A 61,558-nucleotide genomic window follows, 5' to 3' on the forward strand; every position below is an offset into this window, starting at 1 on the left:
GTTCTCAAGTCAAGTCAAGTCTATGCTAAGTATCAGTAAAGCCGGAGTCATTGGTGCCGTATGTCGTATCGCTGTATCCGTATCCCTAACGTAATCAGCTGTTTATCGTTACGACGGTAAACCAAAACCCAATTGGTTGGCTACGATACGGTTACGACCTTAGCGGCACCAATAATCGATTGCATTGATTCTCATAAGGTTGGTCGAATCAGCTGTTAAAAGGTTACCGATACGGTTACCGATAAAGCACCAATGACTCCAGCTTAATGGAGCTTTAAGGCCATCAGAGGGTTGTGTCTCCGCTTTTCGGTACACCCTGTGGCTGTAGCTAGTTATTTAACCACTGCCGCTAGATGGGTCTCCTAAGCATTATCTAAGCGAGGATAGGCGTTTTTTTTTTCACGCGCAAACGTAAACGTATACGCGTGTATAAAAAACACGGCTAATGTATATATTACATGCTATCCTTCTCAGAACGTAATCTTTATTTTTCAACATGTTGCGGCATTTCACGTAAGTGTTTCGATCTAATCTGGTTGTACTGTAAGCACACTGATTACCGCACTTTTCCACAACTGCGGCACTTAAAATACAACTCTACGCAAGTCAACCATTTCGCTACGTTTGGGAGGATTCCGATTAGCTCTCCAAAAATTTGCAGAAAAATTGGTAAAAAGTGAATTAAATTACTTCAAAGCAACAGAATATAGGTTATTAAATGTTCAAGTTTACATAATTTATAAAACCAACCGGCTTCTTTTGTTATTTTCGTGTTTTTAAACGTATGCAAATTTCACAATTGAAAAACGGCAAAGGACAAATGCGAATCATAAAACAAATTGAGCAAACAAAGAAATGAGAAGACAAAAAAGTAGCAAACATACGAATATGCAAAAAGAAAACAACAGAAAGCGAGAAATGCGTTTTTTAATGCAGCAAGAAATGTTGGTATAAGTTATCAGGGAATAGAATTCAAGACTTAATGACAGCACCTCTTTGAAAAGTAGAAAGAGGAGTAGCAAAATTTAGGCTATGGAGAATTGATAGGAAATTCGATCTAGGAAGGGGGAGACTCACAACCACCTTCATTGCCGGTATGACGAATTTACATAGTATATTATTACTGGAATCAAATGGCAATAACGCTATTAAATGATCTGCGATAGAATTGTACAATTAACTTAAGTATCTTGACTAAAACAGAAAGGGGGAAAGAAGTTTACAAATTGATTATTGATTAACATTTATTAATTTAATGTATATCGCAATACGTACAGTAGATAAAGTATTTATGTTTGCTTTATTTTGTAGTTGCAAGGGTAATCAGACGCGAGAACAAAGAATTACATGTAATATAACATAAATAACCAGAATTGTCTAAGGTGCATCAGTCAAGTTAACTAACACAAAAGAACTGAAGAAGATATTCTAGCGTAGAGCAGAGCAGGCCTAAATTCATTGGTATTTTGTTTAAGCATTTGGGCTTCCAAGTTATAATATATAATCATCGTTTTTTTTTTGCTTTTGTTATATAGTTGTTAGCAAAAATTTATTTACTTTAAATAATGGCTGATCCCGAAAAGCAGAGTCTCATTAATAATGAAGAAACCAATAATACGTATGCAACTACGCAAGCAACCGCTGAACAAGATAATTTACAAGGTGGTGGCGGTGCCGGGGGAGCAGTAATAGTTGGAGCTGACGCTAATTCTACAACAGGTAAATGTTTGATTGTTTAAGCATGCCTAATACATACTTATATGCACAAAATGTATATCAGCTCGTTTTATTATGGAATTTATGTAAGTTCATTAACCCGGTAGATAACCACTGACACTAAAAATATGCTAAGCATTAGATGCTGCAGATACAGTCAGAAAATTAAATTAACGGTAAACTAAAGTAACAATGAACATAATGCAGTCATAGAAACCTCATAAGTGTGAATTAGTTGAGATTTGTAATGTTGTGATAGAGACGCGGGTGGTGTCAATATGCGGCGGCTGCATTTTGAACACACATCTACATCATGAGGTTATTTAAAAGAGGTTTTTTTATATCTTGCTTCATAATTTTCTGTTTAGGTTACTAACAAACACAGGCATAAACAGAGATACCCAAAAGCCCCATATTCGATGAATTGTTTTTTCAGAATATCCTATCATAATTTTATTATCGGTATTTACATATACATATATGTATTTGTGTATGCATCACTAGGGCTTGTTCTGTAACTCGACTCGAATGGAAGCATTTCATATTTGAAAGCTGTCATATATATATATATATATATATACATTAGGGCGGGTTAAATTGTACGGGAAAAATACTTCAGGTGCACATGCAGTTTCTGAATCTATGGGTCATACTAAGTAATATTGTCCATGGGACCATAGGTCTGGAATGAATTTCGAGCCTCCATAATTTTGTTAAAATTTTTTTTTTTTTTTTGCAAATTTTTTTTATAATTTTTGTTAGAGCATATTTTGGGCTTCCTGAAAATTGAATTTGCAATATGGAAAAGTAAAGTATTCGTCGATTTTTGCAACAAATTCGTCGATTTTCCCCAAAAAGAACCGATAAAATGCGAAAAATAGTAGGAAAGCGCCCTATAGCGACGAATATTTTACTTTTCTATATTGCAAATTCAATTTTTAAATAGCCCAAAATATTTTCTCACAAAAATAATGATAAAAATTTCTAAAAAAAAATATTTTCTAACAAAATTAGGGAGGCTCGAAATTCATTTCAGACCTATGGTCCCATGGGCAATATTACTCAGTATGACCCATAGATTCAGAAACTGGATGTGCCTTTTCGACAATAAATTTGATCCACCCTAATATACATATATATAATGATAATAACTCTCACTATAAAAATTTCCCTATCAGCAGCAAAATATTTTTTTAAAGCAAAACCCTCTAACAGTACACATTTTTCAACATAGGCATAGACTCCGAACATCAATATTATCAATGTCCAAAAAGATTTTAATTGGGCCACGTTAGCTTGTCTGTCTGTCCGCCGTTAACGTTTTTAATGATATATTTCTTGAGAGCTCTAACACTTTAGCCACGTTTGTATCATTCTGAAAACATGATTCAACATAAACGCTACTAATAATTTCTATGCTTTGCAGAAACCTCTATAAGAAATATTGTGTATAAAATAATTTTCGTTCGGATAGCAAAAAGCTCTCTCTGACGTTTTAACTAAATTGAACTGAGTTTAGAACAAAAAACTGATTTGAATACACAGCGGGATTTTTCATAACCCATTTGGGTACTTCATATTATAAGGAATATAAAATACAGCTGTCAAACTAGTTTTTTTGGTCTATTTTGGAAAACTAGTGAAAATATGTATATTAGGACGGGTCAAATTGTATGGGGAAAAAACTTCAGGTGCACATCCAGTTTCTGAATCTATGGGTCATACTGAGTAATATTGTTCAGAGGAAATGAATTTCAAGCTTCCCTAATTTTATTAGAAAATTTTATATCCCAATCCGAATCCGAATTTGACATTTATTTTCATGTATTTTATTTGTGAGAGCCGCTATTCGGATTGGGATATAAGATTTTCTAACAAAATTAGGGAGGCTCGAAATTCATTTCAGACCTATGGTCCAATGGACAATATTACTCAGTATGACCCATAGATTCCGAGACTGGATGTGCCACCCTCGAGCCTGCGAAATTTCTTTTTTTTTTTTACTTTTTTTCGTCTTTGATTTTTAAGGTTTTTTCATGACCTACTAAGCAAATTTTAATTTTTTAGTAAAATTTTCATGTACACTGTCCGACCCAAAAATGGGCCGGACAGGGTAAATATATATATATATTTAGTAGGTCATAAAAAAACCTTAAAAATCAAAGTCAAAAAAATGAAATTTCGCAGGCTCGAAAATTATTTTTTTGGGTATACGTAGTGGAACTTTTTTCCTGAGCCCAAATCCTATCGAAAAATCGGTGGTGCGATATCGGTTAACTTTAATCCATACAAATCGACCCACCCTAATATATATATTTATTAAATATATAAGGTTGAGTGGAAGATCTCGGCTACCGGTTCGAAAAGCACTATCTGGGCAAGAAGTTGAGAAAAAAACATATTGGGAGGGGTGTGATAAGACCACGTCATACATTGATGATGTTCAACGAGAGACTAGGTACTTCACTTTTTATTTATCTACTTAATCCAATTGTTTACTACAACAACAGCACTTGTTACAAAATTGGATTTCTAGGTAGAGATTATATTCTGTGTTAACACTGGATCCAAAATACACAAAGTCCGAACGTACCAAGTGCGCTGACTTTTTCCCATCGTACGAATGTCTTTTCTAAATGCTCAGAAAGAGGTATTATTGCGACGCCAAAAACACTGCGAAGCCTAAGGAGAGTTTTACCCATCCGCACTCCTTTGTGAACCATTGTCGTTAAAAGGTCACCTATTTACATACATTTTTTGCTAAGCGAGGTTCTGTGGTTTTGCTATATTTTAGGTTATTGTTGGTTTTTTGTTGTAATTTTTTGTTGATTTTTTTTCGGCCTGTGAATTTCAGTCGCCTCTTACGACAGACATCCTTAACATGGGAATATTCCAAGCTACTCAGTCGGCTGGGACATTTCTGTGATGTTATTGAATTTGTTTAGACCATAAGAACACTTGCCGAAGGCTTAGGATATGGGCAGCCCTTTGCAGAATTGAATCCGAAACGCTCCGGCACTTCTTTATTGTATGACTATCTCGGGAACTACATATTTTTTCATCCCCCGAATCTTTAGATCCGCGTACTTTGGCTCTTATGACTGGTATGTCGACCTCGGGAACATTTTAAGTTTCTTAACCCCTGGGGAGTTGTAGGGTGGCTCTGTTAACTTTAAACATCTTTTACAGAACATATAAACAGTCTGGCCTTTCATAAACTTTCTCTTGTAGTGATAAAGACTCTCCCAGGCTTTGGCGAGTATGATCGGTGATGATGGTCCTTTACCGGATATAGATTCGGAACGTTTTTGGAACGGTCAAGAACCTTCAGCTTAGTACAGGCATGCCCACCGCGGGAATACTCTAAGCCCCTTAACCCGACCACTCAAGGTATATCAAGATATTGTCCACCTACTTTTCCCTGCTGCCAATGGCGCGTGTCGATAGATATACTTTATTTATAATTGCTAGGATTGAAGTGCTGCTCGAGAGAAACAGGTTGTTTTCCGACAAAAGAAAGTGGGGGTTGGTAATTTAAGGGACTGATCAGCGCAATTCGAAGCTTCCTTAACCCAATTGTCAACCTCTCCTATGCGAGGCAAATCCTGTTGCAAATATGAATGGCGAGATGGTCTAGGAGGTGCAATGTGGTCATATTAAATCGTTCCCGCTATGGTCCGGCTAGCACCTTAATGGTGAGTACCGGAAACGGAAAGTACCGGATATATATCAGACAAAGGACCATCATCATCGATAACACTCCCCAAAGCCTTCGGGGAGTGCCCTTATCGCTACAACAACAACAACATAGGAAAAGGACATTGGAAATATTCTACTTATCCTTTTCATGAGTTTTCTTGCCCTTAATACATCAACAACCTTATTGAACACACAAAACATCTTTATATTGTAAAGAGAAAAATACTCGCCGAGGGTTTAAAAGATTCCTGCCAGTTGATAGGCCGAGTCTTAATCGAAAACGTTCAGTAACTAACAAAAATTCCTTGTTGTTGTTGTTGTTGGAGCGATAAGGTTTCTCCCCGAAGGCTTTGGGGAGTGTTATCGATGTGATGGTCCTTTGCCGGATACAGATCCGGTACGCTCCGGTACCATAGCACCATTAAGGTGCTAGCCCGACCATCTCGGGAACGATTTATGTGGCCACAATAAACCTTCAGGCCATTGCCTCCCTCCCCACCCCCAAGTTCCATGAGGAGCTTGGGGTCGCCAGAGCCTCGTCTGTTAGTGAAACAGGATTCGCCACGGATAGGTGAGGGTGACAATTGGGTTTGGGGAAGCTATATATTGCGCTGGCAACCTGAAGGGTTGCGCTACACAGCACCTTGAATCTGGTATTTTAGTCGCCGCTTACGACAGGCATACCTACCGCGGGTATATTCTGACCCCCTAACCCGCTGGTGGGGCAACAAAAATTCCTTCACTTAGGCCTATCGGAGTCATTCAGTTGCAGCCACATCTCGAGAAGAATTATATATACATGAATCTATATGAAGACTTGCTTTTCTATATGGAACGTATATATGTTTGTTTAAATAATTTAGATGCAACACATTTAGTCATAAGTAGATGCGCTTTGAAGATTGCTAGATTACATCAATTGCTGTCATTGACATAGATCTCTATCTCTCTTACCAAAGTAAGGCGCTACGCTTTCAATAAAACTTATTCATGCATTCCCCACCCTTTATGTCAAAACTCATGTAACACTTTTATTTTTGTTTTTGAATTTGCAGTTTAAAACATATTTGCTATTCAGTTTTCACATGACATTCCAATCGAAGCATCTAACATGTATTTGTTCTACCAAAAAGGTGGAATTTGTGATAATTTTTTAAAATCTATAATAGTAAATAATTAAAAGCGATCGTAAATAAATAAATTCTCAAATAACTTAAGAAAAGATTCTCTTAACGCATAAATAATTTTATAATTCTATTTAATCACTCTCTAGGTGGTGTATCGCAGGCAAATGTGCCTTTTGTGGGCCCTGATGAACTGCCACCTCCATACCAGGCGAATACTGGCACCGGTGGTGTACCAATGGTTACATGTCGTGTATGCCAAAATATGATTGATATCACAACCAAACGGGATCAGCATGTGGTGAAATGCAGTCATTGCAATGAAGCAACGGTAATCAAATAATTTTAAAAATCTTGATTGTTTCAAAATATAATTTTCTAATATTCTGGTCTTCATCTTTAGCCAATACGTAATGCTCCACCGGGCAAGAAATATGTACGTTGCCCATGTAATTGTTTGTTAATTTGTAAGAGCTCCTCGCAGCGTATTGCTTGTCCTCGCCCTAATTGCAAACGTATTATTAATTTAGCACCCAGCCCAGTTACCCCGCCCGTGCCGGCTATGCCCGGCATGTGTCGGGTAACTTGTGGTCACTGTTCGGATACTTTCTTGGTATTTATATATATTTTATTTAATTTCCAGAAACTTCTTACATATTTGGTTTTTTATCGCTTCTTTAGTTCAATACCTTTCACAATGCTTTGGCGCGTTGTCCTCACTGCAGGAAAGTGTCATCTGTGGGCTCGCGTTTCGCTTGTGGACGTGGTATTTCATTTTCTATACTTGGACTGCTGTTCCTTATTGCGGGTATTGGTATAACAGTCGGCACGTACCAATATTCAAAGGTAAGACTTGATTCGTTGTGCTTCAATTGGAATTTTATACCTAGTTGTATTTTGTAACGTTATAATGCAATTGAGTTAAAAATAAATATGGCTTTAGTTCTTACAAACAAAGCCAAACTCTCGTCTGTCCGTGTCCTTAGCGATCAGGAGCAAAAATCTTGTATCTCAACGGATTAAATATCAATTGAGAAGTTGCGTGCAAAAAGGGATCTTCTATGAAAACTACGTTTTAAGCTTTTTGTGTTTCAGGCATTTGATATATATAGCATTTTTGTTGTTGTAGTATTTGAAATATATTCTTAAAATATAGTATATTTCATAAAAAATCTTTCCGATGTATATGTTGACCAAATCCATTTTTCACAAATTTAGCCAAAAATGACGAAATAAATTGAAGATATTTGTTATCTTTTTATACTCAGCTGAGCAGAGCTCACAGAGTATATTAATTTTGTTCGCATACGTTACGGCATGAACTAATCGAGATAGATATAGATATATCAAAATGATCTGGGAGAAAAAAGAAATTCAATTAGTCCGTCCGTCCGTATGTTCGTTAACACGATAGCTTGAGTAAATTTTGAGGTATCTTGATGAAATTTGGTATGTAGATTCCTGGGTACTCATCTCAGATCGCTATTTAAAACGATATCGGACTATAACCACGCCCACTTTTTCGATATCGAATATTTCGAAAATTCGAAAAAGTGCGATAATTCATTACCAAAGACGGATAAAGCGATGAAACTTGGTAGGTGAGTTTAACTTATGACGCAGAATAGAAAATTAGTAAAATGTTGCACAATGGGCGTGTTGTTGTTGTTGTTGTAGCGATTAGGTTACTCCCCGAAGGCTTTGGGGAGTGTTATCGATGTGATGGTCCTTTGCCGGATACAGATCCGGTACGCTCCGGTACCATAGCACCATTAAGGTGCTAGCCCGACCATCTCGGGAACGATTTATGTGGCCACAATAAACCTTCAGGCCATTGCCTCCCTCCCCACCCCCAAGTTCCATGAGGAGCTTGGGGTCGCCAGAGCCTCGTCTGTTAGTGAAACGGGATTCGCCACTCGAAGGTGAGGTTGACAATTGGGTTGGAGAAGCTATATATTGCGCTACACAACCCCTTGAATCCCGCACAATGGGCGTGGCACCGCCCACTTTTAAAAGAAGGTAATTTAGAAGTTTTGCAAGCTGTGATTTGGCAGTCTTTGAAGATATCAGGATGAAATTTGGCAGGAACGTTACCCCTATTACTATATGTATGCTTAATAAAAATTTGCAAAATCGGAGAACGACCACGCCCACTTCAAAAAAAAATTTTTTTTTAAGTAAAAATTTAAAAAAAAAAGTTAATATCTTTACAGTATATAAGTAAATTATGTCAACATTCAACTCCAGTAATGATATGGTGCAACAAAATACAAAACTGAAAGATAATTTCAAAATGGGCGTGGCCCCGCCCTTTTTCATTTAATGTATCTAGAATACTTTTAATGACATAAGTCGAACAAAAATTTACCAATCCTTGTGAATTTTGGTAGGGGCATAGATTCTATGACGATAACCGTTTTCTGCTAAAAAGGGCGAAATCGGTTTAGGTCAAGCCCAGTTTTTATACACAGTCGACCGTCTGTCCTTCCGCTCGGCCGTTAACACGATAACTTGAACAAAAATCGATATATCTTTACCAAACTTAGTTCACATACTTATCTGAACTCACTTTATCTTTACGAAAAATGAATAAAATGCCATAATTCTATACCAAATAAAAAAAAGGGATGAAACATGGTAATTTGATTGGTTTATTCACGCAAAATATAACTTAAAAAAACTTTGTAAAATGGGTGTAACACCTACCATATTAAGTAGAAGAAAATGAAAAAGTTTTGCAGGGCGAAATCAACAATCTGTGTCACCCTGGCCCACATTTTGGTCGATATCTCGAAAACGCTTTCACATATACATCTAAGGGCCACTCCCTATTAAAACCCTCTTTAATACCTTTAATTTGATAGCCATATCGTACAAATGCATTGTAGAGTCACACCTGGTCCACCTTTATGGCGATATCTCGAAAAGGCGTCCACCTATAGAACTAAGGCCCACTCCCTTTTAAAATACTCATTAATACCTTTCAGTTGATACCCATATCGTACAAACGCATTCTAGAGTCATCCCTGGTCCACCTTTATGGCGATATCCCGAAATGGCGTCCATCTATAGAACTATGGCTAACTCCCTTTTAAAATACTCTTTAATACCTTCCATTTTATACCCGTGTCCTACAAACACATTCCAGGGTTACTTTAGGTTCATTTTCCTACATGGTGATTTTCCCTTATTTTGTCTCCAAAGCTCTCAGCTGAGTATGTAATGTTCGGTTACACCCGAACTTAGCCTTCCTTTCTTGTTGTATATAACATAGAAGCAACAGCGGTATGTTAATGAGAATGGGCAAATATAAAATTTCACGAAGTCAGTTTCAGAAATATAAAAAAATATTTGGTGTGGGTATAAAACTGGACCTCTTCTTCCTATTGAGCTATTTTACGCAAGCAGGGATCTTCGACCCTTGATCCCTTTTTGCACGCAACTTCAATTTAGATGGAGCAAATTCCATGAATTCATTAGAATGCCAATCACTCTTCCTTGTCGCCGTGTGACACAAACCGATAACATGTGCCTCATCCAATATGTGCGACCGATCACAAATTGTCATCAATATCCTCTAACGGGAGTCCAAGGAAACTTGCTGTTTCAACAGGGGTGGAACATAATGATAGCAGTGTTAGAGGCGTTGGTTCCACATTACAATTAAAGAGATGGTTGGTGTCATGTGGGGACATATTGCAAGCAGGGCATACATTTTGTATGTCGGAGTTAAGAGTTTAACCTGTTACAGTATCCAGATCGAAGTTGAGCTAGAGTGACTCGCGTTTCCCTGGGGAGTGTGCGTTCCTCTTCCCCAAGTTTTGAGTACTGTTCTTTGAGTACTGGATTCCCCGGGCAATTCCTGGCATAAAGGTCCGACGCACTGAGGACCTGCTTGTGTGTTTTGGCTTCATACGGCTGAGTTCTCAGATGCCGTATTTTCTCATAATGCTTACGGAGATGGTTCCTTAAGCCCCTGGGCAGTGTTGGCTCATCATCAAAACATTGCTCAGGGTATCTAAAAACATTGCCTGTAAAAATTTAAGCTTTTAATTTTAATGTTAAGAGGTGCGTCATCGCGACATTAGGTTTTCCATACAAGTCGTATGGGAAACTTTCTAGTTTTTATAAAACATAGCTCTAGCCCTTAGTATCCAAGTCTTTAGCTATACATATTCATATAGAAGACAAACGATCTACACAACACGGGCGCATATTGTGGTCATTACTCTTGAGTTAAAAAATAATGATTGGAAATTTGAAAATACGAAATACCAGTCTAGGAAAGAAGATATTAAGTTTTTCAAGTTCTGTAGTTGGCTGAAGAATTAGGAATTAATTTAAATTTAATTTTGAACCGAACTAAATTTTTTTTATGGGTTTTGTTTCGGTTTATGAACGGGCCATGTTCGAACCGGTTTGCAGCCCTGGTTTTTCACCTATGCCATTTAAATTTGCACCTAAAATAAACTAAAATTGATTATCGGAATAACAGAATACAATTCATTGTATACTTGTCAGGTATTCTGTTTTGAATTCAACCTGCCATAAACCTATTGGTCATTATAAACAAGAAAATTTATGAACTGTCAAAAATCCCTTATTGTGTCAACAATATATATATTTTAACGAATTTAGGGAAATCCTCGCTATTATACACCTTCTGCTAACGTTCGTATCGCTGAACTGTCGAATAAATAACTCCAATATTCCGTATTGCAATATGGCCTTTATTTAGTCTACTTTGGGAGTTGGACAATTATATTTCAGTACACGTACTTCACAAAAGCGTGTTTAAATCAAACTGATTACTGATTCCTCAGCTTGCGCTGCTTTTATACTCTTGGTTTTCTCGTTCACCCAGTTCTCCTAATCTCTAGTCATTTCGCAAAAATGTCTTCGAGAACAATTGTATCTCATGCTTTGTTACCAGCTATATACATACATGTATATTTGTAGTTTATGCTTTTCTACTAGCCATATGTGTGTATATGTGAGTATCAACTTCTGTTCTTAGCTGATGACTACATATGTGTATGTGAGATATTCTTCGTCGCCTTGTATGTGTACATGTAAATAAGAGTGGATGCTTGAATGAATTGTCGTTGTGATTATTTACTAACAGCATAGTAATGCTAATATTCCCCACAATATATATATGAGTGGAACAGAGGAGCCAAATCATAACATCCGTGATTGTATGATTCGTCACGTAAAAGCATAGTTTTCGGATTATAACATACGTGATCCTTCCACGTAATTAGTATTCGGCATCAAGGCGAATTCAATACCAGGTGTTGTTATCCCAACAGCTGATTGCTTCTTCTTGATTATTTTCCATACAACGCCTTGGCATATTGGAGCCAGTTAATCGAAATCAATGAAAATTTTCTTTTGACTTGGCATTCTTCTGCACGGCGAATTGATTGAATTGGCTTTGCCACCACTTGGTATCTATTCGCCTTGATTCGGCATGATGATTAGAGCTCGTGATATTCGATTATTCGAATTATTCCAATGCTCTAATATTCGATTATCAGAATCGATTAGTTAAAATCGAATAACCGTACATGGTCGACGATTAAAGAAATTGCATAAAAAGTGATAAAAATTCTCTAGCGCTGTTATGTTCTACGTCGCGTTTTAGAGCACAGAAAATAGAAAAATAATAACTACGAACGATATGCTTCTTGGGGAAGAGCTGTAGGGTAGGTGGGGCGTTGTCTTTCGTGGTCATTTCGGGACCATATTGGTCACTCTCGGAAGGTTTCAGGGATTATTTTTGGTTATTTTGGGATCATTTGGAGACCTTTTTTTGGTCCTTCCGGGATGATTTCGAGGTCAATTTTTGGTAATTTCCTGCTGACCTTGGATACTATTTCGTGGTTCTCCCGGTGCCATTTATGAGATGGTTTTGGAGGCTTTTTCGAGGTAATTTTAAGATAATTTTGGGGATTATTTCGTGGCTCTCCCTGGTAATTTTGAGGTCAATATGTGATATATTCCTGACCTATTTCAGGATTCTCCCGAGGTAATTTGGCGTTCACTTCCGGGCAATATCGGGATGCTTTAGTATACTATTTCGGGACCTCCCGTGGTAATTTCGCCATCAATTTGTGGACTTTTCTTTATGATCTTGGGGACTATTTCATGGTACTTCCAGGTCATTTTGAGATCATTCCAGTTTAATTTGAGGATACTTCGGGGTAACAGAGCCAGGACAAAATAGCAAAATTACTGATTACACCCCACTTGCATCATTTAAGGCTTCTTTGATAAAAAGATATATGAGGTTGCAATTAAATTTTCACTTACAAAACACTGTCACCATTTTCGTAATTTAATAGTAGGCCAGATTTAGCGGAACTGAATTTCATTTTCATTTCATTTATTGCAAAAAGAGTATTAGTACAATAAGATCTAAGATCTTTTATAGCACAACAAAAAGATAAATAGCAATGATAAATAAAATAATAAAAAAAAAATTTGTTTAAGTTAAACGGTTTTATTGAAAACAATACTTACATGAAGTAATAATAATACTAAAAGCTAGAAAATAATTAGGTAGTTCCTAGGTATTAGTCATCACACTCCTCATCAATCTAGGGCGTTGATCAGACAATTAAATAAAAGCGTTGGACGCGTGAAATTTCTAAAAATGGAATTAGGGTTCAGTTGGTCTTATATATGACTATCAATAGAAATTTCCGCGTCCAACGCTTTTATTTAAGTGTCTGATCAACGCCCTAGATTGATGAGGAGTGTGATGACTAGTACCAGTACCTAGGGCCTACCTAATTATTTTCTAGCTTTTAGTATTATTATTACTTCATGTAAGTATTGTTTTCAATAAAACCGTTTAACTTAAAACATGTTTTTTAATTATTTTATTTTCAAGTTTTTAGTCTTTATTTAATTGCCTATTATTTCTCAATATATTTAGTTCATTTAGTGACTCATTACCGCAAGGACTTTTCTAATAATTTGATACAATCTAATTCCTCAATACATAATCCTTCCAAGAACTTTACTCGACACTGCGCCACGTATGCTTGTCCCTCCTCCAACTCCAAGATATTTTGATGTCATTTCTACCGGACTGTACGTAATATTTGTTCCAAATATGAGCCAAATCGGACATCATAAGTCGTTTTCTATTCATGTATGTATTATGTGTTCCAAATATGGACCAAATCGGACCACAAATACGACTTTTTTGAATATCTCGATCTTTGCGCCACCTAGCGGCGATTTTTTCATAGGTCGCTTTCTATTCTCGTATGTATTATGTGTTCCAAATATGAGCCAAATCGGACCACAAATCGTAACGTACTCGACTCATGATCGTATGTTACGATTCGGCCACGGGTTTATTCATTTACCATGAATCAAGGCGAATCTATACCAGGTTGTGGCCAAGGCGAATCTATACCAGGTGGTGGCAAAGCGAATTCAATCAATTCGCCGTGCAGATGAATGTCAAGTCAAAAGAAAATGTTCATAGATTTCGATTAACTGGCATTTTGTTGTACAAGGCTTTGTATGGAAAATTATCAAGAAGAAGCAATCAGCTGATGGGATAACACCACCCGTAATGAATTCGCCTTGGGTTGTGGCAAAGCTAATTTAACAATTTCGCCGTGCAGAAGAATGTCAACTCAAAAGAAAATTTTAATTGATTTCGATTAACTGACATATTAAAGTACAAGGCGGTGTATGGAAAATAATTAGAAGAAGCAATCAGCTGTTGGGATAACAACACCTGCTACTGAATTCGCCTTGCCATGAACGAAATTTATAAAATAAAGATGTAAATATTATTTCCGTTATTTTTATCTGATTGAACATAATATTAAACTAAACATAATATAGTAAATCAGCTACTAGAACATATCTCAAAAAATTAAAATTTTGAATTCATCAGTTTACAATAAAACGTGCGAAGTTAAAATCAAATTTAATAATTAAGTTGAATCCAAGGCGAATCAGTATAGATTTGCCTTGCTTTGAATCGAAAAATTTGAACTCAAAAGTAATAATTTTTGTGTATGTTTGTTTAATGGTGTATTCAGTTTATACTTATATTTAAGAATTCATGAGCTTAACACCGGCTTATAATAATTGAATTTCAATTATTATGTTTTCTAAGAGAAACTGAAAAGAAAGAAACATTTACTGGCATATTGCAATGGACCCATAAGAAAACATAATGATTGAAATTCAATTATTATAAGCCGGTGTTAAGCTCATGAATTCTTAAATATAAGTAATAATTTTTGTTTAATATTTTTGGCAAGTCGAATTCAGTACCAGCTGCTGTTATTCCAACAGCTGGTTGCTTCTTCTTGATTATTTTCCATACAACGCCTTGTAAACAAAAAGTTACTTAATCAAAATCAATGAAAATTTTCTTTTGACTTGACATTTACTTGCACGGCGAATTGGTTGAATTCGCTTTGACATCACCTTGTATGGATTCGCCTTGATTTTTGGATAAAATTTAAAAAACTGGAATTATTGCAGATTCCAAATTAAATAAATAATTATTACTTCCCGCCTTTGATATATATGTATCTTGTTATTTTAATTCTTATCTTACAATTTGTCTTTTGCAGACTCACGCTGGGATTTTCATTGCATATGTTGGCATATTTTTGCTTGCAGCATTTTTATTTGCACGTTCAATTTATTATTTCCGTTTAAAAGTGAGCGCCATAGATGGTCCAATGTAAGGGCGTATTTAATAGTCTTTGTATCATTCCTTTTGATATTAACAAAAAATATAATACAACACATACACATGCATACATACATACATATATTCATGAAACAAAAAACAAAACATAAAAGCAAAGCCAGGGAAACGAAGTAAGTAAAAAAAAAACCTGACAAAAAAAATGGCTGGTATAGAAAAAGCGAAAAAGTTCTATTTAACATAACTACTTACATTCAGAAAAGAAATTAAGCTATACCAAAAATAATGTGAAATATTTGTACGCCATAAAAATACATTATTCAGAATAAAATACAAAAAGCAAAAAGCATTGGAGTATAATTCATAAAAAAGCGTCTGTTATAAAAAAAGTTTGCGTAACTTTAATACAAACATAAATAGCAGCAAATTAAATTAAGGGCTAATGAATGTAAGTGTTAGTATAAAATAATGTTATGCACATTAAACCACTTTCGATATTTATTGTAAGTATTTGCTTTTCTTGTATAAAGCATGCAAAATTTTAATATTTTATAAATTTGAAAAATTCAGCAGGTTATAGGCTATTCTCTAGCTTGGTTCGAAGTTGTTTCTGTTTTCATTCTGTACATTTTTTTTTATCAAGCTATTGATTTTGTGAAACTGTAGAAGTGCATTTACTATTTACTGGTACTATTTAAAAGTAGATTGCAGAATGTTCAAAATTGTGTGCGATATACCAAAAAATAGTACATGTAAATTTGTTTTTGAATCGGGTTTCAAAATAACGTTTCACTGGGTGACTGTGAAAAAAAAAACATAAAAATTGTCGTTATTCAAATGCGCGCCCAAACTGTACTGAAAGTGGTTGTTGCAATTCAAAAACAACAACTCAAAATGATTCGACTATTTTTATGTGTATTTCACAGTTCGTTGTGTATTCGGTAAACTTTTCCGAAATATAGTTCAAGACTTTGTGAGATTCAACACGCAAACCTAATGCATTATGCTCTATATTTATAATTAATGTCTCGATATTCTATGTTAATTCTTGTAAGTTTTTTTAATTCTTTCTCTTATCAAAAACTATTGTTTCTTTTTTGTTTAATTCATGTTTGTGCATTTTATGTATGTATATTCAAAGTTCATATTCCCTGGCTGAATATTAAAAAGTAAAAAAAAAAAGAACAAAGTGCATGCGCGTCGTATAAATCATAAAATATTTAACACATAAAACGTAAAGTCCCCGCTTCCTTTTTAAAATTTCGCAGTTCAGCAACCTAGAAACAAATGTTGACAGTTTTTATGCTTACGAATTTGTCTGGCAGTTTATAAAACTAAACCACATATTTGTTAATTAGCCTGTAATAACTTCTTTGGGTAACTTAACAATTATAATACCTAATAAAAAAAAATTATTATAATAAAAATAAGAAATAAATGCATAAAAACATCAGTTAATGAACTCAATTTACTTCAACGGCTCATACAAAACACTCAAAGTAAAAAAAAAAAAAAAATTCAACAAAAGTGCAGGGGAAGTAGGAATAATGGAGGGCAAATCGACAGGAAACCCAATATGAATTCTTTAATAACAAAAAATATACGTATATACATACATATTATGCATAGTATGTATATACAATATGATTAATAAATGAATATTATGGAACTTATACAATTATATATTTAGATTATTACGATATACTGTAAATAAATAAAAGTAAAACCGAAGAAAGGTATTTTTTTTTATTAATTTAACATCCCTGCGGCGAATGGCACTAGTTCTGAAATGGTGCACATCAACCGCCACGTCATAACGTGGTTGTCGGATTAAAACAAACGCGATCGTGCGACTTAATACGTATTCGGCTTGATGATATTAGTGAACGTGTAATTGAACGATTATTTTTTGGTATTTCCACAATGGACTGGGTTGGTCCCCATACAAAAAAAGTTGCTAATGTCCGCACCTAAATTTAAAAATTATGTTGAGAGGGTTTCGGAAAATTTTATTTTTTATTTTTTTTTGATCTATCTATATGAAAGATCGGTTGTATGGGATATATACTATATATATCTCAAAATTTGAGGGACTAGTTTGCGTTCAAACAGACAGACGGACGGATGGACGGACAGACGGACATGGCTATATCAACTCAGTTCGTCGCCCTGATCAATTCGGTATACTTAATGGAGAGTGTATCTTCTATATTTCTCAACGTTACAAACATCGGACCAAAGTTAATATACCATTTAATTTTTCCGAAACCCCTTTCAACATAATCTTTAAATTTAGGGGTGGACATTAGCAACTTTTTTTTCGACCCAGTCTATTCTGATACTAAGTAAATAAAGCCACAACAACAATAAAGCAGGCTGCCACACTTGTATGTACGTAAACAAATTAATCATCATGTAGAGAGATACTCACAAACGTATGTCATCATCAGCTACTACTTCCCTCACATATACACACGCATATGGTTACACACTGCAAATACACGCGCGTATAGCTGGTGACCATGTAGAGGATTCTAGAAGAAGAAACGTCTAGACATTTGGGCAGAGAGTATAAAAGCAGCAGAAGCTGAGTAGTAGTAGTAGTAATCAGTTTGATTTAAGCACGCTATTGGTTGCGAAGTATAAGTGTTATTTTGAAGTACTATCAAAATTCTAATAAAGACCAATTTTGCATTATTGAATATTGGAGTTATTTATTCAACAGTTTAGCGATACGAACGTTAGTAGAAGGTGTAAAACAAGCGGAATTTCCACTAAATTCGTTACAGTATATATATGCTACTAGTGAGTGCGTTAGTAGAGGCTGTTCCTTAGAGTTTTTCTGCGACATCTGCAACATTCGCAACACAATCCGTAGGGAAAAATACAAATTCATTTTCCTTTGTTGTTTTTGTTTTGTTTCAGTCACAATCACGAGTAAAAACCGCTGTGAGTGAGACGTCACTATCACATATAACGTTGTTCCTCAAAAATCACGGGATCGGTCAACATTAGTCTATGTTTCACCTCTACACTAATTTTATGTATCACCTCTAAAAATGGTGTGTGTCCTCTATTCATCGCAACCGATTCAGCTATAGGTTATACACAGCCATACAACCGAGATTTGTCTCTCCGCTTTTCGGTACAACATGTTGTGTAGCTAGTTACCGCTAGATGGGTCTCCTAAGCATTATCTAAGTGACGATAAGCGTTTTTTTGACGCGTAAACCTAGACGTATATACGTTTAAAAAAATACGGCTATTGTAACGAATTTAGGGAAATTCTCGTTATTATGCACCTTCTGCTAATGTTCGAATCGCTGAACTGTCGAACAAATAACTCCATTATCAGTATTGCAAACTGGCCTTTATTTAGCTTATTTTGGGAGTACTTCACAATTATACTTTACTTCACAACTAATAGCGTGTTTAAATCAAACTGATTACTGATTCCTCAGCTTGCGGTGCTTTTATACTCTCGGTTTTCTCGTTAACCCATTTCTCGTAAGGTGTAGTCATTTCGCGAAAATGTATTCGAGAACAGTTGTATCTCATGCTTGGTTACCAGCTATATACATGTATATTTGTAGTTTATACTTTTCTGCTAGCCATATGCGTGTGTGTGTGTGAGTATCAACTTTTAGCTGATGATTACATACATACATATGTCTATGCGGGATAATCTTCGTCGCCTTCCATGTGTGTATGTGTGTAAATGATGATTACTGTGTTTATGTACTCAAGTGTGGCTTGCTTTAATGTTTTTGTTGTAGTGATTATTTACTAACATCACAGTGATGCGAATATTCGTCACAATATTTAGATGTTAAAATGTACTTTTGGCACTAAAAAGAGCAATTAATTCCAAATAAATCGAGATTTGTTTCCTATCGTATGTTTCCATTCGGCCCATGCAAATACAAAAAAATATTTTCGGTACGAAAGTATAAATATATGTATGTGATTAATCAGGGTTGGCTTTCCGTAATTCGATATCGTACAGGAACGTCTATCAAATGATCGTTTTCGCTTTCCATAACACAAAACTTATCTGGATGATCCAAAATGCGGCGCGTCTTACCCAACATTCGATAAGAGTTGTCCGATATGTATGTAAGTTGAACATTTATGCCTTTGATATTCAAAAACATTTCTGAACTCTTTTCGAACTAAAGTATCGAACCGACGAGTGTCAACTATCGAATTACAGAAAGCCACCTCAGATCGCGCCCACGCATCGCCTTGTCCATCCTGATGGTTTCCAATTTTCCAAAAAATGTTTAATAAATATTGCGTACGTATTTTTAGATTTCAGTTTCACAGGAACTATCAGAAGACATCCGGCCTTTGGCTTAAAAAAAACGTTGTTCTGCCTTAACTTTGGTCCAGCTGCATAACTTTTAAGAAGTGTTTACCTCCTACTTTCCGTCTTATTTCTTTATCCTTTTGTTTACTCATCTCTCTGCGTATATTCTCTCTCCGTTTTCTCCATCCCTTTTTATGTCTAGCTCCCTCTGCTTCTTTCTCCCGCGATCCATATATCCGTATCGCTCTTATCTTCTTCTAACTCTATTTCTTTCTCAGTTTATTTCTCTTTCCCTCGTTTTTTTCTCACTAGTAATTTTTATTATTCGCCATCCCTTATTCCCATTTCCAGTCCCAGTTGTTGTTGTAAAAGTGCTTTGCCTCATCAAAAAGGTATGGCTACTCACAAATTATCATCAATATCCTCATAAGGGAACTTGAAGTTGAGCTAGAGTGACGCACGCCTCCCTGGGGAGGTTGCTTTCTTTATTTGACTTTGAACGAGGTTCGCCGTGAAATTCCTGGCATAGAGCTCCGATACCTTTTTGTGGCTATCTCTAAGGACCTCTTTGTGCTTTTTTCTACATAAAGCTGAGTTCTCAGATGCCGTATTACAGTATAATTCTTGCGGTGATGACTTCTTAAGTCCCTTTGAGGCGGGGTCTCTTCAATCAGATGTCTGTTTGGATGCCCCTAAGAAGACAACCCGTATTTGAGGATTTTGTTTCGGCTCTGGGTTTTAGGTACACTTGCGGAAGCATACTCGCCAAATTTAAATCCTGATCGGAAGTCCCACCCAGTAGTTATTGATGTTAGACAGTCGGTTACGCAATGCCATCGGCGTGGATGTCCAATATGGCCGACATTTATCCTGTCCACGTTGTAAATAAGGTCGCCGAGGATTTCATCGATGACAATATAAGGTTTATGGAGGCGAATAAACTGGAGAGATTTGGGAAATAGTCGTTTATTTTCGTGCATCAATGGATGGGCCGAAACCTGTTGCAATAATCGTACAGTCACCGGCGTAGGATACAATAGTAATTCGTTCAGGTGGCGAAGGAGCTTCGATATATAGAAGTTAAACAAAAGCGGAGATAGGCCACCGCCCTCTGACATCCCTTGTTTAATTCTTCTGGGTTAAGATGTTACGTTTCTGAATTGCACCGATGATGAAGGGGGACCCTTCCAAGTCCTACTGTAACGAGTTGATTTACTGGATCAAAAGCTTTTGATAAGTCTAGCGCTACCAGTACTGTTCTGTGGTGGGTTTCTCGATTCAACCCGAAATTCATCTGCGCGTTGATGGCGTTAAGAGTGGTGGAAGTGCTATGTTGTTTTCGAAAGCCATGCTGATGATTGCCAAGTCGCAGGTTTGCGGTGAAATAGGGGAGCAGAATGGCTTCGAGTCTTTTGGCTACTGGCGATAGGACAGATATCGATCGATATGATTTTCCTACGTTAGCTGGCTTACCAGGGGAGCAGAATGGCTTCGAGTTTCTTGGCTACTGGCGGTTGGAGAGATACCGGACGATATGATTTTCCTACGTTAGCTGGCTTATCAGACTTTAGCAGCGGTAGCCCCTTCGCCATTTTTTAGGGATGTCGAAGGTGGACAAAGACATTCGCTAGATAGTTCAATCCCTCATCGCCCAGGTTTTTAATCACCGTCTGAGCCTACTGCTTCGGATGTTTTAGCAAGTTTAATGGCTATTTAAACCTCTGTGGCGGTGATGGTAATAGGAGGCGCATTATCTTTGCGTTTATGTGCATGTCTGATGGCCTGCCTTTTGGATTTGTCGACCGAGGAATGCATTACATATTGCCGGCAAAAAGCGCTCACGAATTTCTTCGCACCCGATAGCACATCATCGCCAAATGCGATATATATATTCGTTGGTTGGAGTCGTGGGTTGCCGGAGTCATGCTGTCTTATGAGGTCACGCTCTCTCGCTAAGGTTGCGGCCGGTCAGAAGATATGACCGGATTTCCGGGATTCTTCCAGCGGGAAAAAAATGAACCGGCACGCATTCAATGACTACGCAGAAAGCACGCTTCCTTTGACGAACATCAGTCGCGGAAGATTGTATGTATTTTTGAATAGTGTTTCATAAAAAAAAAACAAAAAATTTTGCCTAGAAAAAAAAAAATTTAAAGTGGCCGTGGACCACCCTCTCCGTTTGAAGTATGAAATAAGGTCCGATTCTTAGACCTACTCTATAAGCTCCAAAAATTTCATGAGAATCGGGCGAGCCGTTTCGAAGGAGTTCAATCAAAACACTGACACGACAGTTTTATAAAAGATATTTATTAAAGTAATCTGTTTTGTTTACAATAGTGGACTCATACTTGGGTCGTTAACCGGACTCAGTCAGAGGATTAACTACTCAGAGACTGTTATTGCACTATGTATTTTAATTTGGACAGATTGGTAAAGTATATATGTAACAAGTTACAAGGGAAGGTAACGTTTATTATTATTTTCCACTTCAGAACACGATTTGTGTCAGCAAAAGTGATTGCCTAGAAAAAAAAAAAATTTAAAGTGGCCGTGGACCACCCTCTCCGTTTGAAGTATGAAATAAGGTCCGATTCTTAGACCTACTCTATAAGCTCCAAAAATTTCATGAGAATCGGGCGAGCCGTTTCGAAGGAGTTCAATCAAAACACTGACACGACAGTTTTTATAAAAGATATTTATTAAAGTAATCTGTTTTGTTTACAATAGTGGACTCATACTTGGGTCGTTAACCGGACTCAGTCTGAGGATTAACTACTCAGAGACTGTTATTGCACTATGTATTTTAATTTGGACAGATTGGTAAAGTATATATGTAACAAGTTACAAGGGAAGGTAACGTTTATTATTATTTTCCACTTCAGAACACGATTTGTGTCAGCAAAAGTGATGACTTCAAAAGTGTTACTGATCTTCTCCACCTCACCATTCAAATCTCCATATATGTATGTATATATATACATATATGTAGGTCGTGTGCGGAAATGCCCAAAATGCGTGGCGTGCAGGACCTTATTTTATATCTGAAATAAAAAAAATTTAAGTTCAAAATTTCATAAGGGCCAGTACTTGAGTATCCTTGCCCATTACCTTAATAATCATTTACTTCACCACGACGATTTCGCCACTACCGGGTGGACCGGCTTCCAGTAGCGCTACCTTAACATCGTCTATTTTAATGTCTTTACCCTGACAAATTATGTTCATAAAGTCCAAGAATTCTTCAAAGTTTAAACGCCATTTTCTTAAAAAAAAAAGGCATAAACAAATTACTTGAAAAAAAAAAAAAATAATAATAATAAATAAACATAATTACTTAAATTTCATATAAGCCATGCCCGTCTCGGTCATAGTGAATACTGTCTTCAGAAGTTTGGCTTGTTCTAGCCAATAGTCGATTTGTGATAATAAAATACTCTCATAAACCTCATTATCCAAATCCAATGCGTTGAGATTGTTGTTCGCATAAAGCTGAAAAAGGCTTTCGATTGTGTGCTTCTTTTGTTTATTTTCATCGTCATCGGCCATGGCTCATGTAGTACCAATTTTATTTATAAGACTAAAGTAAGAGATTTGCATAAATTTAGTATAAAAAAAAAAACCAAATATATTGCGAATTTAGATTTATTTGTTTTTATATAAGACATTTCCAATGCGCGCATTCATTGTTGTCAACAACTTTTAGCTTGGTTGTTAAGGTAAGTTCCCATGATTAACATGTGTAGTGTCCTTAATATATCGTACTTAGGCAACTGGGTGGTGTTTGAAGATTTCACATTGACTGAATATGTCGTTTGTGTTGCTTACGTACTCAAATAACCGTTAAAACACGTTTGTGTTGCTTACTTACTCAAATAACCGTTAAAACACATTTGACCTGTTTACAAATCACTTCTTCGCTGAGCTATCTGACGCCAAATGGACACCAAAGGAATTTAAATCGTTTGGAGTGGAGGCATGGATGGTATCGTAGAGGGATGGAAGGATCTCACACCCCGATTTCGGTTTTGCGTTAATATCTTTTGAACGAGATAAAATTTGTCTATTCCGCCTTCGGATTATTGTTTTCGAGGTGAGTACGCGTCTTTTGACGTCTCTCTGGATGTTTTTGGACGCGTATTAGCAGTCGACCCCTGTTCTAGACTATTACCCCAAAGTATACCATATCTAATTCAACAAAAGACTGCCCATGTCCACAACACTTCTTTTGCCCTCGTGAAATGTATCACAATTGTAACTTTGAACGAACCCGAACCCAGTGTTTTGCCGGCTCCGACCTCACAAAAACTAGAAGATTTGCATCTTTGATTGGGATACTGAAATCAAAGACAAGTTTTTGAAAGTGATAACTCCACTCGTCAGTTTTTTGCAACAAAAACAAGGCGAATCCATACAACAACACCTGGTATTGAATTCGCCTTGACTGACATATTAAAGTACAAGGCGCTGTATGGAAAATAATCAAGATGAAGCAATCAGCTGCTGGGAAAACAACACCTGGTACTGGTATTCATTACGGGTGGATAACATGATGACAAAGCGAATTCAAGCCAATTCGCTATGCAGAATGCAAAGCGAATTCAGTATAAGGTGTTATTATCCCAACAGCTGATTGCTTCTTGATAATTTTCCATACAAAGCCTTGTACCACAATATGTCAGTTAATCGAAATCTAATAAAATTTTCTTTTGACTTGGCATTCATCTGTACGGCGAATGATTCGCCTTGACCACCTGATACCAAATTTGCCTTCAATAAAAGGTTTCTCAGAAAAATCCGCTACCGTTTGTTTACCTTCTTTCTATCCTTATATTGAAAATGAGGGGCTCAGACATATATGAAATACTCCTATATTGCTAGAACAATGTGCATTGTAAATTTTACCAAGTAGCGCAACTAACAGCTGATCGGTGAAAATTCGCACATTCACACGCACAGTTCTCGACTCAGTTTCAAAAAAAAAAAACTAGATTATTTAATTCAAATTTTAAAGTGAGATAATCCTTATAAATTTATGTATACAGAATATATATGGCGTTTTTTTGTTATTAAAACAATAGTTTTATTTATATTAAAGCTTTTATCATTTTTTTTTTTAACTTTGAAAAAACTCCGTACACCATTCCTTCATTATATGACATTCGACTGCCTAGTCCACTGCCTTCCACTCTATTCGCAACATAACCTCTACTTAAGCTGCCAAACTATATAGTAAACAATGACAATGTGCTCGCAATGAGTTTCGGGAATCAAAAAACTCTAAACTAAAATATTTAAATTTTTTTGTTTAAGAAAAAAATTAGTTTGTATGTGTGCAGTAGAGATGTTTGAAATTTTTTTCAAATGTCAATAATGTCGGAAACGGTTAAACCTTGGACACAAATCACACTCACAAGATTGCGCATTGCGCATGTAAACAAAAGATCAGCTTTTTTTTATGGGCAATTTTACGTCATTTTCCTAAACAGAGCTAATTCTTCTTTTTTTTCTCTCTTTCTTTCATTCGCTCAAGCAGTCTAGTGTGACCAAGGCGAATCCGTGCCAGGTGGTGGCAAAGCAAATTCAACCAATTCGCCGTGCAGAAGAATGTCAAGTCAAAAGAAAATGTTCATTGATTTCGATTAACTGACATGTTGTAGTACAAGACGTTGTATGGAAAATAATCAAGAAGAGGCAATCAGCCGTTGGGATAACAACACTTGAATTCGCCTTGAGTGTGACGTAAATGCGCAGAACGAAGCAATTTTGAACTCGTGAATGCGCAATCTTCTGTGTGTGATTTGTGAACCTTGAAGAAGTTTTATTATGGTATTTGAGGGCCAATTAAACTTCCCTAAACCTAACGCCATAGTTGTAACCATACCCATATCCATAACCATCTCCAATGTGATCGATTAACGGTGCCTTAACCTAAAAATCGTGAAAATTTCATAAAAATTAAGAAAACGCAAAAATTATAAACATATTCCACAAAAAATAAGTCTCTTAGTCATAACGTATCCAAAACAATGAATAAAATCTACAAACAAATTTTTATTAAATTCACCGACTCAAATATTTTTAGGTTATGGATATGGCGAGAAACCAAAAACCAATTGGTTGGCTATGATGTGGTTATGGCTTTAGCGTTATCGTATGGCACCATTAAGGGCAAATTAATGGTGACTTATAACCATAAAGCCATAACCAGATAAAACAGCTGACCGAACCTACCTTAGGGAATTGAATGTAATCGATTAATGGTGTCATACCATAACGCTAACGCCATAACCATACCATAGCCAACCAATTGGTTTTTGGTTTCTCGCCATATCCATAACCTAAAAATACCTACTACTACTTTTTGTAGATTTTATTTATTGTTTTGGATACGTTATGACTAAGAGACTTATTTTTTGTGGAATATGTTTTTAAGTTTTTGCGTTTTCGTCATTTTTAAGAAATTTGCACGACTTTATGTTAAGGCGCCATTAATCGATCACATTGGAGATGGTTATGGATATGGGTATGGTTACGACTATGGCGTTAGAGTTAAGGAAGTTTAATTCACAATTTAATCGATAACATTGATTTCCATAAGGTTGGTTCGATCAGCTGCTTTATCTGGTTATAGATAAGTCAACATTAAATGGCCCTTCTCCATTATTTCCAGTTCACCACCACTGTAATCAGCTGCGACTTTGACAGTATACAAATGAATTTTTTGTAGTAATAACTTCCGACAATCAGCCTGTTCGCCTTGAAATCGTAAGTACGCCGAGGTTAACCGAAGTTCACCTGAAAGTGTTCTTTACTTTGTGTCGAGATGTAATATATAAAATGGATAGTAGTTCATATATCTTAAAATATTTAAATTATCGCTGAAATTTCGTGGCCACTTCCAGAACGGCAAGTTATGGTAATAGTCTAGAAGAGGGGTCGAATGCTACTATGTGTCCAAAAATATTAATAGAGGTGTCAAAAGACGCGTATTGAGCTCGGCAACAATAAATTTATCTTGCTGTTCTGCAAGTGGACTTTATTCTTCTTTGAATTAAGTGCTTTTATTTATTTGCCGTTTTGCTTCTTGCTGTAGCGATTATTTAAGAGACGCACTTGGCTACACTCGTCTACGTACAATTTTTGGGTACATCAAGGCACGTAAAGGAACACAGCTATGATAAGGAGGAGTTTTGTGTTGATAAAGTACAACTCGGAAAAATGTTGATATTTTAAGTTTTTTTCATAAATATATTAAAAATGGATAGTGAACCGAAACCCGAACCCAAAGATATACCCACGCGTCCATTTAAATTATAAGTATACATCCAATAAAGGTGGAAAAATAAAATGCTCAGAGCTGGTAGAATGCTGTCTTATAGAATACAAGGTAATAGTCTAGTTGAGGGGTCGACTGCTAATACGCTACCAAAAATATCGAAAGAGGTGTCAAAAGACGCGTATTAATCTCGAGAACAATAGTACGAAGGCGGAAAAGACAAAATTTCACTCTGTCCGGAGATATTTGCAGTTGAAGTTGGCGATTTTCATGTGGTTGTTGTTGTGTTGTACCCACAAAAAAAATTGTGCACCACCGTGGCGGTAGCCACGGTTATACCACACACCCGGACTTGGCATGGCGTTACCCAGGGTTATTTTTTAGTAGCGCGGCCGAAGGCCGCCCACTCAGAAAGGTGTTCTGCGCAAAAATACTATGGATCCCACCCCCGGTTTCGGAGGTACCCGCGGGTCTTTTTTCGGTTTTTCGTTAATATCTTTTGAACGAGTTAATATTTTGATTTTCCGCCTTCGGATTATTAATACTGATGTCAAGACGCGTCGTTTGACACCTCTCTCAATTGGTAGCGTATTAGCAGTCGACCCCTCAACTAGACTACTACCATAAATTGATTTATTTTATAAAATAATGCATCTATTTTGTTTCATCTTTTTTTTCACAAATGCACGGCACATCAAATCGTGAGTTTAACTGGAATAAGCTTTGAGCGGAAGAGCATAATTGTGAGTTTTTTAGGAATTTCTCAATTTTGTTTTCGGGCATTTTTGCCACCACTTCAATGATTGATTTGATTTTTAATCTTACTTTTCAGGGTGCTGTAGAGTTGACAATAGTTCCGGCAAAAGAAAATTTACGCCTCATAAGACTGAACTCGAAGCAATGCCGAATTTATCGAGTATTGTTAAATGATGTATGCGAGGCAGAGTTCTTCTATTTTGATCCGTTCCTGGATATATTGCAGGGGGATACAACAGTGTAAGTAGCTGATGTTTATATAACTAAACAATTTACTGCTATTCTTAGGCTATATTGACCACTTGAAAGTTCAGTGCATATACATACTAGCACAATATGGTACCAGCCCGACTGCCTTAATTTTTTTGAACGTTCGGGTCATTTAAAGCATCTTATACCAGCCATGCCTATCGCGGGCATATTTTAAGACCCTTAACCAGCCGGGTCAGTATGACTGCTTCTAAAGCCCTGAGGTACTTTTTTGGGCTTACAACAAGAAGTTCTTGCGTGGCCGCACATTAATTTGGGCCCAAACGATGAAGGCATTGTTATATGATATTATGTGTAATGCCTTCGGTCGATCTCTGTTGGTTTGAACCAAATGGCTGGTAACCGAAAAACCAATCGCCTATTGTTCCTTCAGATACTATCCTGACTATCGCGCCATTGATTTTTTTGACCCTTCTAATAATCGGGCTTGCCAATTTTATTTGCCTCTTACTACAGACATACCTGCCTTGGGCCTTTTAATATGCTGGGTGCGGTGGGTACTACTCGACTGCTTGCTGTGATAGGCGGACAGTTCATAACATACAATCACAATAGGCTTACTGGAGCGCGTGTATAATATTTTATTTTGTGTTTATAAAGATATGTAATACAATTTTTTTTATTATTACTTTAACAGGCGCTCCTTGGAAACATATTCAAAGAAGCATTTAGAAGCTGCACAAACTACCGATCCTGATGTCAATGCGGGCGAATTAATCATACAGATACCCCCAGAGGGCTATCATATGATTCAAGAAGGACGCGGATTACGTATTGGTATAGAATTTTCAATGGAAGATCCGCAGGGTGGAATACATTTTGTTATACCACCCACCAGCGAGGAGGATGCACAACCTAAAAGTGCACATATGTTCACTTATGCATACGAAAATTCAACACGTTTATGGTTTCCATGTTTAGATAGCTTTGCAGATCCATGTACTTGGAAACTTGAATTCACCGTGGACAAATACTTGACGGCCGTATCGTGTGGTGAATTAGTTGAAGTTGTTATGACACCTGACTTAAGGCGTAAGACATTCCATTACTCACTCACCACACCAGTATGTGCACCAAATATTGCGCTAGCTGTTGGGCCCTTCGAGATCTATGTAGATCCGCATATGCATGAGGTTACCCATTTTTGTTTACCACAGTTACTACCTCTGCTGAAGAACACAGTGCGTTATTTGCATGAAGCTTTTGAATTTTTTGAAGACACGCTTTCAACACGCTATCCTTTTTCGTGTTACAAACAAGTGTTTGTAGACGAACTTGATACGGATATTAGCGCTTATGCGACATTAAGTATAGCTTCAGTTCACCTTATGCATTCCATTGCCATCATCGATCAGACATATGTGACACGCACCCTAATGTCACGTGCTATCGCTGAACAATTTTTTGGTTGCTTCATCACTTCGCATCATTGGTCGGATACTTGGTTGGCAAAAGGTATTGCCGAGTATTTGTGTGGTTTGTATTCGAGAAAATGTTTTGGTAACAATGAGTATCGCGAATGGATACAATCTGAGTTGGCGCGTGTTGTACGTTATGAGGAACAATATGGTGGAATTATATTAGATTGTAGTCAACCGCCGGCACCGCTACCAGTGTCGAGTACAAATCCAGCAAGTGCGACTAGTAAACAAACTGAAATAGTGCATTATTTTCCCATCAAAAGTTTACATACGGTTTCGCCTAAATATGTAGAGGCAATGCGTCGTAAAGCTCATTTGGTCATACGAATGTTGGAGCATCGCATCGGGCAAGAGCTACTGATACAAGTGAGTAAATCTAATATATCTAATATATATCTAATATCTAATATATATTATAAATGGCAAAGTTTGGATGTTAAGATGTTTGGATGTTTGGATGTTTGGATGTTTGTCCAGACGTTTGTCTTTGTGACTCAATAACGCAAGAACGGCTGGACCGATTTGGATGAAATTTTGCACACATATAGCCAATAGTCTAGAAGGATCTACTAGCTATATATTTTTCAAAATGGGCGTGGTCTCCGCCCCCTAGGAACAGTTATAATTTAATTATTATATTTTTTCGTCTTTGCGACTGAATCACGCCCGAATGGCTACACGGATTTTGATGAAATTTGGGACACAGACAGTAGTCTACTAGCGAAATTTTTTTCGAACATGGAAAGAGGGGTGGGGGTTCCACGACCCCTTCGAGCAATTACTTTTTAATAATTTTTACTCATTATAACTTTACGTATACTGGCCTTCACCAATATCACAGACTCAAGGGGTCAAATAAGTCGAGGGCTTACAAAGTAAGCAGTGAAACACTCCGCCGCCCCCCTCCCCCCTTTATCTGCCACTGATGTAAAATCTATAAATTGTTATAACTCAATATAAATTTTCTCCTAAATCAATAGTTTTTGGTATCTGACACATACAGATCGAGATCTAGACAATTTTGGAGGAACGATCAGTAGTCCTCTCCTTCTACACCCGCCATCCGCCCTCCTTCAATTGTTTTTATTAGCACGCTTTTATTAGCTTTACCAGTATGTTTCTATGTAACTTTTCATTCGCTCCAATGCGACTGCTGCCTTATTAACATGGTTTTATAATTAGTTTCACCTTATTTGTAATCCCGTAAGGGTCATATCGAGGTTCCGGGTTCATTTCCGGATGGTTTTCGGGATCGGTCCGGGATCCCGCCGGGGTAATTTCGGGACTTTTTCGGGACTATTTCGGGATCATTTTAGGACCCTTCCGGGATCAGTTCTGTATAGTTTTCGGGATCCGTCCGGGATCCCGTCGGGGTTATTTTGGGACATTTTCGGGACTATTCCGGAATCATTTCGGGATTATTTCGCGATCATTTGGGGACCCTTCCGGCATCATTTCTGAATGGTTTTCGGCATCCGTCCGGGATCCCGTCGGGGTACTTTCGGGATCATTTGCGTACCTTCGAGAGATAAATTCTTGATGGTTGCCGGGATCATTACGGGACTTTTTCGGGGTTATTTTGGGTCCCTTTAGGCATCATTTCTGGATGGTCTTCGGGATTCGTCCGGCATCCCGTCGGGGTCATTTTAGGACTTTTTCGCGACTAATACGGGATCATTTGGGGACCCTTTCGGCATCATTTCTGGATGGTTTTCGGGATCCGTCCGGGATCTCGTCGGGGTAATTTGGGGACTTTTTCGGGATCATTTGGGGGCTCTTCCGGGGTCATTTGGGGGCTCTTCCGGCATCATTTCTGGATGGTTTTCGGGATCCGTTCGGGATCCCGTCGGGCTCATTTCGGGACTATTTCGCGATCATTTGGGGTACCTTCCGGCATCATTTATAGATGGTTTTCGGGATCCGTCCGGGATCCCGTCGTGGTAATTTCGGGACTTCTTCTCGACTAATACAGGATCATTTAGGGTAGCTTCCGTCATCATTGCTAGATGGTTTTCGGTATCCGTCCGGGATCCCGTCTTGGTCATTTCGCGACTTTTTCTCGACTTATACGGGATCATTTGGGGACCCTTTCGGCATCATATCTGGATGCTTTTCGGGATCCGTCCGGGAACCCGTCGGGGTCATTTCGGGACTTTTTCTCGACTAATACGGGATCATTTGGGGACGTTTTCGGCATCATTTCTGGATGGTTTTCGGGATCCGTCCGGGATCCCGTCTTGGTCATTTCGGGACTTTTTCTCGACTTATACGGGATCATTTGGGGACCCTTTCGGCATCATATCTGGATGCTTTTCGGGATCCGTCCGGGAACCCGTCAGGGTCATTTCAGGACTTTTTCTCGACTAATACGGGATCATTTGGGGACGCTTTCGGCATCATTTCTGGATGGTTTTCGGGATCCGTCCGGGATCCCGTCTTGGTCATTTCGGGACTTTTTCTCGACTTATACGGGATCATTTGGGGACCCTTTCGGCATCATATCTGGATGCTTTTCGGGATCCGTCCGGGAACCCGTCGGGGTCATTTCGGGACTTTTTCTCGACTAATACGGGATCATTTGGGGACGCTTTCGGTATCATTTCTGGATGGTTTTCGGGATCCGTCCGGGATCCCGTCTTGGTCATTTCGGGACTTTTTCTCGACTTATACGGGATCATTTGGGGACCCTTTCGGCATCATATCTGGATGGTTTTCGGGATCCGTGCGGGATCCCGTCAGGGTCATTTCGGTACTATTTCGGGATCATTTGAGATACCTTCCGGCACCATTTCTAGATGGTTTATGGGATCCGTTCGGGATCCCGTCAGGTTCATTACGGAACTATTTCGGGATCCTTTGGGGTATCTTCCGGCATCATTTCTATATGGTTTTGAGGATCCGTCCGGGATCCCGTCGGGGTCATTTCGGGAATTTTTCTCGACTAATACGGGATCATTTGGGGACGCTTTCGGCATCATTTCTGGATGGTTTTCGGGATCCGTCCGGGATCCCGTCTTGGTCATTTCGGGACTTTTTCTCGACTTATACGGGATCATTTCGGGACCTTTTCGGCATCATTTCTGTATGGTTTTCGGGATCCCTTCAGGGTAATTTTGGGACTTTTTCTCGACTAATACGGGTTCATTTGAGGTACCTTCCGGCATCATTGCTAGATGGTTTTCGGGATCCGTCCAGGATCCAATCAGGGTCATTTCGGGACTATTTCGGGATCATTGGGGTACCTTCCTGCTTCATTTCTAGACGGTTGTCTGGATCCGTCCGGGATCCCGTCGGGGTCATTTCGGGACTTTTTCTCGACTAATACGGGATCATTTGGGGACGCTTTCGACATCATTTCTGGATGGTTTTCGGGATCCGTCCGGGATCCCGTCTTGGTCATTTCGGGACTTTTTCTCGACTTATACGGGATCATTTGGGGACCCTTTCGGCATCATATCTGGATGCTTTTCGGGATCCGTCCGGGAACCCGTCAGTGTCATTTCGGGACTTTTTCTCGACTAATACGGGATCATTTGGGGACGCTTTCGGCATCATTTCTGGATGGTTTTCGGGATCCGTCCGGGATCCCGTCGGGGTCATTTCGGGAATATTTCGGGATCATTTGGGGTACCTTCCGGCATCATTTCTAGATGGTTTTCGGGATCCGTCCGGGATCCCGTCATGGTCATTTCGGTACTATTTCGGGATCATTTGAGATACCTTCCGGCACCATTTCTAGATGGTTTATGGGATCCGTTCGGGATCCCGTCAGGTTCATTACGGAACTATTTCGGGATCCTTTGGGGTACCTTCCGGAATCATTTCTATATGGTTTTGAGGATCTGTCCGGGATCCCGTCGGGGTCATTTCGGGAATTTTTCTCGACTAATACGGGATCATTTGGGGACGTTTTCGGCATCATTTCTGGATGGTTTTCGGGATCCGTTCGGTATCCCGTCGAGGTCATTTCGGGACTATTTCGGGATCATTTGGGGTACCTTCAGGCATCATTTCTAGATGGTTTTCGGTATCCGTCCGGGATCCCGTCGGGGTCATTTCGGTACTGTTTCAGGATCATTTGAGGTACCTTCCGGCACCATTTCTAGATGGTTTTAGGGATCCGTCCGGGATCCCGTCAGGGTCATTTCGGGACTATTTCGGGATACCTTCCGGCATCATTTCTGGATAGTTTTCGGGATCCATCCGGGATCCCAACGGGGTCAATTCAGGACTTTTTCTCGACTAATACGGGATGATTTGGAGACCCTTTCGGCATTATTTCTGGATGCTTTTCGGGATCCGTCAGGAATTCCGTCGGGGTCATTTCAGAACTTTTTCGGGACTAATACGGGATAATTAGGGGAGCCTTTCGGCATCATTTCTGGATGGTTTTCGGGATCCGTACGGGATCCTGCCAGGGTCATTTCGGGACTATTTCGGGATCATTTGGGGTACCTTCCGGCATCATTTCTTTATGATTTTGAGGATCCGTCCGGGATCTCGTCGGGGTTATTTCGGGACTTTTTATCGACTGGTATCGGATCATTTGGGGACCCTTTCGGCATAATTTCTGGATGGTTTTCGGTATCCGTCCGGGATCCCTTCCGGGTCATTTCGGAACTTTTTCGGGACTATTTCGGGATCATTTGGGGTATTTTCCGGCATCATTTCTGTATGGTATTCGGGATCATTTGGGGTCCCTTCCGGTATAATTTCTGGATGGTTTTCGGTCATTTCGGGATCATTGCTGGATAGTTTTTGGGATCCGTGCGGGATCCCGTCGGGGTAATTTCTGGACTTTTCAGAGATTGTTTCGGGATTATTTTGGGCCCTTCCAAGATCATTTCTGGATGGATTTCGAGATCTGTCCTGGATCCCGTCAGGGTCATTTGGGAGTCCGTTCGAGATCCCGTCAGGGTCATTTCGGGACTATTAGGGGATCATTTGAGGATCTTTCCGGCATCATTTCTTTATGATTTTGAGGATCCGTCCGGGATCTCGTCGGGGTTATTTCGGGACTTTTTATCGACTGGTATCGGATCATTTGGGGACCCTTTCGGCATAATTTCTGGATGGTTTTCGGAATCCGTCTGGGATCCCGTCGGGGTCATTTCAGGACTTTTTCGGGACTAATACGGGATCATTTTGCGACCCTTCCGGAATAATTTCTGTATGGTTTTCGCGATCCGTCGTGGATCCCCTAAGGACCCTTCCTGGATATTTTCTGGATGGTTTTTGAGAACCGTCCGGGAGCCCGTCAGGGTCATTTCGGAACTTTTTCGGGACTATTTCGGGATCATTTTGGTACCCTTCAGGCATCATTTCTTTGTGGTTCTCTGGATAAGTTTAGAATCGTGTCGTTGTCATTTCGGGGTTTTTGGGAATATTCCGGGAACTTTTGGAGACCCTTCCGTGGCATTTCTAGATGGTTTTCGGGATCTGTCCGCGATAGCGTCGGGGTCATTTCGTGGATTTTTCTGGATAATTTCGGGATCATTTGGGGATCCTATCAGGTTACCAGCTCATTTAGTTCTTTTTTTACTCAATTACAAAAATAAAATGTATTAGACAGAAACATCTTTTTAAACAGATAACTTGATAAGCAGGCTAACGTGAATATCCCATATATTTAATTTTCTCCTTGCGGACGGGGCTGCGGGTAAAGGCGGGATCATTTCTGTATAGTTTACGGGATCCGTCCGGGATCCCGTCGGGGTTATTTTGGAACATTTTCGGGACTATTCCGGAATCATTTCGGGACTATTTCGCGATCATTTGGTGGCCCTTCCGGCATCATTTCTGGATGGTTTTCGGGATCCGTGCGGGATCTCGTCGAGGTCATATGGGGACTTTTTCGGGATCATTTGGGGGCTCTTCCGGCATCATTTCTGGATGATTTTCGGGATCCGTCCGGGATATCGTCGGGGTCATTTGGGGACTTTTTCGGGATCATTTGGGGGCTCTTCCGGCATCATTTCTGGATGGTTTTCGGGATCCGTCCGGGATCTCGTCGGGGTCATTTGGGGACTTTTTCGGAATCATTTTGGGGCTCATCCGGCATCATTTCTGGATGGTTTTCGGGATCCGTCCGGGATCCCGTCGGGGTCATTTCGGGACTTTTTCGCGACTAATACGGGATCATTTGGGAACCCTTTCGGCATCATTTCTGGATGGTTTTCGGGATCCGTCCGGGATCCCGTCGGGGTCATTTCGGGACTTTTTCGCGACTAATACGGGATCATTTGGAAACCCTTTCGGCATCATTTCTGGATGGTTTTCGGGATCCGTCCGGGATCCCATTAGGGTAATTTCGGGACTATTAGGGGATCATTTGGGAACCTTTCCGGCATCATTTCTGGATAATTTTCGGGATCCGTCCGGGATGCCGACGAGGTCATTTCGGGACTATTTCGGGATCATTTGGGATACCTACCGGCATCATTTCTGGATGGTTTTTGGGATTCGTCCGGGATCCCGTCGTGGTCCTTTCGGGACTTTTTTTCGACTAATACGGGATCATTTGCGGACCCTTTCGGCATCATTTCTGGATAGTTGTCGGGATCCCGTCACGGTCATTTCGGGAGTATTAGGGGATCATTTGAGGACCTTTCCGGCATCATTCCTGTATTGTTTTCGGGATCCCGTCAGGGTCATTTTGGGACCATTTTGGGATCATTTGGGGACCCTTCCGAGATCATTTCTGGATCCGTCCGGGATGCCGTAGGAGCCATTTGTATTTGTATTTGTATTTATTAGGCAATTCATCCCAGCACAACAATTTGACAAAAATTATTTTACAGTGCTAGTCGGTAAAAGGCATAAAATAGGAACAATCTAATCTTGAAACTTAAAGCTAATGACTATGGCTAAGAAAAGGTTACAACAAATAATATATTTAATAAATAGTAAATAGATAAATAAAGGAATGATAGAGTACATTTGCTTAGAAGGAATCAGTAATTTAATTGTCTAGGTTACTATAGAAACTTGTTAATTCTTTATTGAAGAGCAGAGCATTGCTTATAAGCCTAAGTCTAGAAGGGAGCGAGTTCCAAAGACGTATGGAATTAATGAAGAACTGGCGATCAGATATTAGCATACGATGTCTGAAGTGGGTAAGGAGAACAGATCTAGACGACTGGAGAAAATTTAGCCTCCGATACAGATAGTCAGGTTCCTTCATATATATTAATTTATGTAGCGTAGTGAGCGTTTTAAGTTTAATAAGGTTATCGAAAGAAATGTTTAGCAACCTGTAAGCATGTTGAGAGACGTGGTCAAGTCTTTTCAACCCATAGACGTATCTAGCAATGTTGTTATACACAACATTAAGTTTCCTATTACATATATAGTCACAATTTTTTTCGAACATGGAAAGAGGGGTGGGGGTCCCACGACCCCTTCGAGAAATTATTTTTCATAATTTTTACACATTATAACTTTACGTATACTAGCCTTCACCAATATCACAGACTCAAGGGGTCAAATAAGTCGAGGGCTTACAAAGTAAGCAGTGACACCCTCCGCCCGCCCCTTTATCTCCCCCTCTGGTGTAAAATCCATAAATTGTTATAACTCAATCTAAATTTTCTCCTAAATCAATAGTTTTTGGTATCTGGTACATACAGAACGAGATCTAGACAATTTTGGAGGAACGATCAGTGGTCCTCTCCTCTACTCCCGCCATCCGCCCTCCATCTATTGTTTTTATTAGCACGCTTTTATTAGCTTTACCTGTATGTTTCTATCTAACTTTTTATTCGCTCCAATGCGCCTGCTGCCTTATTAACATGGTTTTATAATTAGCTTCACCTTATTTGTAATCCATCATTCTGGATGATTTTCGGGATCGGTCCGGGATTACGCCGGGGTAATTTCGGGACTTTTTCGGGACTATTTCGGGACCATTTTGGGACCCTTCCGGGATCATTTCTGTATAGTTTACGGGATCCGTCCGGGATCCCGTCGGGGTTATTTTGGAACATTTTCGGGACTATTCCGGAATCATTTCGGGACTATTTCGCGATCATTTGGTGGCCCTTCCGGCATCATTTCTGGATGGTTTTCGGGATCCGTGCGGGATCTCGTCGAGGTCATATGGGGACTTTTTCGGGATCATTTGGGGGCTCTTCCGGCATCATTTCTGGATGATTTTCGGGATCCGTCCGGGATATCGTCGGGGTCATTTGGGGACTTTTTCGGGATCATTTGGGGGCTCTTCCGGCATCATTTCTGGATGGTTTTCGGGATCCGTCCGGGATCTCGTCGGGGTCATTTGGGGACTTTTTCGGAATCATTTTGGGGCTCATCCGGCATCATTTCTGGATGGTTTTCGGGATCCGTCCGGGATCCCGTCGGGGTTATTTCGGGACTTTTTCGCGACTAATACGGGATCATTTGGAAACCCTTTCGGCATCATTTCTGGATGGTTTTCGGGATCCGTCCGGGATCCCATTAGGGTAATTTCGGGACTATTAGGGGATCATTTGGGAACCTTTCCGGCATCATTTCTGGATAATTTTCGGGATCCGTCCGGGATGCCGACGAGGTCATTTCGGGACTATTTCGGGATCATTTGGGATACCTACCGGCATCATTTCTGGATGGTTTTTGGGATTCGTCCGGGATCCCGTCGTGGTCCTTTCGGGACTTTTTTTCGACTAATACGGGATCATTTGCGGACCCTTTCGGCATCATTTCTGGATAGTTGTCGGGATCCCGTCACGGTCATTTCGGGAGTATTAGGGGATCATTTGAGGACCTTTCCGGCATCATTCCTGTATTGTTTTCGGGATCCCGTCAGGGTCATTTTGGGACCATTTTGGGATCATTTGGGGACCCTTCCGAGATCATTTCTGGATCCGTCCGGGATGCCGTAGGAGCCATTTGTATTTGTATTTGTATTTATTAGGCAATTCATCCCAGCACAACAATTTGACAAAAATTATTTTACAGTGCTAGTCGGTAAAAGGCATAAAATAGGAACAATCTAATCTTGAAACTTAAAGCTAATGACTATGGCTAAGAAAAGGTTACAACAAATAATATATTTAATAAATAGTAAATAGATAAATAAAGGAATGATAGAGTACATTTGCTTAGAAGGAATCAGTAATTTAATTGTCTAGGTTACTATAGAAACTTGTTAATTCTTTATTGAAGAGCAGAGCATTGCTTATAAGCCTAAGTCTAGAAGGGAGCGAGTTCCAAAGACGTATGGAATTAATGAAGAACTGGCGATCAGATATTAGCATACGATGTCTGAAGTGGGTAAGGAGAACAGATCTAGACGACTGGAGAAAATTTAGCCTCCGATACAGATAGTCAGGTTCCTTCATATATATTAATTTATGTAGCGTAGTGAGCGTTTTAAGTTTAATAAGGTTATCGAAAGAAATGTTTAGCAACCTGTAAGCATGTTGAGAGACGTGGTCAAGTCTTTTCAACCCATAGACGTATCTAGCAATGTTGTTATACACAACATTAAGTTTCCAATTACATATATAGTCACAATTGGAGTAAACCTCACAACCATAAAGGAGCGTAGGTATTAAGTACGCTTTTGCTATTAGTAGACGAATATGTAACGGAGTAAAATATTGTGTAAGCCAGAGTGTACGAAGCATCCCATACACTTTTCCCACTGTGCGGAAGATGTGATCTTTCCATGTCAGGGTTTTGTTAAAAACTATACCTAGATTTTTTGCCGTGTCAACGTATTCTATAATAGTGTTGTCTAAAATTAAATTTTCCATTCCACTTTTATCTAGTGACCTTCTATGAATGACTATACATTTCGACTTCTTAGGGTTAAGACATAGGGATTTTTTGTTACTTTTCCGGGATAGTTTTTGGACCCTTCCGGGATCATTTCTGGATCTGTGCGGGATCCCATCTGGGTCATTTCCGGACTATTTCGGGATCATTTTGGGATCCTTCCGGAATCATTTCAGTATGGTTTTCGCGATCCGTCGTTGATTCCCTCGGAGCCATTTCGGAACCTTTTCTGGAGTATGTCGGGGTCATTTGGGGACTTTTTCGGGATCATTTGGGGCTCTTCCGGCATCATTTCTGGATGGTTTTCGGGATCCGTGCGGGATCTCGTCGGGGTCATTTGGGGACTTTTTCGGGATCATTTGGGGGCTCTTCCGGCATCATTTCTGGATGGTTTTCGGGATCCGTCCGGGATATCGTCGGGGTCATTTGGGGAATTTTTCGGGATCATTTGGGGGCTCTTCCGGCATCATTTCTGGATGGTTTTCGGGATCCGTCCGGGATCCCATCAGGGTAATTTCGGGACTATTAGGGGATCATTTGTGGACCTTTCCGGCATCATTTCTGGATAATTTTCGGTATCCGATCAGGATCCCCTCGGAATCATTGCGGGACTTTTTCGGGATCATTTGGGGTCCCTCCCAAGATCATTTCTGGATGGATTTCGGGATCTTTCCGGGATCCCGTCAGGGTTAGGGGTGCGTTCGAGATCCCGTCAGGGTCATTTCGGGACTTCTTCGGGACTATATCGGGATCATTTCTGGATGGTTTATGGGATCTGTCCATGACCCCTTAAGGGTCAATTCGGGACTATTAGGTGATCATTTGAGGACCTTTCCGGCATCACTTCTGGATGATTTTCGGTATCCGTTCGGGATCCCGTCGGAATCAATGCGGGACTTTTACGGAATCATTTGGGATTCCTTCCGGCATCATTTCTGGATGGTTTTCGGGATTTGTCCGGGATCCCGTCGGGGTTATTTCGGGACCTTTTCGGGCTAATACGGGATCATTTGGGGATCCTCTAGGGGTCGTTTCGTGACTTTTTCTGTATTATTTCGGGATCATTTTGGGGCCCTTTCGGCATAATTTCTTGATGGTTTGCCGGATCCATCAGGGTCATTTCGGGACCATTTTGGGATCATTTGGGGACCCTTCCGAGATCATTTCTGGATCCGTCCGGGATGCCGTAGGAGCCATTTCGGGATTTTTTGTTACTTTTCCGGGATAGCTTTTGCACCCTTCCGGGATCATTTCTGGATCTGTGCGGGATCCCATCTGGGTCAATTCCGGACTATTTCGGGATCATTTTGGAATCCTTCCGGAATCATTTCTGTATGGTTTTCGCGATCCATCGTGGATCCCCTCGGAGCCATTTCGGAACTTTTTCTGGAGTTAGTCGGGATAATTTAGGGACCCTTCCTGGATATTTTCTGGATGGTTTTTGAGATCCGCCCGGGAGCCCGTCAGGGTCATTTCGGAACCTTTTCGGGATCATTTTGGAACACCTTCAGGGATCATTTCTGTGTGGTTCTCTACATACGTCTAGAATCGTGTCGCTCTCATTTCGGGTTTTTTTGGGACTATTCGGGGAACTTTTGGAGACCCTTTCGGGGCATTTCTGGATGGTTTTCGGGATCCGTCCGCGATAGCGTTGGGGTCATTTCGTAGCTTTTTCTGGATAATTTCGGGATCATTTGGGATCCTATCAGGTTATCAGCTCATTTAGTTCTTTTTTTTTACTCAATTACAAAAATAAAATGCATTAGACAGAAAACAAAATTGTAAACAGATAATAAGCAGGCTAACGCGAATAGCCCATATATTTAAAATTTTCCTTGCGGACGGGGCCGCGGGTAAAGGCTAGTATATTATAAATGGCAAAGTTTGGATGTTTGGATGTTTGTCCAGACGTTTGTCTTTGTGACTCAATCACGCAAGAACGGCTGGACCGATTTGGATGAAATTTTGCACACATATAGCCAATAGTCTAGAAGGATCTACTAGCTATATAATTTTGAAAAGGGGCGTGGTCCCCGCCCCCTAGGAACAGTTATAATTTAATTATTATATTTTTTCGTCTTTGCGACTGAATCACGCCAGAATGGCTACACGGATTTTGATGAAATTTGGGACACAGACAGTAGTCTACTAGCGAAATTTTTTTGGAACATGGAAAGAGGGGTGGGGGTCCCACGACTCTTTCGAGCAATTACTTTTTAATAATTTTTACACATTATAACTTTACGTATACTGGCCTTCACCAATATCACAGACTCAAGGGGTCAAATAAGTCGAGGGCTTACAAAGTAAGCAGTGAAACACTCCGCCGCCCCCTCCCCCCTTTATCTCCCCCTCCGGTGTAAAATCTATAAATTGTTATAACTCAATATAAATTTTCTCCTACTTCAATAGTTTTTGGTATATGGCACATACAGATCGAGATCTAGACAATTTTGGAGGAACGACCAGTAGTCCTCTCCTTCTACACCCGCCATCCGCCCTCCTCCAATTGTTTTTATTAGCACGCTTTTATTAGCTTTACCTGTATGTTTCTATGTAACTTTTCATTCGCTCCAATGCGCCTGCTGCCTTATTAACATGGTTTTATAATTAGCTTCACCTTATTTGTAATCCCGTAAGGGTCATATCGTGGCCCTTCCGGGATCATTTCTGGATGGTTTTCGGGATCGGTCCGGGATCCCGCCGGGGTAATTTCGGGACTTTTTCGGGATCATTTTGGGACCCTTCCGGGATCATTTCTGTATAGTTTTCGGGATCCGTCCAGGATCCCGTCGGGGTTATTTAGAGACATTTTCGGGACTATTCCGGAATCATTTCGGGACTATTTCGCGATCATTTGGGGACCCTTCCGGCATCATTTCTGGATGGTTTTCGGGATCCGTCCGGGATCCCGTCGGGGTACTTTCGGGATCATTTGCGTACCTTCGAGAGATAAATTCTTGATGGTTTCCGGGATCATTACGGGACTTTTTCGGGGTTATTTGGAGTCTCTTTAGGCATCATTTCTGGATGGTCTTCGGGATTCGTCCGGCATCCCGTCGGGCTCATTTCGGGACTTTTTCCCGACTAATACGGGATCATTTGGGGACCCTTTCGGCATCATTTCTGGATGGTTTTCCGGATCCATCCGGGATCTCGTCGGGGTCATTTGGGGACTTTTTCGGGATCATTTGGGGGCTCTTCCGGCATCATTTCTGGATGGTTTTCGGGATCCGTGCGGGATCCCGTCGGGTTCGTTTCGGGACTTTTTCGCGACTAATACGGGATCATTTAGGAACCCTTTCGGCATCATTTCTGGATGGTTTTCGGGATCCGTCCCGGATCTCGTCGGGGTCATCTGGGGACTTTTTCGGGATCATTTGGGGGCCCTTCCGGCATCATTTCTGGATGGTTTTCGGGATCCGTCCGAGATCTCGGCGGGGTCATTTGAGGACTTTTTCGGGATCATTTGGGGGCTCTTCCGGCATCATTTCTGGATGGTTTTCGGGATCCGTCCGGGATCCCGTCGGGGTCATTTCGGGACTTTTTCGCGACTAATACGGGATCATTTGGGAAACCTTTCGGTATCATTTCTGGATGGTTTTCGGGATCCGTCCGTGATCCCGTCGGGGTCATTTCGGGACTTTTTCCCGACTAATACGGGATCATTTGGAAACCCTTTGGGCATCATTTCTGGATGGTTTTCGGGATCCGTCCGGGATCCCATCAGGGTATTTTCGGGACTATTAGGGGATTATTTGGGGACCTTTCCGGCATCATTTCTGGATAATTTTCGGGATCCGTCCGGGATGCCGACGAGGTCATTTCGGGACTATTTCGGGATTATTTGGGATACCTACCGGCATCATTTCTGGATGGTTTTTGGGATTCGTCCGGGATCCGGTCGAGGTAATTTCGTGACTTTTTCTCGACTAATACGAGATCATTTGCGGACACTTTCGGCATCATTTCTGGATAGTTGTCGGGATCCGTTCGGGATCCCGTCAGGGTCTTTTTGGAACTATTAGGAGATCATTTGAGGACCTTTCCGGCATCACTTCTGAATGGTTTTCGGTATCCGTTCAGGATCCCGTCGGAATCATTGCGGGACTTTTTCGGGATCATTTGGGGTCCTTCCCAAGATCATTTCTGAATGGATTTCGGGATCTTTCCGGGATCTCGGGACTATATCGGGATCATTTCTGGATGGTTTACGGGATCCATCCAGGATCCCTTAAGGGTCATTTCGGGACTATAAGGTGATAATTTGAGGACCTTTCCGGCATCACTTCTGAATGATTTTCGGTATCCGTTCGGGATCCCGTCGGAATCTTTGCGGGACTTTTTCGGAATCATTTGGGATCCCTTCCGCCATCATTTCTGGATGGTTTTCGGGATTTGTCCGGGATCCCGTCGGGGTTATTTCGGGACCTTTTCGGGGCTAATTCGGGGTCATTTGGGGATCCTCTAGGGGTCGTTTCGTGACTTTTTCTGTTTTATTTCGGTATCATTGGGGACCCTTCTGGCATAATTTCTTGATGGTTTGCCGGATCGATCAGGGTCATTTCGGGATCATTTGGGGACCCTTCCGAGATCATTTCTGGATCAGTCCGGGATGCCGTATGAGCCATTTCGGAATTTTTTGTTACTTTTCCGGAATAGTTTTTGGACCCTTCCGGGATCATATCTGGATCTGTGCGGGTTCCCATCTGGGTCATTTCCGGACTATTTGGGGATCATTTTGGGACCCTTCCGGAACCGTTTCTGTATGGTTTTCGCGATTCTTCGTGGATCCCCTCGGAGCCATTTCGGAACTTTTTCTGGAGTATGTCGGGATAATTTAGGGACCCTTCCTGGATATTTTCTGGATGGTTTTTGAGATCCCCCCGGTAGCCCTTCAGGGTCATTTCGGAACCTTTTCGGGATCATTTTGGAACACCTTCAGGGATCATTTCTGTGTGGTTCTCTGGATACGTCTAGAATCGTTTCGTTGTCTTTTCGGGTTTTTTTGGGACTATTCCGGGAACTTTTGGAGACCCTTTCGGGGCATTTCTGGATGGTTTTCGGGATCAGTCCGCGATAGCGTGGGGTCATTTCGTAGCTTTTTCTGGATAATTTCGGGATCATTTGGGATCCTATCAGGTTATCAGCTCATTAAGTTCTTTTTTTTTTACTCAATTACAAAAATAAAATGCTTTAGACAGAAAACAAAATTTTAAACAGATAACTTGATAAGCAGGCTAACGCGAATAGCCCATATATTTAAATTTCTCCTTGCGGACGGGGCCGCGGGTAAAGGCTAGTCATTTATAAGAAAAAAAAAATATAATGAAACAAAAGAACGAATTGCTATAACAACAACAACAAAGCTTATGTTGTTGTTGTTGTTGTTGTTGTAGCGATAAGGTTGCTCCCCGAAGGCTTTGGGGAGTGTTACCGATGTGATGGTCCTTTGCCGGATACAAATCTGGTACGCTCCGGTACGATAGCACCATTTAGGTGCTAGCCCGACCATCTCGGGAACGATTTATGTGGCCACATTAAACCTTCAGGCCATTCCCTCCCTCCCTACCCCCAAGTTCCATGAGGAGCTTGGGGTCGCCAGAGTCTCGTCTGTTAGTGAAACAGGATACGCCGCGGATAGGTGAGGTTGACAATTGGGTTTGGAGAAGATATATATTGCGCTGGGAACCTGAGAGGTTGCGCTACATAGCCTCTTGAACCTGGTATTTTAGTCGCCTCTTACGACAGGCATACCTACCGCGGGTATATTCTGATCCCCTAACCCGCTGGGGTCAACAAAGCTTATAATATGTGCTTATAGAACTATCGTGCTGCCCTGACAAGCAGAAGCTCCAAAAGTGTTGTGTATTTCGTTAAGGTGGTTTTAACACGCAATGAGGAAATATCGCTAGGTAGTTTTGATAGGATTAGAGCTCAGTGCAAGAAAGCTATTTCATAATTATGTTTCTTTGGTGTGGAGGTAGAGTGCTCGCCAACCGCACCGAAGATCCTGTTTTAAGGAATAGGAAAAGCAAATTCAAAATATTTCAGAAAACTTTTTTCGGAATCCGTCCCTCTGCATTTGTTTGGCAAACACTTCGAGTGGAAAGATCGTCGGCGAAAGTTTATTTGCCTTGCTTATGCCGTTAGGAGAAGTCATAAAAACCCCCAGCGGGTTAGAGGGTTAGAATATACCCGCGGTAGGTATGCCTGTCGTAAGGGGCGACTAAAATACCAGATTCAAGAGGTTGTGTAGCGCAACCAATGTAGGTTTCCAGTGCAATATATAGCTTCTCCAAACACAATTATCAACCTCAGCTTCGAGCGGCTAATCCCGTTTCACTAACAGACGAGGCTGTATCGACCGCAAGCTCCTCAGGAACTTGGGGGTGCGGAGGGAGGGATGGCCTGCAGGTTTAAATAATAATAAATAGTTCCCGACAGGGTTGTTGTTGTTGTTATTGTAGCAGTGAAGAGAATATGGAGCAGTCCCGCTGCAAGGACCTGCTGGGAGGATGACAATTTGTGGGAGGGACGCAACAAATTAAATGGGGTTACACTGAAATGACAGTTCTTGGTCGGGAAAAATCCCGAGTCGCTCCGGTACATAGATCCGACTGCCTTGGGAAGCGTTCCCGAGATGGTCGGGCTAGCACCTTAATGGAGCTGTATTACCGGAGCGTACCGGATCTGTATCTGGCAAAGGACCATCACATGGATAACACTCCCCAAACCCTTCGGGGAGCAACCTTATCCCTAGCTCCAAAAGTGTTGTGTATTTCGTTAAGGTGGTTTTAACACGCAATGAGGAAATATCGCTAGGTAGTTTTGATGGGGTTAGATCTCAGTGCAAGAAAGCTATTTCATAATTATGTTTCCGTGGTGTGGAGGTAGAGTGCTCGCCAACCGCACCGAAGATCCTGTTTTAAGGAATAGGAAAAGCAAATTCAAAATATTTCAGAAAACTTTTTTCGGAATCCGTCCCTCTGCATTTGTTTGGCAAACACTTCGAGTGAAAAGATCGTCGGCGAAAGTTTATTTGCCTTGCTTATGCCGTTAGGAGAAGTCATAAAATCCCCCAGCGGGTTAGGGGGTTAGAATATACCCGCGGTAGGTATGCCTGTCGTAAGGGGCGACTAAAATACCAGATTCAAGAGGTTGTGTAGCGCAACCAATGTAGGTTTCCAGTGCAATATATAGCTTCTCCAAACACAATTATCAACCTCAGCTTCGAGCGGCTAATCCCGTTTCACTAACAGACGAGGCTGTATCGACCGCAAGCTCCTCAGGAACTTGGGGGTGGGGAGGGAGGGATACCCTGCAGGTTTAAATAATAATAAATAGTTCCCGACAGGGTTGTTGTTGTTATTTTAGCAGTGAAGAGAATATGGAGCAGTCCCGCTGCAAGGACCTGCTGGGAGGATGACAATTTGTGGGAGGGACGCAACAAATTAAATGGGGTTACACTGAAATGACAGTCCTTGGTTGGGAAAAATCCCGAGTCGCTCCGGTACATAGATCCGACTGCCTTGGGAAGCGTTCCCGAGATGGTCGGGCTAGCACCTTAATGGAGCTGTGTTACCGGAGCGTACCGGATCTGTATCTGGCAAAGGACTATCACATGGATAACACTCCCCAAACCCTTCGGGGAGCAACCTTATCCCTACAACAACAACAGCAGAAGTCATAAAACATGTAGGTCTTGAAGCTTGGACTAAATATCTTCGGAGGAATATCGCGCCTGTTGTTGTTGTTGTTGTTGTAGCGATAAGGTTGCTCCCCGAAGGCTTTGGGGAGTATTATCGATGTAATGGTCCTTTGATGGATACGGATCCGGTACGCTCCGGTACCACAGCACCATTAAGGCGCTACCCCGACCATCTCGGGAACGATTTATGTGGCCACATTAAACCTTCAGGCCATCCCCTCCCTCCCCACCCCCCAAGTTCCATGAGGAGCTTGGGGTCACCAGAGCCTCGTCTGTTAGTGAAACAGGATTCGCCGCTGATAGGTGAGGTTGACAATTTGGTTTGGAGAAGCTATATATTGCGCTGGCAACCTGAAGGGTTGCGCTACACAGCCCCTTGAATCTGGTATTTTAGTCGCCTCTTACGACAGGCATATCTACCGCGGGAATATTCTGACCCCCTAACCCGCTGGGGTTACATCGCGCCTCGTAATGATTTATATTTAGTCTCTTAAAACATTAGCATACATTTTTCTTTTGAAAATGTGTGACACGCATGATTTAATTGTTCTAAGATCATTACAAAAAATTACTTCCCTTACAGGTCTTTAATAAGCAGTTGGTGCTGGCAACTAACGCTGCAGTAACAAAAATTGGTTCGGGCCTTTGGCATCATTTGCTAATTTCTACTAACATTTTCATCAAAGCTATCTTCACCGTTACTGGCAAAGATATGTCTGTCTTCATGGATCAATGGGTGCGTACGGGAGGGCATGCGAAATTTTCTTTCACATCGGTATTCAACCGAAAACGCAATACAATTGAATTGGAGATACGACAAGATTTCGTAAATCAACGCGGCGTTCGAAAATATAATGGTCCATTACTGGTACAATTACAAGAATTGGATGGCACTTTCAAACATATGTTACAAATTGAAAATACTATTGTGAAAGCAGACATCACGTGCCATTCGAAAAGTCGACGTAATAAAAAGAAAAAAATTCCACTTTGCACAGGAGAAGAAGTCGATATGGATTTATCGGCAATGGAGTAAGTATCGGCATTCAAAGGCGGTCATGCGAATGTTTAATAAATTTGTTATACACTTGCAGCGATTCACCTGTGCTTTGGATACGCTTAGATCCAGAAATGATATTAATACGTGATTTAAATATAGAACAACCCGACTTCCAATGGCAATACCAACTACGACATGAGCGTGATGTAACAGCGCAATTCGAAGCTATAAAAGCTTTAGAGAAATATCCTACAAATGCAACACGCTCCGCGCTTACAGATACAATTGAGAATGACCGTTGCTTTTATAAAGTGCGGTGTGAGGCTGCGCATTGCCTCACGAAGGTGGCTAACCAAATGGTGACACAATGGAGCGGCCCACCGGCAATGTTGAACATATTTCGCAAATTTTTTGGCTCATTTAGTGCACCGCATATAATCAAACAAAATAATTTTGCCAATTTTCAATTGTATTTTTTGCAAAAAGTTATACCTGTGGCAATGGCTGGTGAGTTTACTTTGTTTATATATTATATAACAACGTCCCAGTGTTGCACAGTGTGCTCGTAGAATTATGTTTTAATGTATAGCATAAAATTGTATTAACATATATGTTTTCTACTTTCCTATAGGTTTGCGCACATCCCATGGCATTTGCCCGCCTGAAGTTATACGCTTTCTATTAGATCTCTTCAAATATAATGATAATACGCGTAATCATTATTCTGATGTTTATTATCGTGCCGCTTTAGTTGACGCTTTGGGTAATTCAATTACACCGGTAGTCTCAGTTGCACTTCGTGGTGCACCCATTACCTCAGATAGTCTTTCCGCAGATGCTAAGTTAATTAAACTCATATTAATTTTTTTTTTGTTTTCACTCACGAATTGCAAACATACTTACAGGCTTGTACTTGAGGAAATTACACGCCTACTTAACATGGAAAAGAATTTACCATCCTATAAATATATGGTGTCTGTTTCGTGCCTCAAGGTGATACGTAAATTGCAGAAGTGTGGCCATTTGCCTTCACTACCCAAAATATACCGCTGCTACGCTGCGTATGGCCAATATCTTGACTTGCGTGTAGCCGCAATGGAATGCTTAGTAGACTTTGTTAAAGTCGATGGCCGTTGGGAAGATTTGGATCATTTAATAACGTTGCTGGAGACAGATCCTGATCCCGCAGCGAGACATGCGCTTGCCTTATTACTAATCGATAATCCACCTTTTACGCGTCAAACGAAAAGTAGCCGATTGGATCGACCAGAATTGGTTGAAAGATTATGGGCGAATATTAAGTAAGTACGAGTTTTCAAAAAATGTTCGCAAGACAGATTGTATTTCACATAAGCTGAAAAATAATGGGGTTTCTCATGAGTATCAACCGATTTCCAAACACGGAAATGCACTTTTTTAGCGCAATATGCTCTGCTGATTTGTTTGATATTCAACATATTTTAATGGTGTAATTTTTTCGCGTGTTTATCCTTGTCACTGTAGTGTTTACCAACGGAAATGCTGGCAATACACAGGGCTGTGAACCATCTCGGGTCTATGCCTAAGGATGGTAAACGGGTGTTTATTTTCTCAGACAGCCAAGCCGCATTAAAGGCCCTGGACTCATTCGTCGACAACGCAATGTCGGTCACTGAATGCCGCAGATCTCTTAACGAGATGGATCAGCACTTCAGTATCAGCCTTATATGGGTACCTGGGGATATTGAAGGCAACTGCAGAGCAGACGAGCTGGCCAGAATAGGCACCACCGACCATATCCTTCCGGGAAATGATTCGGTAGGTATACCCATGGCCACTTTCAGGCTTCTTGTGAACACAAGCACTATAAGAATTGCAAATGGACTATGTTCAGCCATATCATCGTGTGAGACATCCAGGCTAACCTGGCCCTCATATGACAAGGGGCGCACAGGAGTGCTTCTGATTTTAAACAAATCTGTTCTGTCGTCCCTTATAAGGGTTCTAACAGGGCATTGTTTAATAAGCACGCATGGTGATAGAATGGAGGCAACGACCTTTGACTATTGTCGCAGCTGCAGATGTACAGAAGAGGAGGAGGTGTCCATCACCTTATCTGTCATTGTTTAGCGCTTAGTAGGCGTAGGTTGGCCATTCTTGGTAAACCTTTTCTACATGACCTTGCTGAGGTCTCTAGCTATGAAGTGAAGGCTCTAGCAAAATATATAATTTCCACGAAGTGGTTTGACCCGCTTTAGGCAGGGTAGGGACCCTCTTTGAGACCGTATAGGGTATTACAATGGGCCCATTGGTGGCCTAAGTAGTGAGCTGTTATCATAGTGTCCAGCTCAGCCCTTGCAACCGAACCTAACCTTATCCTTGTGCATTTAGTATGTTTTAATACAAAGGGTTTCTAACAACTGCTTTGCGGCATACATGACTTTCTGGACGTATCCTCCTATCTTAAACTTTTTTTTTGAGATTTGATTTCTGTGGTAGGGATTCTTAGATCCTCATAAACCAGGTTATATTCCGAAAATATTAAGGTAATTGATTGTTGAATTGTCAACAGCTGTGATTATGATTATACACGCCAACGACGTGTGTGATGTTGCCATTGTATTCTTTTTATTGTTAAACGAGACCAATTTGAATTGGTTACCAGTTTTGTCATTTTTGTATGAGTTTTTAAAAGCTTTTGATGTGGTTATTTGTTAAAAGTCAAACCAAGGAAATTGGTTTTATGTATTGAGAGTTTTTTATTTTCTTTTTTCTCCATTGCAGTTGGATATTATTGTTTAAAAAGACTACGTATCAGCAACGTAATTTGATTTTTCAAATATGAGTGGATTGCATAGGCTTAGGCTTAGTGGTTTAGGTTTGATACACATAACATAAAAATTTGATACGTTGATAATAAATTATTTTTATGATTTTTTTTTTTTCATTAAAATTTCACGTTGGCTTTTTGTAAAAAATTAGATAGTTTAGTAATCTTGGCTATATTATTATCTTTGAAAATTTCTTCAAAGGTATTGTGATTTAGAAACAAAGAGAAATTGTTGCGAGTATTTATGAGCCCTCTACAGTGAAAGGTTTGATGCTCATAATCATCAATTTGCCCGCACATACAGCGTTTTGTATTATAAGCTTTTATTTTGTAAAGATACGCTTTGTCATACGTATGCCCAGTTAAAATCCTATTTAATCTTTTAATATTAGCAGGTGGCAGTTGAAGTTTTTTGAACCAGGCGGTATGGAAATATTAAGGCATATAAGTTGGGATGATTATTAGAATAGATACGGAATTCATTATACCATTTGTCATAAATGCCATTTTTAATTTGTCGGACGGCTTCATTGAGAGTGAATTTGCAGCTCTTGCAGATGGAATTTACAGTAGCTTTTTATAGCAATCTCATCAGCTTTTTCATTACCGGGAACACCTTTATGGCTAGGAGTCCAAATTATGTCAACAACGATGTTCCTATTAACTACTTTTTTCCTGATTCTCTTTACAATGCTATTGGTTGTGCTATTTTTTTTTAAAAAGGTTGCAGGCTCCTAGGCTGTCAGTAAAAATGGCTACTTTCTATATTCCTTAGTTGTTGCAATTTCAATTACTTCCTCAATGGCAAGGAGTTCACCAAAAGCAGAGGAAGCTTTGAAAGGAATATGGAATGAGTGTTCAGTTTTATCGGATAAATTGTAAATGCCACATCCAGTATTTTGGTCAGAAAGTGAAGTATCTGTGTACATAATATGAAAGTAGTCCCTGAGATAATTTTCCAGAAGAGCTGCATAATGAGTTTTCACAGTTTCCGGCGCTATTGACTCTTTGTTGCCAGGTGTAGTTTTTCCAATGACTTTTAATTTGGTAGTGTTGGGAAAATGGTCAATCGTATCAAGACAGTCAAAAATTTCCTGGAATTGCCTGTATATTTTTGAGTAGTTAGAATTTACATTTGTATTTGAAGTTGTGGATGCAGTAAAGGGATCGTTGTTAGCAAATATTTTGATAAGCTCTTTGGCAGTGAGCTTTATGGATCGCTCTTGTGGGGGTAATTCGTTTGCAAGAGCATACATAGTTGGAATAGGCGTAGAGGGGGTCAAGCCAAGACATCTTCTGAGAATTTTATTTTGTAATACCGAAACTTTATTGAATGTAGTTTTAGAAAATATCTTAAGCTTAACATAATTTTAGCTTATCATTATGTTAATATCATTCGTCAAAAATTGAAGCAAACTCCGTTCTCGAACCTAAAATTTGGAAGTCATATTGGCATCACTTCGGCACTCTTTCGTAAGCACTTCAGGATCACTTCCGTTTCGGCCACTATTTAAAAAAAAAAAAATTGAAGTCTACTTGAAATCAATCCCGGATATTTCTGAGAGTATATTTTGAAATCATTTCGGGATTACTTTAAGGATTATAGAACTATTTTCGCGACTGTCACACGATCGTTTCGAGACTAGTGCAGAATTCTTTTGGGTTCACTCCGGCTCAATTTCGTGATAAATTCGGGACTATCTAGGAATTACTTGGGATCATACCGGAAATATTTTGAGAAAATTTCGGGACTATTTTCAGGATAATGCCGTGACTATCAAGATCAATTCGGGCTCATTTCAGTAATGTAAAATTGGTTAAGGTATATTTCGGGGTCCTTTCTAAAGGTTCAGATCATTTTCTATTTTAATGGTTCAAAGGATCTAAAAAATTTCGGGATTACGTTCGGGACTATTTTGGGATCAGATCGCGGTACTTTGAGATCAATTTAAGATTATTTAAAGTATTTTTGAACTGTATACTTATAACGTAAAAAAAATTTAAAACTCTTTTCCTTTTCAAAATTTTACAGTAATAAATTGGCATGCGATACCAAATTACGCTGCGATATGGTAGATTTATATCATGCTTTGTATGGCACAAAGCGACCGTTATGTTTGCAATCAGCTGATGTCAGTAATATGTACAAGGAAATCATAAAGGAAGGCACTAAAAAAGCCACCCCACCAATTGACACCACATTCAACAATAACAACGATACAAATGCTGAGCAAGAAACGCCACTTATAACAGAAATAAAAGATGAAGTAATAGATATAGCTGAAGAGAATATTACCACACCCACTATTCGGGCGGTAAAACGAAAAGCAAGCGAAGCGTTTGAAGTAGATAAAGAAATCATAAAAATAGAAGAGAACGATGAAGAGATAACATTGGTTGAGAACGACTCTACAAATTTGGCTGATATATTTGAAAATGAAACTATAATGAATAAGAATGAAACTATGATGAATAAGACAGTTAATAGTGAGCAAGAACCTGAGCCCAAAGAGCCAAAGGAACCAAAAGAACCAAACACAGTACAATCACCTGAACCAAAACGTTTAAAGAGCGAAATTATAGACGATGATGATAATTCGGTAACCATAATTGATATTAGTGAGAATACAATAATGAAAGGTGATAGCAGTTTTGAGGCGAGTAAAACCGATGTTGAAAGCAGACACAGAGCGGAGGGTTCAGTAAAGGTACAGTTTAATAGTTTTGTGCTAAATGCCAATTATATTTAAATTTATAATTTTTTCAGAAAAAGAGAAAGAAAGACAAAAAGAAACATAAACATAAGCATAAACACAAACATAGTAGGGAAAAGGAACGTGATAAAGAACGTGAGCGCAAAGAAAAAAGGGATCCAAACATATCGCGTATTCAGACAAAAGAGGCCACACCAGAAACGCTCAGCTCAGCAGATAGTAGCAATTCAAATAGTAATCCCCCCCTATTGAATTTCCCTTAATAACATAAGATTAAGGTATATTTTTTTACATACAAATTTTTTTTTTATGCAGCAAGTTAATGTGACAAAATCACAAAAACGTGTGTTTTTCTACAAGTTCACAGATTTGTCTGGCAGTAAAATGCTTTACCAAAAAGTATTTATTAATGTGCATATATGTATTTTAATTTATATATTGGTTTGATGAGCTTGAGGCCGTATAGTAAATAAAACACGTTTATTTTCCTTTTTCAAAAATATCTAATTGGTCGATATTTCATCATTGCGTGTAAGTTCTATTTGTCCGCATATATATATATATATATATATAGTCCTGATGATGACTTCAGGTTGAAGTCGAAATATCGATCAATTAAATATTTTCGAAGAAGGAAAATAAACGTGTTTTATTTACTGTACGGCCTCAAGCTCATCAAACCAATATATTTTTAATATATGTTTATACTTGTATTCAAAGTTAACATTGACTGCAAATTATAATTCTTTAATGCAGCAGCAAATAATTTTTTATTGCACGTCGTTTTATTTCGTTTTATATGAAATATACGCGTACTTTACTATACAAACATACAACAATATATTTAAAATTAAGTACCACATGCATATAAATATTTTTATTTAAATGTGCAGTACAGTGAAAACTGGAACTAAATAAAAAATAAAAAGAAAGAACGGGACGTTATTTGGATGTACCAAAGATCTCATATCATTCATGAATGGAGCTGAGCAATAATCTTGGAGAGTGGAGAGCTGCACACAAAGCGGCAGCTGGATGCCAGCTACAAAGCATGAAAGCTTCATGTAGCTAAGCGCACAGAATTGCTGGTCGCCAGCCATACATGCGCTTGGAAAAGAGGGAGAGCAAGAAATTTGTTCACATAGTAATAATAAAAAAAATATATATATAAATCGGAAAAAGCTTGCTTAGACATTGTTGAAGTTATGAAATTGCTATAAATGTTCCAAACTAGAATTCCCTTTTTATACTCATCTGAGCAGAGCTCATAGAGTATATTAAAATTGTTCGCATAACGGTAATCCGTAACGGCATAAACTAATCGAGATAGATATAGACTTCTATATATCAAAATGATCTGGGCGAAAAAAGAAATTCATTTAGCCATGTCCGTCCATCCGTAAACACAATAACTTGAGTAAATTTTGAGGTATCTTGATGAAATTTGGTATGTAGGTTCCTGGGCGCTCATCTCAGATCGCTATTTAAAATGAATGAAATCGGCCTACAACCACGCCCACTTTTTCGATATCGATAATTTCGAAAAACCGAAAAAGTGCGATAATTCATTACCAAAGATGGATAAAGCGATGAAACTTGGTAGGTGCGTTGACCTTATGACGCAAAATAGAAAATTTGTAAAATTTTGGACAATGGGTGTGGCACCGCCCACTTTTAAATGAAGGTAAGTTAAAAGTTTTGCAAGCTGTAATTTGGCAGTCGTTGAAGATATCATAATGAAATTTGGCAGGCACGTTACTCCTGTTACTATATGTGTGCTAAATAAAAATTAGCAAAATCGGATGACGAACACGCCCACTTAAAAAAAAATTTTTTTTAAGTAAAATTTTAACAAAAAATTTAATATCTTTACAGTATATAAGTAAATTATGTCAACATTCAACTCCAGTAATGATATGATGCAACAAAATACAAAAAAAAATAAAGAATCAAAATGGGGGTGGCTCCGCCCTTTTTCATTTAATTCGTCTAGAATACTTTTAGTGCCATAAGTCGAACAAAAATTTACCAATCCTTGTGAAATTTGGTAGGGGCATAGATTCTATGACGATAACTGTTTTCTGTGAAAATGGGCGAAATCGGGTTTTATATATGAGTGTTTATTTAATTAATGAAATAAGTTAATTGTTACATTTTAAAGTTAATGCGTCAAAGTATAGTAATTGAAAGATAAAAAAGTAATAAAGTAGAATATAAAGAATGTTCTGGCAACACAGTTGCCAGATTTATATATAAATAATTTATTGTCGTGGCGCTGCCATCTCGTTTCATACATAATATTTTTCCCTCCTCTGCAAGGGCGAAGGTGAGTATCCGACAGGTGCTCTTCTCTGTGTGGTTGATCGCCGTGGAATTTGAGGTATCCCTATTGTACTATTGGCCGAAGCAAAGCCTTCAAAATCTTCCGGTCCCCACGATTCGTTTTGCGCCGCTTCAGCAACCACCGGTTGTGTTATTGCTTCAGTGCTATCTACTTCAGCTGATGCCTCGGTTTCATTAGTGTTGTCTTCGGTTGACAGCCTCGCCTTGTAATAATCAACTTCCCGAGCTGTTTTATCAGGTCCAACCGGGGCTTTGCGTATTTGGTCCACATGCCGTTTTAGACGTTTCCCATTGAAGAGTATTTCATAGTGCAGATCACCTAGACGTGCGTTTATGGTTCCCCTGAGCCACTTGCAAATTCGTGGATTTCCAGACAAAAAGTAAACGTTTTGATTTGGTTCAAACTCTCTAATAGGTTTCTTGGACTTTACGTATTGCTTCTCTTTTACCTTCTTTGAAATTTCCTCGGGTCGAATCAGATTCAACCTTGGCCCATAAATAGTAGTGCTGGTGATGACCCTGTGGTTGCATGCGGTGCGTTTTTATATTGCCTCAAAAATTCATTCAAATGCGACTTTAATGAACAACTCGTAGTACCCATCGCTTTCATTGCTTTCTTGACTGTTTGTACGCTACGCTCTGCTTGTCCGTTAGTTGCTGGGTGATATGGCGCTGAATATTTGTGATATTTAACACCAACTGCTGTCAGAAAGTTGTTAAATTCTGCAGAAGTGAAATTTGTTCCATTATCAGAAATGACAGCGGCACGCCGTAAGCCGCAAACACTGCGTCAAACAACGCAATTGTCGCCGTTGCTGTTATAGATTTAGTAACTCTCACTTCTAACCACTTACTGTATGCGTCCGAGATTACCAGCAACATCGCTCCCTCGAAAGGTCCCACATAGTCGATATGAATACGTTCCCATGGTCCCTTGGGATATTCCCAATGATGATTCTCACTTTTTGCCGGTTTGTTTGTTGTCTTGCACATGCATCCCATTGGTTCGCAATATTCTCGATATCATTGTCTATGCCCGGCCAGTATATTAATGAGCGAGCAATCCCTTTCATCATAACAATTCCTAAATGCCCCGTGTGTAAATTGTCAAGCAGTTTGTTTCGATATTTTGGTGGAATACCAACACGATGTTCGAACGTCAAACATCCGGAGGACAACTTATAATTGACTTCTGGGGCTTTGTACCCTGCCCTTTTCAAGCACTGGCCACTTTCCAGTAGTTTAATTATTTTACCCATTCGTTCATCTTTTCTGAACTCTCTTGCTATGTGTTCTGAACTTAGTGGTAATTGGTTGATTTGGCGAATCATGAAGTGGTCGAACTCATCATATTCGTCTAGATTCGTCATGGCTGTCTGCTGCAATTGCTTAATTTGTAATGATTTCGGTGGCCGAAAGTGGGCGCGTGAAAGATAGTCGGCATTCGCGTTCGCCTTTGAGCTCTTGTACACAATCTCGAAATCAAATCTGCTTAAAAAGTCTGCGTATTTCGCCATTCTACTTATGCATAATACTGGAAGCGATTTGTCAGGTTGTAATATTTGTGACAATGGCTTATGATCGGTGATTAGTGTCCAATGACGCGCGTATAAATATTTGACAAATTTCTGAACCGCCCACAGAATTGCCAATGCCTCTTTGTCAATCTGCGGATAGCGTTGTTCTGTAGCATTCAATGTTCGACTTGCGTATGCAATTGGTCGTTCGGTCCCGTTCTCTAAACGGTGTGAAAGCACGGCTCCTAGTCCTGTTGGACTCCCGCCTGTTGCCAGTAGTACAGGTAGTGTTGGATCGTATGGCATCAACACTTGAGGTGAAACCAACGTCTCCTTCAATAGGGCAAACGCTTCGTTTGCCTCCTTAGTCCAGTAAAATTTCTCTCTTTTCAGCATATCCCGCAATGGCCGTGCACTTGTGGCCAAATCTGGAATAAATGCGCTATAATACGTGGTTTTTCCTAAAAACAGCTGTAACTCTTCGAAAGTCGTTGGCTTGGGAGCGTTTAGTACCGCTTCAAAGACACACTTTGACTTGTTCAAATGCAAACCATGTGATTTAATGCGATTTAGTGTCGTTTCCAAAACTATCAGTAGCTGCTCGAAGTTTTCGGCAAACACCAAGATATCATCAAAAAAATCTAAAACATTTGGGACTCCCTGTAACACAGTCTCAATTTTTCTTTTCCAGATAGCTGGAATATTTCCTGCTCCATATACCGCACGAGTAGGTCGTATTAACCCATGCGCCACTGTATTTAATGTCAATACATGCGCAAACTCATCGTCAATTGTTAAATGTGTACATGCATCTGTTATATCTAAGTGACAAAATATTGTAGCGTTTTTCATTATATTAAGCAAATCTTCTGCTTTTGGAATCGGGTGTTCGTCGATGATCATTTTTGGATTGACAGTGGGCTTATAATTACCGGTAATGCGAATACCCCCATTCTTTTTTGCTACTACGTGTGTTGTTGAGGCCCATTCTGAATGCTCCACTCTCTTGTAAAAACCTGACTGAATTTTACGTTCTATTTCCTGGCCATACTCCTCTCTCAGCGCCATCGGTACATCGCGCGCTCGCGCGAAAACTGGTGTTGCTCCAGCTTTGAGCTTTACTTTTGCAGGTGGCCCACTCAACTTCCCAGCTGTCGTACTGAAGATGTCCTCAAAACGTGTAATGAGATGTTGCAGTCGCGTTTGTTAGTTTATTGATAGTTTTGGTGCTGTTGATTTTATAGTATTGATTCGGTTAGACGATGAAAACAGTTCAGTAAAGTTTATTTCTCGTGCGAATTGCGATATCCATTCTCGGCCGCAAAGTGTATCACAATCTCCTTGAACGACATACAAATTAAGTCGTCGTGAAGTTTTCCCCATTGTCGCAGTTACTACGACCCGTCCAATGCAGTTCGCCTTGTGGCCCGTATAGCTTGTAAATCGTCGATCTGTCTTTAACAACCTAAAATTTGGTTTAATCGAACGCAACGTTTTGCAATTCATTACTGCACATGGTGCACCCGTATCTAATTCCATCTGAATTTGTTTCCCATCTATATATATAGGAACCATTTTTCTATCTACTGCATTGCATACATTAACACTGTTTAGTTTTTAAACTGATTCACATTCATTCTCTGAAATCTGATCTAATTTGGTCTTGCACACTTTGGCGATGTGGCCCACTCTTCCACATGCAAAGCATTTGGAATTATTAAATTTGCAGTCTTTTCTAAGGTGCTGCCCCCCACATCCGTAACAATTGGACCCTTTCTCTTTTTCCCTGTGCATCGGTTTTTCGTCACTCGGGTTTTTCGAATTTGTATTTCTTTTTGTTTTAACTGGTGCGTATCCCAGTTTATACGTTGGTTCGCTTGTTTGTATCACCTCTGTGAACTTTAGGTCTGTTGTGGCGTTTTGTGTTGATTCGATTGTATGCGCAATTTCGTATGCTTCAGCAAAATTTTTTGGTTTCTTTGCAATAACTTCATTACAAATAACTCGTGATTTTACGCCATACAACAATTGCTCTAGTATCATTCTATCTAAGAATTCTCCATACTCACAGTGTACAGCCGCTTCTCTTAACCGAAGTGCGAACTTGCAAATCGGCTCTCCCTATTCTTGTTTGTTTTGCCGGAACTTGATACTTTCTGCATAATTATTTCTACAGCCATCAAAATGGCGAATCAAGATATTTTTTTTTCGCTGTAGTTGAGCGAGTCTGGTGTTTTTGAGCTAACAAGAATTTTTAGCGCTGTATTCAGCTCTGCCCCCATGTGCACACGTACGAACTTCTGCTGTTCCGCTTCTGGAACCTTGCTCAACTATAATGCCCAATCTACACGTGTGAAATAATCCTGTACTGAGGATTTTTCTTCCGATTTGTATTCCGTAATACTAGACGGTGGCGGTTTGGGTGACACCGAACGATTTACGTTTGTATTTGCCCCAGCATTCTGTGCAGCCTCCTCCACAGCTCCTCGGATTGCTCTTGCTAGCGCATCCAACACTGTTTTTAAAACCTCCGGTGTAAGGCTCATTTTTAAAATACACTTCTGACACCACTTTTATATATGAGTGTTTATTTAATTAATGAAATAAGTTAATTGTACATTTTAAAGTTAATGCGTAAAAGTATATCAATTGAAAGATAAAAAAGTAATAAAGAAGAAGATAAAGAATGTTCTGGCAACACAGTTGCCAGATGTATATATAAATAATTTATTGTCGTGGCGCTGCCATCTCGTTTCATACATAACATCGGTTAAAGCCACGGACAGTTTTTATACACAGTCGACCGTCTGTCCTTCCGCTCGGCCGTTAATACGATAACTTGAGCAAAAATCGATATATCTTTACTAAACTTAGTTCACGTACTTATCTGAACTCACTTTATCTTGGTATAAAAAATGGACGAAATCCCACTATGACCACGCCCACTTTTTCGACATCGGAAATTGCGAAAAATGAAAAAACGCCATAATTCTATACTATGATCTTTTATGATCGATTCCTTTATTTTACTTCGATATCGCAAGCAACGCGTTGGCTGGGCTTCTTCTCTTCTTTTTACATACTTTTTGGAACCGGAAGTCACCAAACCCTGCTCGACACTTCGTGCTGCCAGATTACTATAATTACATTCAGATAACTTATTCTATTACAGCTCGGTCAACCTGAAAATCGACCTCGATTAATCCATACAATCCTTAATTTCATCCAAATATTCATAATCAGTACAATCACTTACAATTTCTTCTAAATACTCATAATCTGTACAATAATCATTTGACATAGAGTCAGCAGGACTATCAATGTTGCCTTCCAAATCCACACCTTGACCAGGCTCTAACCACTTCTTCATGCGACTTGAATTACATTATTGTATGGTATTTGAGTAACTTGACAATTTTCAATATCTTTGAACTTCACGGAACTTGGGGGTGGGGAGGGAGGGATGGCCTGAAGGTTTAATGTGGCCACATAAATCGTTCCCGAGATGGCCGAGGTAGCACCTTAATGGACGGAAATGGGACCTTCGATGTCGTAGGCGGAGCACGCTACCACTCCACGGCGGCCGCCCCGTGCTGATATTGGACAATGATTTTATTGTCCCACCCGTCACTCATGCAAACTGTTAACTTTTCGCGTAAACTACATACATAAAAAAGTAATATATTGTAAGGAATATTAGCATGACTATGATGTTAGTAAATAATCACAACAACAAAAAAAGCAAGCAGCCACACTTATGTACCATTACACATTAAAGCAAGCAGCCAGACTTATGTACAATGCAACGAAGCATATTCCATACACATAACCAGCAGATTGAAGCAGAGAGATTATTTCCAACATACATATATGTGGTCGGTAGCTAATAACAGAAGTTCTTACTCACATATACACACGCATATTGCTAGACGAAAAGCATAAACTACAGATATACATGTAAAAATAAAATAAGTGTAAGGCGCGATAACCTCTGAAGAGATCTAAGGCCGAGCTTCTCTTCCAATTTGCGCCGTGCTCCTCTTGATTTTACCTACAAATTGGCCGGACGGGACCTACATGTTCCCTGCAAAAATCGCGAGTACTCCATGCATGCATGTGTATGGAATACTCGCTATGGACCAACCGAGTGCTCCAAAATTAACCACAATCCATACAAAAAATATGGTCCAATTAACATTGCGATGTCCTAGGACTGGACCATATACTCCAGCGATCAGAGAAATCCATGGAGTACTCACAGTCCAATAAACGTCGTGTAGTGATTACAATCGTTAAAAACGAGCAATTATCGGCTTACAATATGTTCGTGTAGAAACATGAGTTGGTCCATTGCTGCATTACAGTGGTCCATTGGTGCATTACAGTTGGTCCATTGCTGCATTACAGTGGAGTATAATGGT

The 61,558-nt window shown here is 39.7% G+C and overlaps 3 protein-coding genes across 12 annotated transcripts; 2 read left to right on the forward strand and 1 right to left on the reverse strand.

Moving 5' to 3' along the window:
• The first annotated feature begins 517 nt into the window (after positions 1 to 517).
• Positions 518 to 16,969, forward strand: LOC137252537 (type 1 phosphatidylinositol 4,5-bisphosphate 4-phosphatase). 7 transcript variants are annotated; one of them, XM_067788420.1, is made up of 7 exons: positions 518 to 669; positions 1,312 to 1,461; positions 1,536 to 1,719; positions 6,689 to 6,870; positions 6,943 to 7,152; positions 7,221 to 7,385; positions 15,155 to 16,969. In XM_067788420.1, the coding sequence occupies exons 3-7, from the start codon at positions 1,566 to 1,568 to the stop codon at positions 15,269 to 15,271; spliced, it is 828 nt and encodes a 275-aa protein (XP_067644521.1). In that variant the 5' UTR covers positions 518 to 669; positions 1,312 to 1,461; positions 1,536 to 1,565; the 3' UTR covers positions 15,272 to 16,969. The 7 variants fall into 7 exon arrangements, with proteins under 7 accessions (XP_067644521.1, XP_067644525.1, XP_067644526.1 ...); XM_067788422.1 differs by having other exon boundaries at positions 609 to 710; XM_067788423.1 differs by lacking the exon at positions 518 to 669 and adding an exon at positions 726 to 944.
• A 5,254-nt stretch (positions 16,970 to 22,223) lies between these two features.
• Positions 22,224 to 24,559, reverse strand: LOC137233663 (tubulin polymerization-promoting protein homolog). 3 transcript variants are annotated; one of them, XM_067756891.1, is made up of 4 exons: positions 24,446 to 24,559; positions 22,878 to 23,120; positions 22,652 to 22,805; positions 22,224 to 22,584 (listed from the first exon to the last, which is right to left on the reverse strand). In XM_067756891.1, the coding sequence occupies exons 2-3, from the start codon at positions 23,087 to 23,089 to the stop codon at positions 22,664 to 22,666; spliced, it is 354 nt and encodes a 117-aa protein (XP_067612992.1). In that variant the 5' UTR covers positions 23,090 to 23,120; positions 24,446 to 24,559; the 3' UTR covers positions 22,224 to 22,584; positions 22,652 to 22,663. The 3 variants fall into 3 exon arrangements, with proteins under 3 accessions (XP_067612992.1, XP_067612991.1, XP_067612993.1); XM_067756890.1 differs by lacking the exon at positions 24,446 to 24,559 and adding an exon at positions 23,412 to 23,882; XM_067756892.1 differs by lacking the exon at positions 24,446 to 24,559 and having other exon boundaries at positions 22,224 to 22,572; positions 22,878 to 23,351.
• A 1,773-nt stretch (positions 24,560 to 26,332) lies between these two features.
• Taf2 (TATA-box binding protein associated factor 2) lies at positions 26,333 to 54,212 on the forward strand. Of its 2 annotated transcripts, XM_067788431.1 has the most exons (11): positions 26,333 to 26,459; positions 26,637 to 26,856; positions 27,508 to 27,562; positions 27,652 to 27,815; positions 28,483 to 29,632; positions 47,338 to 47,786; positions 47,849 to 48,261; positions 48,386 to 48,596; positions 48,660 to 49,055; positions 52,596 to 53,271; positions 53,331 to 54,212. In XM_067788431.1, the coding sequence occupies exons 2-11, from the start codon at positions 26,801 to 26,803 to the stop codon at positions 53,538 to 53,540; spliced, it is 3,780 nt and encodes a 1,259-aa protein (XP_067644532.1). In that variant the 5' UTR covers positions 26,333 to 26,459; positions 26,637 to 26,800; the 3' UTR covers positions 53,541 to 54,212. The 2 variants fall into 2 exon arrangements, with proteins under 2 accessions (XP_067644532.1, XP_067644533.1); XM_067788432.1 differs by having other exon boundaries at positions 26,447 to 26,856.
• Positions 54,213 to 61,558: the final 7,346 nt, after the last annotated feature.

This window comes from Eurosta solidaginis, chromosome 5 (assembly GCF_040869045.1).
Source record: "Eurosta solidaginis isolate ZX-2024a chromosome 5, ASM4086904v1, whole genome shotgun sequence".
Lineage (NCBI taxonomy): Eukaryota > Metazoa > Arthropoda > Insecta > Diptera > Tephritidae > Eurosta > Eurosta solidaginis.

Excerpts from the sequence above, each read along its gene's own strand:
- LOC137252537 (XM_067788420.1), top strand. The coding sequence starts at position 1,566 with ATGGCTGATCCCGAAAAGCAGAGTCTCATTAATAATGAAGAAACCAAT. Across the intron at positions 1,720-6,688 it reads TGACGCTAATTCTACAACAG|GTGGTGTATCGCAGGCAAAT; the intron begins GTAAATGTTTGA and ends ATCACTCTCTAG. Across the intron at positions 6,871-6,942 it reads GTCATTGCAATGAAGCAACG|CCAATACGTAATGCTCCACC; the intron begins GTAATCAAATAA and ends CTTCATCTTTAG.
- LOC137233663 (XM_067756891.1), bottom strand. The coding sequence starts at position 23,089 with ATGGCCGATGACGATGAAAATAAACAAAAGAAGCACACAATCGAAAGC. Across the intron at positions 22,806-22,877 it reads ATGGCTTATATGAAATTTAA|AAAATGGCGTTTAAACTTTG; the intron begins GTAATTATGTTT and ends TTTTTTTTTAAG.
- Taf2 (XM_067788431.1), top strand. The coding sequence starts at position 26,801 with ATGGATAGTGAACCGAAACCCGAACCCAAAGATATACCCACGCGTCCA. Across the intron at positions 48,597-48,659 it reads AGTCTTTCCGCAGATGCTAA|GCTTGTACTTGAGGAAATTA; the intron begins GTTAATTAAACT and ends ACATACTTACAG. Across the intron at positions 49,056-52,595 it reads AGATTATGGGCGAATATTAA|TAATAAATTGGCATGCGATA; the intron begins GTAAGTACGAGT and ends AAAATTTTACAG.